Below are 55,795 nucleotides of genomic sequence, written 5' to 3' on the forward strand. Positions count from 1 at the left end.
AGGGTGGTTAGTCATCTCGTTGACAGCAAAACTCCCCCATCCAATTTGCTCTCTGGAGCTGGCTCTGAGAGGCCAAGACGTCACCGCTGCCAGGAACTCAGATGATTTCGCATCGGCGGCTGTTCCGGCCACCTGCCGCCCCTCCCCCCACCGCTGCCGCTCTCCCCAACAGTCGCGGCGCGTGCGGCCCGGCAGGAGGGAGGCCGCTCAGCGCAGCAGCCGCGATGTGCCGGGGAGGGGGCGGGTGCATATGGCTTTCCGCCCCTCCCCTTGCCCCGCACCGATTGGCGGAAGCCCCCCCTGCGCCACGTCGCTGAAGCGGCCTTCCATTGGTTGACAGTGTGAGGGACGGGCTGTCAATCAATCTGCGGCGGCCAAACCCGTCTCCGATTGGTTGGGTGGGCTGTCAATCAATCAGCACTACCCTCCTTCCCCTCCCCCCCCCCCGTTCGGGTAGTCGGCTGAAGCCGAGGGGAGTTTTTTTTCTCTCTCTCTGTTGATGCCGGGGCAAGCTGAAGTGCGTCAAATATATATCGATATTAAACGCAAAAAATAATCTCCGAGACTCGTGAATCGACAGCTCGTCAGGGAACTGTTTTTGAAGCGGATAAAATATCACTGAAACGTTGATGGAATTAAGCATGTGTTTGCCGTAGAGCGAGGTGTCAGAAAGTTGGGAGTGACAGGCTGGAAAGTTTTATTGCTGCAGGTATGTGCTATATTCCTTCTCACAGTTGGCCTGATAACTCCTTATAGCTTTCAAGCAAATCTGGCTCACCTGAGAATGTGATTTGTGCAATGGAATTTTTTTGAAAAAACCTAGTTACAACAAGGTTAATTAATGGGGTTTAAAAAGCCCATTTACAATAGAAAAACATTGAGTTAATTCACGAGGAGCCACCGCGTCCCCTTGACTTCTCAATCTTTTTGGTCCACAGTCAGTGTTGAGACAAAAATATGGCAGTTACTGAGTTCCAAACATCCTGTGTGGAATATAGCATCTTCCAGTTTGTTTAAGGTGATGCAGGAACAGCATCTTCCAGGTTAATGCACTTCTAACGCTTCATTGGCTTTTTTCAAATTAACAATAAAAATGCACGTAATGTAGGAGGTAACTTTAAAAACTTTATTTTTACTCAATTCTTAAAGTTACGAAGCCAATGTTCAGAATGGACAGGGCAAACCCAAATCCATCTCTGGTTTACACCAAAAAGCAAATTCAAACTGAATCCGATTCATAGTCCCCACAAGAGAGACCAACAAGATCCAAGATAAGGCATTGCACCCCATCTTGGGCCTGAGCCAATACTTGATCTTAACCAAAAGGCCAAGAAGCATTTTGCTAACTGAAGTGTTTCCCTTCAGCCACTGCTAACAGGAAGTTTGGTAACTTTTAAAGAGAAGAGTTTTTTGGGCACGTGGCAAGTATATTTACCAGCTTCTGTTGAAGTATTAATTAGTTAATAACATTTTGTCACAAAAGGTATGTAGTGACTGCATACAAATATAGAACTGTGTAGAAGGGTGCAGCAATATTTGTAAATACTTAACATATACTGTTGGTTGTTGCTCTTCCAACAAAGCAGTATTTATTAAATAACATGTTATGTCGTGTTTTAAATCAAAACTGATTACACTCCTATTCAGTAGCCCATTCTTAATTATGTAATTGGGTTTCAGTTTGTTAAATGAAAATTTTTATGGCTTTTGTGTACTTTTGATTTGCTTCATAAATTTACATCAAATATTAACTCGATTTGAACACAAGGAAAGTGATTGTTACTGAAAACTTTCATATGTATAAAATAAGCCAGAGGATCCCTGGAGGTACTGTTTGTTACAAGAAGAATGGCAACTAACTACGTGACAAATGATTTCCAATTGTAGAGGTTGAAAGGACTATGAATGAAGCTGTCATTCTGTTTATTGTTTAATCTTCATCATTGTTTCACTCTGCTTTAACCTTTTGCATACATATTTCCCATTAATTATGTGTGTATTCAGAACAATACTGAAATTATTGGATGACTTTTGTATCTCAATGGTGTCCTCACGATATGCCCAACAGCTATTTTGACTTTGGGTATCAGTTCAGTATTTCAGTATCAAACTAATTTTGTCACTTGTGGTTGTCATTTATGATTTGGTGGTGTTTTATGTCAAAATAATCAAGCCTGAAATGACGTTGCTAGGACTCATGTTTCGGTACTCAACAAATTCACAGTATTACTCACAAATCCATAAAAAAGCTTCAGTTTCTACTTGTGCCTTTTGTAACATGTAAAATACAACATGACTCTGCGTTATGACCAGCTGACATATAAATTTGATGCTGTACTTGACATCAAGATTTTAAAATTCCTAGAATGCTAGGTGAAATTCAGGAGAGAATGTATGAAAAACTGATAAAATTTGGCACTGTGCTGACTGTAGATTGGACTTTGATAGGATCAGCAATAATGCTGTATTCAGACTTCTGCTTGGTTGATGAAACACAGCATACAGCACACAGTTCAATTTGTTTAGGCGCCTTTTTTTCAATATGCACAAAAGAACTTGTTTAAAAAATCTGCAACACTTTTTCTCAACTGTTTAACCTAGATGATTTTCTACTGTCAGCTACTGTTGAAAAACATTTTTTTCTATTTCGTCTGCAATTGACAACTTTTTTTAGTCTAAAACTTTGTGACTATCAATCAGTTATTCTATTTATTGATCTCAGCCATTTTCTTTGCTCTGTTTGTTCACATAATTTTATCATAGTTATTTATTTCTATTTTTTAGTATTGAACTGCAAAAGGAATCCTATCTTGAAAAATCCTCAAAGAAACGTTCTACACAAAACAGCTGAGGAGACCAGGTAAAGTAATGTCCCATTTTGTGTCTATCAGTGAATAATTCCTCCTCAAGCCAGGATGTTTCTCTTAGTCTCTAATGTTAATTATTATGACTAGCCCCAAAGTATTGTATTTTTAAATACAGAGGTGATATGTTTTTGTGGTATGTGTTTCCAACAAAATTATCACTAACAGTAGGATGAGCAATGTTATTTATTTTGTTTCAGGAAACCATTTTGGAAAATACAATATTTTTTCTTAAAAGGAGGAAGTAAAATTTTAAGTTCTGTGACCCTGAAGCAACTTATGCGGGTAGTGCTGGCTGAATCTAACTTCAGTTTCCCATGCTTAAAGCTAAATCTTAAGTAAAATAATTTTGAAACTAGAACTAGCACGTGTAATATTTTGGTTTGGGTTACGAGAATGAGGAAGGATACTGTGTTTTAGCAGTCACATACTGATAGCTTAGAAGGCTAAATTTGACACAAAGCACCTTGTGAGTGGGAATATTGTAATATTTTCAGTTCTTCAGAAATGGGGAAAATGCTAGCATACATCAGATGTTTCTTTCCTTGATAATGTTTGCAGTAGTGAGATATATCTTCAGAAAATTATATCAAAAACATTAACTATTTTAAAACATCACAAATATTGAATATGTACAGTCTTGGTATATTTTTCTTAACAGTATAACATTATCAAAATTGCACTTTTTATAATGTCTGCATCCTCCACAGCCACCACCTTCCTCTGACGTTCCAGCTGTGTTTGGAATATCTCAAAGCAGACTTAATTTGCTCTTGATGGTTGCTAGAGTAGCATGCCAATGTACTGCCTCAGTCACTATAACGTGTTGCTAGTATGACAGTATACTCTTAATAGTTGAAGATAATTGTTTCTGTTGTTTGTCCTAAGTGCTATGCACCACTTCCACTCGTCCTAATTATTGTTCATTTTAGAGCCTCTTTTTGAGACAAAATATGATTAATGGGATATAAATTAATGAGTGCAACCCTGTCTTACTAAATTGATGCAAGCTGAAACCTATTCCACCAGCGAAGAATTTCATAGTTAGAGACCACCCAACTAAGAGTCCCCGCCTCTCCAGAGTGAGAGTATAAACCACACCCCCTCACTTTCTTTTCATTGAAGAGGCTGAAAATCTGAAAATAAAAACTGGTCTATGAATAGTTACAAATCCGTTCTCTGACTGTACTTGATACTTGACAAATTCTGTTAAGATTGGTCCCAGAATATCAGCGCTGTAAAGCAAATTTATGATTTGAAATTGAAGTAGTGCAAAGCTCCATTGTTTGTTTTGTTTTGCTTCATGGTGTATTAATTTTGGAATTTTTTGTTGTACTAGAATCTAAAATAATTTCTAACTTGTACTGTTAAGCTGTTAACAGTGTGAAAATTGCAAACTGGTTTATTCAGCGTTTTATGCTCTAAGTTACTAGTTGAATGATTTTGTGTAATACTTGGTGATTTCATGACATGTTTTATAATTTCCCAAAGTATAGTGTTCCCTTCATCACAAAACTAGTTTATTAGTTGTAAATGTGTGGAGATGTATTGAGATCTTAGGAGATACTATATAAATAAAGTTGTCAACCCTGTAGGATTAGCCTGCAGTTTCTAAAAAAAAACAAATAAATGTTCATTAACTGGCCACTGCAAGCACAAAGCAGAAGAAAAAACAAGCCAGTGTTAAAAATTATGCATTTTTGTTTTTTCTTTCAGTTCTTTTGTTTATTTGTTATAAAAACATTGAACATAAGAGGGGAATATAGTTTACTGATGGGATGGTCACAGGCAGATGCAACTGCCAGGAATTTATCCAGGCAGTTACCAACCTTATCAATGTTTAGCACAATTTTTTATTTAACCAGATAAGCCTTCGGGCTAGTTAGGTCCTCCCTACCCTGCTGCAAAGGTCAGAACTTTTGAAAGGCAGTATGTTAACCGCAGTGGAGTTGCGTAAGAAAAGTAAAACCGGAAGCAGAGCAGTATTTCAAAGCAGAAATACAGCTTTGCAGTCTTCTGCTTAATGATTAAAAACATTGTGCTATGAATGCACTATTATCTGTGTGAGATCACAGTAGGATATATGGATTTGTATTTTGGATACAAAGAAATATTACTTTAATTTACCAGTTAGTCTATGAATGCTTTTAAGCTACATGTTTATTGATAGTGACTGAATATTTCATTTTGCTTCATAGCATCTTAAATTTGCAATGTTTTCCTTCTGGTACTTAAAATGGTGGGAGAAGGGAGAGTACTGTTGTTTTTCTAGTTGTGTTGTTTTAAAAACTGTGAAGTAGAATTAACTTTGAAATTGTTTCAACCTTCACTGTAGCAACAGTCGCAGTTGCAAGAGGGAAATTTAAATGAAATTTTCGATAACAGAAAATAAACGCATAACAACCATTCAGTTTTTGTAATTTGCTTTAATTGTTTTTGAATTTAACTTTGGTTGCAAAAGTAAATAATTTCAATGTTTTTGTTTTCGTTTGAAAAAAAGTATATGGCTGGGGTTTTTCATCCTCGCTGTGATAGGACCAGCATGGGTACAGGACCAGCCAAACGTCCATTGACTTTCAGTGGCACTGGAACATCCCAGTGGTGGACAGAGCTGGAAAATCCAGGCATATTTATTTTAATATGCGTATTGAGCCTTAGTGAACATCTCGTGTTCTCTGGATTTATATGCCCTTATGGTGTTGTTTCAGTGAATTTTTAACGAGGTACCATTTATTGCAGCCAATTTCCTGGGCACTGGAATTAGATGCTTCATGAAGTTAGCTTCTAGACCTTTCAGCCAATCATTAAGTATCTGAATAATTTCCTTGGACGTGACTGACCTGATCCTTTTTGTGATTCTTCATGTATAAAGTTCCAATCCTCTTAAAAATCAATTTAAAATGATGGAATCAAAAGTCTTTTTCTATCTGAGAAATACATGAATGATACCAATCTGTGAATCCTAATGAGGTGGACTGGGCAGGGTGAGGGTAACACTCTGGTTTCTTATGGGAAAAAAGCAACTAAGCTAGAGTTATACATTAGTTAATTATAAAGTCACACCCTTAACTATCTATCATGGTAAGGGGTAAGTCGATGATGGGCAGTCTAGGCTAGTGAGTGGGCCGCATGATTGGCTCTCCTTAACCTCAGTGGCCGCAAGATTGAAATCAAGCCTGGTGAATAAGATTGAATATATTTAATACATGTCAAATATTCCATAATGAACTATACAAAATGCTTAATCAGTTATACATCAATAGAACTGTCATCACCTGTAAATGGTTAAAAACAAAAGAAATGTTTACACTTTAGGCACAGAGGGCGTGCACGGTTCTCATGGTCAATGCTGTGTATAATCAGCATGCACCTCATTTCACTTACCCTTCCTTTACATGTGTATATTGTCAGTCATACTCGTAGGGAAAAAAAACTACACAGATGAAAATCAGTGGAATCTGGCAACACTGTGCTTGGGCAACAGTCAGCCAAATGTCCTGTGGACCACCTGTGGCCACCGAGCCGCAGATTACCCACCACTGGGGTAATCCCTTTTCCTGGTTGGATGAGTGTGTGTGTTTGGACTGGATTGCTAATTGGTACTCTAACTTCCTTTGTGAATCCTTTTCCTTCACTCAGCTGCTAATTTCAGCACTTCCAATAATTCTATTTCTGCCAATAACAAACAACTCTTCTACTTTTGCTAATAGAGCAGCTGCTACAACATATTCATAATCCTTGAGGTTGATCACAGCTTCTGCCTGTAATTCTCACACACACACACACACACACACACACACACACACACACACACATACACAGCTGAAGGAGCTCCCTTGACACAAGTTACAAATCCAGGGTAAACACTAAAAGCAATTTTGCTGTCAGTAGTCATGCTGACAAGTCCACAGATTAACAACGTGTTGGTTTCTGTGAGATCACAAAGGTGAACATTGCTAAGGTTCATACCTGCGTGTGTTACCCAAATATTGCTTCAAACAGCTTCCATAAACCGTGACGACTAGTGCCGTTTATGGCTTCAACTGGATTGTGCTACTAGATTTCAGTCACCTTTTTTTGTTCAGGGGATGTAAGTGTCACTGATATTTGAGTTTTTATTGCCGTTGAATGGAATGGCTTCAGCATTTAAGAATCAACCATATTGCTGTGGGTCTGGGGTCACGTATAAGTCAGACCAGGTAAGATTTCCTTCCCTAAAGAACGTTAGTGAACCAGATAAGTTTTTTTTGACAATCCAACAATGGTTTCATGTTTGTCATTAGACTTTTAATTCCAAATCATAATTGAATTCAAATTTTATCAGTTGCCATGGTGGGATTTGAACCTGGGTCCCCAGAGCATTACCCTGGGTTTCTGGATTACTAATCCAGTGACAATATTACGCCACCACCTCCCCATAATTACCATTATTTGATTTATAATTTAATGAAATATATAGATGAAATTTTGCATCCAAACCATGAAAGACATGGTAGATTTTGTCCTTCAAACGATCGATTATGTCTGGAGAGAGGATTGTTAGATATTGTACAGGAGGAAGTACAGATTTTGAGGTGAAGAATTTGAAATATCTCAAAGTTGTTAGCACATACAATTGAATGTGATTCTTATTTTGTTACCTAAGTATGGGTGTCAATATCACTAACTTAATGATGATATGTTTGCATTTATTAGTCTGTATGTCATGATACATGACATGGGTTATAATGCTGGAAGGAATTATAGTGTGCTGGATGGTGTCAGGTTTGTTGAGTTTTGTTGTAGCTACAGTAACCAGGCAAGTGAGAGTATTCCATCACATACCTCAGGTCAGGAGTATAATGGAATATCTTCACTTAACCTTGAGCGCAGCCCCAACAATACTGAGAAGCTTGCCAACATCCAGGACATATCCACACTCTCTTGGCACCCCATCTACCACCTTAAACATTTATGTCATCTGCCACTGACATACAGTGACAACAGTGTGTAACATCTGCAAGCTGCACTGCAGCAACTCACCAAAGCTCCTTTGTCAGCACCTTCCAACCACAATCTCTATCTCTTCAAAGGACAAGGGCAACAGATATATGGAAACACTGCCACTTGCAAGTTCCCTGCCAAGCTGCCTACTATCCTGACTTGGAAATGTATTGCCATTCCCTCCTTCACTGTCACTGGATCAAAGTCCTGGCATTTATTGCCAAATCCTAATTGCTTTGAGATGATGATGGTAAGCTACCTTCTTGAACCGTTGCAGTCCATCTGAGGGAGGTAGACCCACACTGCTGTTAGAGATGGAGTTCCAGTATTTTGACCCAACAACAGTGAAGGAAGGGTGATATATTTTGTCATCGGAAAGTTGAGTGACTTGGAGGAGAATTTCCAGGGAATTTTCTTATCCATCTCGATGGTAGTGATCGTGAGACTGGAAGGTACTGTCAAAGGAGCTTTGGTGAGTTCCTGGAGTGTATCCTGTTGGTGGCACACACTGCTACCACTGTGAGTCATTGATGGAGGGAGAGAATGTTTGGAGATGTTGTGCCGGTCAAGCTGGTAATTTTGCACTGGATGATAATTCCTGCTTTTTGTTTACAAATTAAAGCTGCAGATTCCAAGAGTGCAAAGTATAGAACCTTGCATCCTAATCACAAGTTTTTTTTCTTGTGCGCATAATCTATATTTCCTCCATTGTTGAGTTTAACATTTTAACTGGTGGCTTGGACAAGAGCTTGACCAACATCTGTGAATTTATTATCTTAAATTTATCAGTGATGGAGCAGACTTTCCCAATCGGTCACTTCCATCAAGCTTTTAAAAAAGCCACTGTATTGATGCAGTGCATGCGGGTGATGAACCAGATGATCATCATTGTTGGAGGGAACTATATTTCCTGTAACAAGTACTAGATACTACTTTTTTGTTGGTGTTTTTATTTTATGATAACCGACCACTTTAGTTTAATTTTCATTCCACTGCAGGGAGAAAAACTACAAATGATTTCAATATTCCTTAAATTTGCAGTTTGCTTCATTGGTACAAGAAGGGAAATTGTTGCTTCATACATCTGCTGTACTGAATGAATATGGTTGCAAAATTAAAGAATCATTGGAGGAAGATTCTCATAAAATTATTTATGACTGATATTTGGTATATATTTTGAATTCATTATTGCAGCAGTAAATGGGTGCAGACTGATGGGATTTGATTGCAAAGAGGATGACAGTGAGAATCTTCGTTACCATTGTAGATCTTTTCTAAGAATCAAATATTAAGATGGGTTAATAAGGTCAAATTGATTGAATTGTTCCTTTGAAAGGAAGATACGCTATGCTACCAAAAGTCTCTTGTGTGAAAGAATATATAGTCACACAGAACATTGGCTTCACATTGTGTCATGATGACTAAAGTTACTTTAAATGTGTAAATAAAGTTTTTATTTTAAAAAATCAACCACTTATTCTGATCTAGTAAAACACCATTTTGCATTTCATCTAATTAAAATGGTTCTAAAATTACAGGCAAAATAAATCACTTGCTATGTCCAGATTTGTGTTATATTTAATTAAAATATTCAATATAATTACTAATCAAATTTGCATTGACTTTGCCTCACATTACAGTTAATTTCACTGGAGAATTTGCATTTTTCCTGTCCTTTACAATGCATAACAATTTAGTCAATTTATCATTTTGCTTTGGATTAATGGCTGAGGTAATAAACAAAGCCTGAGCACAGAGATCACGAGTTCTTGGGGTCATTTGTACCTGGCGCATCATTTCCTCAACTGTTGCATTCTGGTTTAATACAGACTGACAAATATGTAGTTACAGTAAGAAGTCTCACAACACCCTGTTAAAGTCCAAGAGGTTTATTCAGTAGCAAAGCCAACTAGCTTTTGGAGCGCTGGCTGCTCCTTCATCAGGTGAGTGGGAGTTCTAATCACAAACAGGGCATATAAAGACACAAACTCAATTTACAGAATAATGATTGGAATGTAATTCTTTACAGCTAATCAAGTCTTAAAGATACAGACAATGTGAGTGGAGAGGGCGGTAAGCACAGGTTAAAGAGATGTGTATTGTCTCACGACAGGACAGTTAGTGAGATTTTGCAAGTCCAGGCAAGTCATGGGGGTTACAGATAGTGTAACATGAACCCAAGATCCCGGTTGAGGCCATCCTCGTGTTCGGAACTTGGCTATTAGTCTCTGCTCAGCAACTCTGTGCTGTCGTGTATTGTGAAGATAGCTGGCGTCTCCACAAATATGTAGTCCTCAGTGGCCTTATTGAAGGTGCCTAAGCTAATATGAGTCTCTACAGAAATAGGCCAACTATTTATGTTTTATAAAGGCAAAAAGCTATAAAATTTATAGCTAAGTCAAATTTGTTGTGCCAGGTACTTGTTCCATTAAGCACAACAGATTGGTTTCACTATGAGTAGCTGTAGTGGAATAACTTGAGAATCACCATTATGTTTCATTTGATGGAACAATGATTGTTTACAAAACATGGACATACTTTTTTTATTTTGTGCGCTTCTTTAGTTTCTTTCAACAAATCATTATAAGTCTGTATAAGTGAGAAATGAATTTGAAAGGAATTTCTAGTTCTTGCAGACAGGAAATCAATAATAAAGTGAAACTAAATACATACTTAGCCTTTATAATGTTAAATATGTAAACGTGCCTCAGTTGTGTCACAGGTGTTTTTGAGTTCATCTGGGCAGACCTTCCTATTCCCCCTCAATTTAGTTTTCCTGAAAATTCCCCTATTTTAACTAGTTTAAAACAGAATAATTGAAAGGTTTGTGATAACTCAAGACTTCTCAGGATTAAAGCAACGTGTAAGCTGTAGCAAATTTGCCTTCACCTTTGGGCTTCTTTGTTAAAATTTTCCGAAATGTTTGTTAGCTAGAATAATTTCAACTAATTTGTGTTTTCTCTCTTGATTAAACCTCCGTTCAATGTCTTGACGTGCTTTCCCACCTTGGTCTTGTTAATGTCTTGCCTCACATTATATTTCCTATTTCCATACATCGAAACAAAATTTTTGCGTGATATTGCATCTGATGCTAAATGCTTTTATGAATAAAGCATTTATCAGCACCTGGTTTTTTTTATCCTTTCCCTCTCTTGCAGTTGGTTGCAGTTACTCGAATGGAGGGAACGTTTTTTGTCAAGTAAAGCTGTGAACAGTGAACCTCCACAGCTTAGATGCAAATCTCAAACAATGCTAAATACTTGTTCAATATTTAGTTTTTCAATCTGGTCTTTTTAGAAACATGCTGCATAAGGTGTATGCTGGTGGAGAATATTCAGTAAAAGATTTTCCTGAAATAATGTGATTTGATGTTTAAAGTCATAACTTTAGCAGTATAACATTGTAACATGTGATATTTTATACTTGAGATCAAATTAAACCTGACACTTGTATATCACATGTAGCTAACCTAGTCTTCCTGTTCAATTGAATTAATTTTAAATCTTTTGTATTGCATCAACATCTAGTATTAGTTGAAATCTACAGTTGCTAATGACATTCTGCTGATAAATCTGCATAGGTTTTGCTCTGTGGCCTGTCACTTGATTCAAACCCATTGATTAAATTTTAACTCTTACGGGGTTTTAGTTTTGAAAAGGCAATTTGAATTAAGTAAGTCCTGTTTTGTTGATATGCAAATTCCCTCACTTAATGTACAAATCTTGACATAATTTCATCAGTGCAGGTCATTTGTGAGATTCCTCAGAGGGAAAAATATAAAGTCCACAACTTCTTGCATCTTAAAGTTGGAAAAGCAATGACTATAATTCTCACTCAGTATGAATTGTCCCGGGTCAAATGGATGAGTTAGTGTTATTAGTATTAAATTATTTGTGGGAGTATAACATGACAGAAAGAATTATAATGTTGAACAATTTGAGCCAACGCGATGAAGTCTGCACCATATTATGTTTTAGCTAGTCATAATACAAGAAATATTATTCAACAGTTCATCTTTCAGTGCAATTTATGTAGAATATCTCTCTTTAACAAAACTTGCATGCAAAAAGTCATTTCCTGTGTGGTTACCATTTGGTTTGTTATATTTCAATCTTGAGTATCATGTCAGCTAAAGTAATATATAGAAACTTTTTGATGGTTGCTACACAACACTTTCATTTAACTTACTAAGAAGTCTCATCTTTTGTACCAGTCTTAAAAATGAAAAGTTATCTTACAAATGTTTGTAACTACGATGCAAGTATGGTTAAATATAAATTTATCTGCCTAATATGTACAACTGGGTGACCGTCCATTTAATTTCAACCAGACAATTCAATTTTGGACTATCTACTGGATTCTGTTTTAGAAAGCAATAATTGGGGATTAATTTTAGCCACTACCATCATTAGTGGGAGAGGATCTTGCAAGAGTTAAATTGTTTAAAAAGATGAAACCCACTGCAAACATGCCTCCTTGTGGTTTAAACTATGTGGGTTTGGGACTGGCCAAATCACCTCTGAAGAAACAGGTCTGCTGATAATTAAATGAGGCTCTGTTCATCAGATTCTGTGATCCATTCTGCTCTTTTCTAGCACTTTGGTGGAGCAGGGATGCTTCCACACTCTGACCCTTCAAACAAACTTGCGTCCCTTCTATCTCTCCTTTCAGGTTGCTGCTTTCCGAACCACTACCAATCCCCAAACTCCGATAGGCAGGGATTGCCCCTCGTTGTCCCTGATTGCTATCTTCTACTTGGGAATTCAGGCCAGTGAGCCTCACGTCTGTGCTGTGTAAATTGTTGGAAGGTATTTTGAGAGACAGGATCTACAGGCATTTAGAGATGCAAGGACTAATTAGGGACAGTCAGCGTGGCTTTGTGAGTGGAAAATCATGTCTCATAAATTTGATTGATTTAGTTTTTTGAAGGCATAACCAAGAAGGTAGATGAGGGCAGTACAGTTGATGTTATCTACATGGACTTTAGTAAGGCCTTTGACAAGGTACTGGATGATAGGTTGTTGCATAAAGTTAAATCTCATGGGATTCAGGGTGAGGTTTCTAAATGGATAGAAAATTGGCTTCTCGACAGAAGCCAGAGAGTGGTTGTAGAGAATTGTTTTTCAAACTGGAGGCCTGCGACCAGCAGTGTGCCTCAGGGATCAGTGCTGAGCCCACTGTTAGTTGTCATTTATATTAGTGATTTGGATGAGAATATAGGAGGCATGGTTAGTAAGTTTGCAGATGACGCCAAGATTGGTGGCATAGTGGACAGTGAAGAAAGTTACCTCCAATTGCAACAGGATCTTGATCAATTGGGCCAGTGGGCTGATGAATGGCAGATGGAGTTTAATTTAAACAAATGCGAGGTGATGCATTTTGGTAGATTGAACCAGGGAAGGATTTACTGTGTTAATGTTAGGGTGTTGGGGAGACTTAAAGACCAAAGAGATCTACAGGTACATGTTCATAGCTCCTTGAAAGTGGAGCCACAGGTGGACAGAGTAGTGAAGCAGGCGTTTGGCATGCTTGGCTTCGTCAGTCAGAACATTGAATACAGGAATTGGAATGTTTTGTTGAAGTTGTACAAGACATTGGTAAGGCCACACTTGGAATACTGTAAGCAATTCTGGTCACTCTGTTATAGAAAGGATATTATTAAACTAGAAAGAGTGCAGAAAAGATGTGTTAGGATGCTACTGGGACTTGATGGTTTGGGTTATAAGGAGAGGCTGGATAGCCTGGGACTTTTTTTCTGGAGTGTAGGAGGCTGAGGGATGATCTTAGAGGTCTATAAAATAATGAGGGGCACAGAAAAGGTAGATAGTCAATATCCTTTCCCAAATGCTGGGGAATTTAAAATTAGAGGTTTAAGGTGTGAGGGGAGAGATATAAAAGTGTCCAGGGGGCAGTTTTTTTCACACAGAGGGTGGTGAGTGTCTGGAACAAGCTGCCAGAGGTAGTAGTAGAGGCGGATGCAATTTTGTCTTTTAAAGAGCATTTAGATAGTTACATGGGTGCGATGAGTATAGAGGAATATAGGCCAGATGTGGGCAATTGGGATTAGCTTAAGGGTTTTAAAAAAAAGGGCAGCATGGACAAGTTGAGCCAAAGGGCCTGTTTCCATTCTGTTAACCTCTATGACTTTGCAAATCTGGCAGTTAGCCAGCCTTCAGTCTGGATGGCTGTCAGGTGGAAAAAAATGTTTATAAAATTCAGATGAAGTCCCTTCGTTAAATCTGGCAGGGCCTCCAAGTTTCAGGTTTCCTGGCCCCTGCAATATGCCCCGCTCCCACTGCTTTGGCATCAGGGTCCAAGTGTACTGTTTTCTGCATGAGAGGCACTCTGAGATTGGGGATGGGGGGCAGGAACAGCAAATTTTTTGAGAAGTTATTTGCAGGATCATAAACCTGTGGAACTCTCTATCCCAGAGTGCAGTGGATACTGGAACACTAAGCAGATTTAAAGAGGAAATAGATCGGTGTTTAAGTAGCAGTGGGATGAAGGTGTATGGGGAGTAGGCAGGATGAGGCCAAGATGAGATCAACCATGATCGTATTGAATGATGGAGTAATAATCTTGAGGGCTGAATTGCCTACTCCTCCTTGTTCTTCTGTTTCTCTGTTAAGTTCCATATATTACTGGCAGAAACATTAATCTATTTGCTCACTGATCAGCTGTGCTATTAAATCAAACTTTCACATGTTGTTGATGCCTGTCACCTTTAGCTCTGCATGTTGTACTTAAAATGATTTCTGCAATAGATTACTCATTCTGCAGATCCTAAATCCATTCAGAGGAATATTTTTCATAACATAGATTAGAGTTTTCCATTCTATTACATAAAAGACTCTCTAAACAAAGGGTTTATGTGAAATCTTTATTTCTCAATTTCAATGTTTAGCATGTGAAAGTAGCAACAGTCAAAATGTATACTGGTTTGCATTTCTGTTGCAAAGCTTGTAGAAATGCACCTTTTGAATTGTGCAACAGGGTTGAAAACGTGCTGAGAGTTGGGTTGGTAGTTCAATGTGGGGAAGGAAGGGGCAAGGGAGTAATAACAAGCAATTGTAGTAGTAGTAGTAGTTGAGATACTTGATGAGTAACTCGTATTGTGACCAAGTCCTACGAAGGAAACTTGTGAAATTTGAATATATTAATTTGGTCCAAATACCCAACTGGTTCATTCATCTTTTTTCCAGGGAAGAGAATGTGCCACTGCAATCTGGTCCAGCCATGTGACTCTTAATGTTCTCTGAAGTGGCTTAATAAGCAACTAAAAATGGGCAATAAATATGATCTCTCTTTTTTTCATCTGTGCCCTGAGATTTCTTTTAACAAATTCGCTCTTGTCTGGTAATCCCAGTTTCCTTATTCTCTCTTGTGAGAAAACAGCAGGCATTTTGTACTTGACTAAGTATAATACAGCCAAGACATAATGACCTTGAGAACTCATGGTAATTATTTCACTTAGTAAATTTAGTCCTGACTGTTAGGCTTTTGGAGGAAACATCGAGAGGAAGATGTATGAAGCAGTGGTTTTCCATTGTTGGAACACTGCAACACGAGACTCATCTTGTTGATATGTTGAAATGAGGATGTCTAGAATTTAGGATACAATATGGAAAATAGTCCTGTTTTTAAAAATAGCTTTTGTTCTGTGTGTGAACCAGAGAATGTCAAATGGGTTTAATCAAATAGGTTTCCCATTTTTGATGCAATAATGTTAAAACAGATGGCAATTTCATCATGTAAAATGGAAAATTATCTGAAAACTTCTTTTTTCTTTATTGTGAAATAGCTGCCCCCGGTTTTGCTCTGTAACACTTCAGCTGTGTTGCATATGCTGTTTAAAACATAAGCTCTGTAAAGGAGGAATTTGTTTTATTTTTCTATTTTGAGCATTGTGATTTACTGTTGCTTATGTCGAGTATGCTCCTGTCTGAGGTTGTATGGTTTTGGCGTGTGAATAATCAACCTTTTGATCTCAAATTATCATGTTGTTTTTGAACGTACTTTGGAATTTCCTTTGTTTCGTCTTGGCTTCGACCTCACACGAATCACTTTGATTTCTAAACCACAGGATGTCTTCGTCATAGCATCGTCGTGAATCACAGCTGAGTAATTCTAAAGAAATAATTTTCTTCAAGTAAAAAGTAGATGTTACTACTTACTGAATTGCAAGTTTTACATTTCAAAGATGGAGCTAAATTTTCAGCGTAATTTGAAGTGGAAGGTTGGAATTTTGCTCTTGAGATACAAAGGAAGATGGATCAGTGGGAAACTCTCATATGATTCATGTTATACTTTTTAAAGTGGGATGCTTGGCAGTTGGCTGGTGAACTTATCTGAATCTGTGTATATTTCATTATTTTGACCTCTATTCGCTCATTGGAAGTTTGGAAACTATATATTTACTAGCCTTGGGTATTTCCCAGGGGTTTACACCTCTTGATACCCGGAAGTCATAGAAACATAAAAAATTGGAGCAGGAGGAGGCCATTGGAACCTTTGAGCTTGCACCACCATTCATTATGATCATGGCTGACCATCCAACTCAGTAGTCTGATTATGCCTCCCCCCTTCAATATCCTTTGATCCCCTTTACCTCAAGTGCTATATCTAACTGTTTCATGAAAACATACAATGTTTTGGCCTCAACTACTTTCTGTGCTAGTGAGTTCCACAGGCTGACCACTCTGGGTGAAAACATTTCCCTTCATCTCTATTCTACCCTGTATTCTCAGACTGTGATCCTAGTGACCCCACCATCGGGAACCCCACCATCAGAAAAGTCAGTGTATGATTTAAGTGTTTACCATGTCACCCACTGGGAAAACATTTCTGCCCTTTGTTCCTTTAGCATTGATGGGATTCTGCCATTTCCGTGGAAACAACATCATATCTTGGATAAGATACTGATTCCAAGAAATTCCATTTCAAAAACATGCTTCTCACCAATTTGGGGATTTTAATTAATTTTAAGTGTAGGCATTTTTCAAAAAGACTGTAATGTTAAGGGGAACTTTACATCATTCTGAGTAGGTAAATCTAAACATCATGGAAATAGTCTGAAAATGCGTTAGCTGGGGAATTTACCTTTCTGACTTCTGAGGAGGTTGCTAATGATTCTGACCTACTAAACTTACTTTCACATCTGATCCAAAGCAGTTGTAGCTACTTTTAACTGGCTTTTGGAAATCTTTGATTATCGTGTTTTATTTTATTGCTTTAATTAGACTTTCGTTTTCGTCCTTTGCTGCTGAAATTGTATGTGGGGCTGTTCTGGTGCATTGTATGTTTGTGTTTGAAGTTGATATTATTTAGTTATGTGAGCAGCAAATTTATTTATAAAATCTGAACCTTGTCCTGAATAAACCAGTAGTGGAAAAGAAACACTGCCGACAACACAATATCAGTTATGTTCAGTGCAATTTGGGGAACTTTAGCTCGATGAGTTTGTATCTGAAATCTGCTAGTGCAATCTAAATGAATCCCCATTCTGATAAGGAAATTGCTTTTGTGCATGTGTCATTATCAGATATTCAGAAGCATGTTCTTGGCTTGTACTGCAATTAGTTCTGCATCTCTACATTTCCAATTGCAATTTCACTATAATTGTAGAATCCCTACGGTGCAGAAGACCATTCGGCGCAGTGAGTCTGTACCGATCACAATCCCAACCAGGTCCTATTCCTGTAATACCACATATTTACCCTGCTAATCCCCCTGACACTAGGGTCAATTTATCATGGCCAGTAAACCTAGAGCACATCCTTGGACTGGGGGAGGAAATCCACGCAGACACAAGAGAATGTGAAAACTCCACACAGACAGTGACCCTAGGCCGCTATTGAAGCTGGGTCCCTCGTGCTGTGAAGCAGCAGTGCTTGCCACTGTGCCGCCCCTATAGTTATTATAAAATCAAAGTATTATACAAAATAAACATGGTTTGATTTTAAAATTAGAACATAATTGCACTAGTGTCCTGTTCTAGTTTCCCCCTGTCCTTTATCCCAGCTCAATCTAAAATCCACAGTTGGTTATGCCTCTGACCAGAGCCACAGGAGACCAATTAGTGCATCACAAAAAGTAGCGATGCTTGATTAAAATCATGGGTGGAAATTTGCCTCAGGCACTGGCGCAAAATATTATTATAGGATAATACACTACAGCACAAACAGGCCCTTCGGCCCACAAGTTGCGCTGATCATATCCATACCTACCAGGCCATAGAACTACCTGTAACTCCCAATCCCATGTACTCAACCAGAAGTCTTTTAAAAGACCCCAGTGAGTTCATCTCTACCACCACCGACGGCAGCCGATTCCACTCACTCGCCACCCTGAGTGAAAAACTTACCCCTAACATCTCCTCTGTACTTGCTCCCCAGCACCTTAAACCTGTGTCCTCTTGTAGCGACCATTTCAGCCCTGGGAAATAGCCTCCGAGAATCACCCTATCTATTCCTCTCAATATTTTATAAACCTCTATCAGGTCGCCTCTCAACCTTCGTCTCTCCAGGGAGAAGAGACCTTGCTCCCTCAACCTATCTTCATAAGGCATTAAGTTGGAAGGGGAAATATGAACACACCAAATCATAGGAACATAGGATAGAAGCAGGGGTATGCCCCTGTGCCCTAAGAGTCTGACCTGCCATTTAACATGGACTAAGCAATATTATATCAACCATTCACTAAATCCAACACTTGGTATTTCGGATGTATTCTTTTGCTCCCGTGTCAGGATTACAGAGTCGGGACATTTCCTAGCTCTACAAACCGAACCAAAAGAAAATGTCCCAAAAATCACTATTTTCATTCAAGGATGGCAGGGCTCTCTCGGCGTTGGTCAGGTGACCCCAGAATGGATAGTGAGGCTGCTGGCTGGGAAATGCACCATCATTTTGTCGAAGATTTAAACAAAAACATTAAAATGAGAAATTGTCCTGCCGACATGCCCCTTGCCACCTCATGCCCTTGACCCACCTCATGACCACTCATACCATACCCTCCATGCCAACCTGTGTGCCTCTACTCATCCCCATGGTCCTCATCCACCAGCCTTTGCCCCTACACCTACTCTCCCATCCACCATGAGCAGACCTCGAGCCACGCTGAAATTACATAAAATTTAAAGTGTCTATTGCAGCCTTTATTTTTCTGAGAAAACACTCGAGTCAGTAAAAACCCATTTCCGTTTTTGCATTCCTTCATAATCGCTTTTAAGAATGGACATTTCATTCACGTGGTCAATCCCTTATTAAAAAAACGAGCATTGAAATCCTTCGTCTCACATCAAGAAGTCTGTAATCACTTGGAGCTGTCCATCCATCTGTGAAATGTAAGGCATTCAACTGTGTGAACGGAAAGTTATGAAATCAGTCATGCAGCACAAATCCAGTTATGATAACCCTCAGGCTTATCAATAGAATGCAATAGCTTGTAATAATTTATTTTCATATGGCACATAGATTCAGTTTAAAGGGCAGGCAGTTTAAATGCCTTGACAGCTTAACAGTTCTTGCCAGTTCTAAGTTTACGCATTTTTTGCACGCATTTACGTGCACTTTTAACAATCCCAAAGGGCACCTAACACTCAAAAAGGGAATCTGACCTCCCCAAAAGGTGTCCCAGGACTATATCCATAGGGGTACCTTACTCCTGCAAAGGGGTATCTCACCTTTTGAAAGGATTGCCCAAAATTTTGACCTGCTCCTGCGAGTGTAATCTGCGTATGTTGTTTCCCAATCCTGGTAAACAAAAATCAAACGTGACTTCTGTTTTATATGGGTAGCTGGCTTCACAAAATGAGCACTTAAAAATCCCCAACTGGCCTTATTCCACCTCTTGTGAAAATGGGGCAGGACTTCCGTAATTCAGCTTCTGTGGGGTGGCATGGTGGCACAGTGATTAGCACTGCTGCCTCACAGTGCCAGGGAGCCAGGTTCGATTCTCAGCGTGGGTCACTGTCTGTGTAGAGTTTGCGTGTTCTCTCCATGTCTGTGTGGGTTTCCTCCCACATTCTGAAAGACGTGCTTGTTAGATGCATTGACCTGAACAGGCGCCGCAGTGTGGTGACTGGGGAATTTCACATAACTTCATTGCAGTGTTAATGTAAGCATTACTTGTGACTAATAAACTTTACTTTTACTTTACTTCTGCCATTTTTACAATGAAGTTCTGAAAATTCAGGCTTTTGTTCTACTGCACTTCATGAAACTGAACGTCAGATGTTGCATCTAAAAGGCAGCTGATCCAGTATTGCATCACTTCCTGGAAAAAAAATTCAACTCTCAAAAGTACTCCGTGCTGATCTAAATCATCAGCTTCGTACCTTGTGCAAACACAAGTTTTCAACTTGAATCAAGCATATTCTCTTCTATTTTCACTGGATGGATTGGATACACTTTCTTAATTCAGTAAAATATTAAATATTTTGAAGAAAGCACACATGTAATTTATCTTCTGCCTGAGGAATTTTGTCACTAACGTATCAGACTTGAAATGAAAACCTCTGATAGCAAAACAAGGTAGAGTAGGTGGTGACATCTCTGCTGGACCAAAGTGAAAATGAATATTCCATTGCTGAGGCAATTTCCTTCCAGGTTAAAATGCAAAATTAAAAACTAAAGTTGACAGACCTCAAGGCATCTGAATGGATTCCACTTTTTCTGTGGAATCATGCAATTTCTGTATTCTTATGTTGTGTTAATAAAATGATATTTCTGATCATTTCATTACTTTCCACTTAACCTACAGAATTATTCAAATATTGATATTTGCAATTCATGCATTTAAAAGAAGTGACATTTGTTTTCATGTTTGTTAATTGTCATACTGGCAGTAATTCAGTTGTGGATCAATTAAACTCTTTTTGATTTAAAGATAGAAAAAAAATTGACCAAGTATATAATTCCCTCAAATAACAGTTATGTGGAAATACAGTGTACGTTTCACAATACTGTTTTCAAAGTTGCATCATAGCCTGGTTTCCGCAATATTTCTGTAATGACTAGTCTCCAACTTTGTAATTTTAAAATCTGACTGACATCTTTTGGAAATTTTGGTGCTTTAGAGTAATATGTTTTGGAAGGAGATGACCTCACCACTTAGTTTCAGGAAATTTTTAAAAATGGTCAGTATATAGTGCTCAATCTATAGTTTTGGTAATGCTGCCTTTAACAAGAGATATTTGTGTATAGATGTTCCCTTCAAGGAGTTGCAAACGTTATGTAATCTGTATGTACTGAAAGGCGTCTTCTTTTGTGATTGGCTTGATTTGTGGGAAAATCTGTTCGGCGTATATGACGGATGGCAATTGATCTGATAACTTTGCTTTTCAGCTTTATTTAATTTCCTCACGCAATGGCACAGTGGAATCAGTTACAGCAGTTGGATACTAGATATCTGGAACAACTGCACCAACTTTATAGTGACAGCTTTCCCATGGAGCTGAGGCAGTTTCTGGCAGCTTGGATTGAAACGCAGGACTGGTACGTCTGACAATTATTCAGAATTTGAGGTGTGTAAGATGTCTTCTTGGGAGTGGTAGGGTGAATGAGGGAAGTGTTTCTTCCCAGTGTTTAAAACACTAATTTTGATTCGTAAAACTTAGGCAGTTAACTCAGGTCGTTCTTGTCTTTGTTGGGGCACTGACATAGCCATCAAATCTGTATCTTGGGGCTCCAGAGGGAAAGAAAATCATTATTATCAAATCTTGGTCCACGACCTGTCTTCCGTTCTAAGTGCACGTTCATACATGAGCAAGCACTAGATCGGCCAATTATGTGAAAGATGCTCGGGAACTTTCAACCTACATATTGGGGGTGACTCCTTCGGATGGCTGGTAGGAATCCCAATGCCCTGTTGGATGGGCATCAGCTGAAAATCAGTGGGCGTGAGGGCTTTCAGGATTCACCCGACCACACCCATGGGCCCTGATCAGGTTCCTGCTTAGAGCAGGCAGCCAGCTGATAATTATGCAAACCCACTAATTTTAATATAGCTGATTTGACAGGCCATTTACTAGCCATTCACTGGTAGCTTGGATCTCGAGGAGGTAGGTCCGATGGCCGTTTTCCCCTCTACTCTGGTCAGGCTGCTGGTCCCTTAAGGTTGGATGGGCTCAGCTGGGACAAGGGATTGACCTCTCCACTCTCTGCTGGGATGGGGATGTTGTGGCTGGATTGCTTCTTGTAGCTCTCACAGACCTAAAGCTCACCCCGGCATGGTGATTTCAGGCAGCCCTGTGATAAATATCTACATTCTTGATGTCAGCTGTGAAAATTCTGAAGTCGCCAGGTCACTTTAATCGCCATGCCCCCTGATTACCTGGCAGGATTTTAAATCGCTGCAGCACTCCATTCGGCAGCAGAGCCTTCTCTGGCTCTCGGTCAGAATGTGACCTGCCCCTTGTAGCCCTAGCAGATCAAAGTTCATCCCTGGTATGGTGATGTCAGGCAACCCTGTGATCAACATCTTGTCTGTCAGCTGTGGAAAATTCTGAAGTGACCCAATCACTTTAATTTTCGTGCCCCCAGTCACCTAGCAGACGAGAAATGGAAAGAAACACGTGGCTGGAAGACAGGGAGAAAGGACAATCTCTGCTGCAGAATGGAGTGCTGCAATGACTTAAAAACCTGCCAGGTGACTGGCGGCATGAAAGTTAAAGTGACCGGGTCACTCCAGAATTTTCACACTTGACAGGCAAGGTGTTGATCACAGGGTTGCCTGAATCACCATGCCAGGCATGATCTTCAGGTCTGCTAGGGCTACAAAGGGCAGTTCAGCCTTGACACCCCAATTCTGGGAGTATTTTCAGGCTGAAATAAAAACTGAAAATGCTTGAAAACATCAGCAAGTCTGGCAGCATCTATCGGGAGGGGAACGACATTAATGTTATGAGTCCCTATGATTCCTGTTCAGACTATGGTAAACCAATGTATGTAAAGTACAAAGGCAATAACCAAATTGGCTAATTGTTCATGTAATTGTAGAGTAAGTCACAAAATGTGTTCTGACTTGTTTTATGTGCTCCCCCTTTTAATCAGTACATTTGTTTTGATTTCTTTAACATTTTGTTTGCAATTATCTAGAGTGTTCTTTTTTTATAATGAAACTGCAAATGTGGTGACTGAAGTACAGATTCTGACACAGAAATTACTCTTTAACCTTCTAGGGCATATGCTGCCAGCAAGGAATCACATGCTACATTAGTGTTCCATAATCTGTTGGGTGAGATTGATCAACAGTACAGCAGATTTCTACAGGAATCCAATGTCCTATATCAACACAATCTGCGGAAGATTAAACAGTACCTGCAGGTATTCTTCTTTGGCAGTCCCTCAGGGTTGAGGAAGACTTACTTCCGTTGCGGGGAGGTGGGTTCTGCGGTGGCTGAATAGTCTACTCCTGAAGCTGCAGACTCTGCCATACGTTTTGCAGTTGGTGTTTGATGAGGTGGGTGGGTGGGATGCTCTGGACTCTGCGCTGTCTTTCCGCTGTTTATGCTTTGACTTTGCGTGCTCCAGGTGATTGGCGCCTTCACAGATGCTACTTGTTTGGTTTGTGTGTTCGGAGGCAAGCAATTCCCACATGTCGATGGGGACGCTGCATTTATTTGGGGATGCTTTCAGAGTATTCTTGTAGCATTTTCTCTGCTTACCTGGTGATCGCTTGCCATTGTGGAACTCGGAGTGGAGCACTTGTTTTGGGAATCTTGTGTTGGGCAAGCAGACATTGTGGCCTGCCCATTATAACTGGTCACGTGTGACCAGTACCTAGATGCTGGTTGCAGGTGTATAGTTTTAACATTGATGTGAGCCTTAATGATTAAAAATGGAAAATCAATAATCCTGGAGGCCAGGTACTTCAATTGATTTTGGAAAAAAAAGTTGTATTCTAATTTTACCAGTGCCTTCCTGCAGATTTATTTGTTGATGTACAGTAGGTCCACATTTTAAAATTTGGGGAGTCTGTTATAAAAAATAGAACTCAAAACTTTAGACATGCGCCTGTGTTAAAATATTTGAGATCTTTGAGCACATTCTGAATGAACATTGGAGAATTTTATAAGTCCTGACTTTGCATAATTTTATTTGAAATGGGTGCTCAGAGATTAACTTTGTATAAAGTGGGATAAATACCTATCCTGAATATGCACTTGTTTCAACACAGGGCACGTTATCTTTTAGTGGCTTTATATGTTCACCTTTATAGGTTGCCCTCAGATGGCTTCCAGCTGCTGCTGTTGTTTATCATTCCTTGGTGTGGCAGGTTTTTATATAAATGAAACTCACTACTTTCAAAGTTAGTCAGATATCCATCATGACTACCAGGTCCAAAAATGTGATCACACTAATGAACAGCAATTTTGCAAAATTGAGACCATCTGGTTGCTGCCACTTAGTTGATATTAGGAGTTAGACACACAAATAGGTATAAATGGCATTAAAAAAAATCTGGATCTGGACTAAAGACCCACAGAGTGGGACCTGGAGGAGAGACTAAAACCATCACGAGGATGGAATTTAATAATATCACTTTTCTACAGATTAAATAAAAAACACAACTTTTGGACTGTGACTTTTATGGAAAGTTAATTACTTTTCTGAGGGATTTGTCGTCACTTTATTTCTTCCTACCATTTTGTTTTTACAGAACAGATATTTAGAGAGGCCAATGGAGATTGCACGCATTATAGCTCGATGCTTATGGGAAGAAGCTCGTCTTCTTCAAGTTGCTACATCTGTGTCACAGGTGAATGAAGCACAATTGGAATGTTTTATCAGCCAAACTAACAAATTAAACTCCATGCATGTATTCTGTCTGAATAAATTAACTGTTAAGCTCACTTCCTCTGGGTGTAATTCGATTCAACTTTAAGTACATGTATTTTCTTTAGAAACAAAACATAGGAAGTATATACTAGAATTGAAATGTGCTTTGAATGATGAAAGTAAAATTTAAGCACAGCTGTACAGAAGGCATCAGAAATTTATTACCACAATCAGAATGTGAAACATGTAAATGTGTTATTCATTGTTAGTTATAAACCACTGATTTTTATTTAAAGATATGTTTGTATGTCATTATATCTCGCTTCTGAGAAAGTAAGCGATTTGGCTTTAGAGTGCATAGTCACATTCAATCTCATCAAGTCACCATCACCTGCCCTAGTGTGCCAATCTTTGCAGTCAAATGTTTGTCTAAGACAGGATGATTTGTCACTGGAAGTAGAATATCACTACCCCAGTTAAGAATTATTGAATTTCCTGTAATCATTGATAGGTTTGAGTAACTTTCTCTTCTCTACTTCAAACTAGAGGCCAAAAGTATCTCAAACTGACACCAGTTTAACATGTGGTATTATGTAGCATAGAAACTCAGTGGGTGGAAATTTCCCAAAATTATCTCCACCCATCCTGCCAGTACTGGAAGTACAAGATGTAAGTGCATCCAAAGATACCCACCCATCAACAATTCAGCAGGGGACACCCCCGGTGTAGCATGAGGAATTGTCTGATAAGTCATCAGAAACCCCAATACTTTAATTTGCAGGGAGTACAGCGGCAGCTTTTTCATGATGCCTTAAAAGTCTGAATGACTTTCTCTATCAAACAATTGGAAGCCGGATGATAAGGTGCTGTTTTAACACCATGGTTTAAAAAAACCATGAAACTCCTCACTGGTGAAAGTCAAGTTATTAGTCTGACACCAGGACCTCCAGTAACCTGTGGATGGTCAAGAACTGCCACAACCTCTCTCTTGCTGCCATTGAGGCTGTGAAGTACATCTATGCATTTTGAAAGATGCTTTTCAGCCATCAGCTTTTTCTGTGTGGTCAAATGGTTCACACCACAGACTAGTCTGTCTTTGAGCATATCTTGGAGCCTGGTTCCAAAATCGCACTATGCAGCCAGCTATCTCTGTCTGGCCACAAACTTTGCAATAGATTCACCAGGTTCCTATTAGTTGATTTTAAATTACACCGCTGCATGATTTATAGATAGATTGGGATGAAGGTGCTTCTTTATTAACGCCATCAGCTGCTCACAAGGATCAGGAGCCTCCAGAGAAGTGAAACATACAACTTGATTTCTCTCCCCCCCTCCCCCCCTCCCCCCCCATATTGGTTCTAATGAATAATTTAACCCCTGTTCTCCACACTGGGATCAAAAGCTTCGTATTTCCCAATCAAAGGCATGCTTAACTCATGTTTTGCTGTTGTGGCCTATGTCCAGTCAAAGCTTGGTCTTGAATTACAGCTGGCCACAAGAGATTTTCTGATTTACCCTTGTCACCAATGTAGGGTAGCGGGATAAGATTTGAATTCTGGTCAGTGAATTAACAAAAGTTTATTAACAGAACGACTATACACATTACAGGGCAATGAAAAAGGTCTTAAACTCACCATGCCCAAAACTCTGACTGCTAAGCCCAGTAAAATCTGAGTTCCCAACTCAGCTCCCGATTGGATCAGCAGGTCATGTGACCAATTCAGGGAAACATCCCTTACAGGGCTCGACACACCACACACACCCCTACCTACAAAGCTTTCAGTATGTCCTCAAATGTTCTTTCCCTTTCATCTATAAATCTGTTGTGTTATGTCCCTCTGGAAATCCCTTTTCCCAGAATATACAAATCTGTCATGTTATTTTATGGCTACTACTGTGGGGATAAAAATAAACTTAGTACTTTGATTTATTCATTTACGATTATTGCCAATTGGACTTGTTAATAATAGTTATACTTCAAGTCATTCCCCGCCTTATCTTCCTAATGCTAATCTCTATTCATGCTGCTCACTCGTGTCCTATCTTAGCCCCGCTGATCTCCACTTCAAAATAATTATTTTCATGCCTAACTCATTTATGATGTTTTTAACCTTGCAGTTTAACTGTCTTCATTTCAAATGAATTAATCCACACACTCGCACAGATACAAAAGCCTGCTTCACAGTATACCATAGTGATATTGGAACATGTTGAAATATCTGATAAATTCATTACACTTCAGAAAGATAATATTGAATCTTCTTCCAGCACCTTTTTAAGTCATATATTCCTGACCGTAACTCATCACTCCTTAATCAAAAATAATTTAATTTCCCTCCTAGTTTTTTGACTATTATCCATTACTTTATTAAAGGTATTTCAGATATGTTCATATTAGTGTGGTGCTGAAATGGACATGTTGTAAATTTGCCATTCTGACTTTTCATAGCTTAAGTTAACTATTTAAAATGTTATCTTTTCAGCAAGCTGGACAGTCGCCACATCATAGCTCTGTGGTAACTGAGAAACAGCAGATTCTTGAACATAATTTGCAGGATGTACGGAAGAGGGTACAGGTGAGTCCATTTGAGTTACAGAAAAAATGCAGGTGTAATTTCATGCATCGACTTGAACTGTTGCAGTGGTAAATGGGAAATAGTATAACTCTGCAATGCCAAATAAACTGTGAAGCATCACAACTGTTATTTAGAAGTTTAGGGTCTACAAAGTTAAAGGATCCTCAACCAAAGAATGATGTTTTACAATGTTGCAAGTCAGGCCTTGCTCAGCAGAGAAATTTTCAAACTACCTTAACTGTTTTGACAAGGGTACTTGGTCCATGGTGTTAATGAAGATTGTTGCCTGTGCAGAGTTTTAGTAAAATCTGATAATTCTACACGTAGTGTTGTACTCGTTTGCAAAGTGAATTGTCATGGAAGACAAGAACATAGATTATTTGGAATAAACCATGTGTCGAAACAGTTTTGCTCTGTGCGAATCCTCCGTGAAGGTTAGGAATATGTGAACAGGAGTATGAGTTAAGCCCCACTAATCTATTCTGCCACATTACTCATATTCCACTGTTTACCATCAGAGATGAGGTTCTAAGACCTTTAAATTGATTTTTTTGTTTAAACATCTGATATTACCTTAGTATTTGCCTTCCTCTTTAATATTCAATATGTGTGAAACACATTCTGGCTTTCTCTTTGAGCAATACCCTTCAATTTGATGTTGCATTAACATAAATGTAATCTCTGCTGTTCAGGGACCATTATTTTTATTTTAAATGAGATTTGTAACAAACCATGCCTTGACATATAAAAGATATATGCATGTTTGTTTTTCAGGATCTTGAACACAAGATAAAAGTACTGGAAAACCTACAGGATGATTTTGATTTTAACTACAAGACATTGAAAAGCCAAGGAGGTGAGTAGCTTTGATGACTAGTTTAAAAGGAAGCAGCAGTAAGAGTGTAAAGTAAATGAATAGTAGGGTATGCCTGGAAATGAGGTAATTGAATTTGTAGTGCACTCTCACATCTCTTATATATAGCATTCTGCTCTGAATGTTAACAGATGTGCAAGATTTGAATGGGAATTCACAAGCAGCAACAAGGCAGAAGATGGCACAACTGGAACAGATGTTGACAGCTTTGGATCAGATGAGGAGGGTAAAGTTCTTGGAAACAATTATACATGATCTTCAAGAATCTTTATTTTGCTTATTGTAACACTGTTTCTCAGCTCAGATCTTTCAAAGTTAGTCTTATTCTTGCCATAAAATTTTCCTTTTTAACAGCAAATAGTCACTGACCTAGCTGCCCTATTGTCTACTATGGAGTTTGTGCAGAAGACTTTGACCGATGAAGAATTGGCTGACTGGAAAAGGCGGCAACAAATAGCATGCATTGGTGGTCCTCCCAATATCTGCCTTGACCGTCTTGAAAACTGGTAGGAAATATGTTGATAACTGGGAACCATTTTAATATTCCCAATTATGTGATACATCAATATTTGAGATATTTTGTTGGGGGCTATCATTACAAATCAAATATCCACATGGCACAAATGTATGTTTTATTTTGCCCACGATCAGGATTACATCTTTGGCAGAGTCTCAACTCCAAACTCGACAGCAGATTAAGAAACTGGAAGAGTTGCAGCAAAAGGTTTCTTACAAAGGTGATCCTATTGTTCATCACAGACCAGTGCTGGAGGAGAGGATTGTTGAATTATTTAGGAGCTTAATTAAAAGGTACTTCAATCTTGTGGATGTTAATCTTTCCTTTTGATCTTATGCAGCCCTTTGCTTCACATTAAAATGCTCCTCTAAACCTTATGGGAAGGCATCATGGGTTTGTATTTATAAAATAATAGAGTTATGAAAAATAAGATCTGAGATATAAAAAATGTAATTACGCAATTTTCCTTTCTAGCATTTAAATATGTGCTTTGTACTTATAACTACTGTGGTTTAGCAAACTGGATTAATTTCTATTTGCCTAATCTTCTGCGTCATTTTATGATGCCAAGCTCAAGCTGAGAAAACAATTAGATGAGCATGGACATTTTCCTATATTTATCATAGTCCCAAATTATTTATCATAGTCAGTCTACATTGCATGGAAACAACAAGATGATAAATCTTAGTTGATTGCAAATCCCCATGTTATAGCTGCCACCTTATTGGTGCCTTGCTCAATAATTATTAAAAGCTGAGTTGAGGAAGCCATAACTCATTTGACTTACAACTGTCAGAAAGAAAGCCTTAACCCTATTTGTCTTGTGATGACTGTGAATCCACTTCATTGAGAGGAAAGTGCAAGATGTTGATCCCAACTCAGCTAGTTACAGTTCTTCCGTTATTGCTATTTACTACTGCTAACATTCTTTAAAAAAGTCATCAACTAGAAAATGGGTGTAATGATTAACTATTACACCATCCAAGCAGGAATTCTAACAAGGCCCATTATGTAATACACTAGCACAGTCCCACCAGACTACCATCCAAATATAGTTATTTGAAGGCCAATTGTCCAGCCTTGAAAAGTAGCAGATTTATTTAACCTGTTTCTGTTCTCAGTGCTTTTGTCGTGGAGAGACAACCGTGCATGCCAATGCATCCAGATCGCCCATTAGTGATCAAAACAGGTGTGCAGTTCACAACAAAAGTAAGGTAAGTAGAAAAATATCTATTGAGAGCTTTTGATAGCAAAAGCATCAAGTGATTGTTAGATATCAGTTCTGATGCTTTGATTATAATTGATTAGTATTTCATAGAACCCCCACAGTGCAGAAGGAAGCCGTTCAGCCCATCAAGTCTGCAAGGACCATGATCCTGCCCAGGCTCTATCCCCATAACCCTATCTACTTAGCCTAGCTAGTGCCCTTGGCACTAAAGAGCAAGTTAGCATGGCCAATCAACCTAACCCTCACATCTTCGAATTTTGGGAAGAAACTGAAGCACCTGGAGGAAACCCACACAGACACTGGGAGAACATGCAAACTCCACACAGGTGGCGACCCGAGGCCAGAATTGAACCCGGGTGCCTGGCATGTGAGGTAGCAGTGCTAACCAGTATACCATCATGCCGCCCCAAAAAAACCTCTTTCCTATTAGTATTTAAAATAATCATTGGGAGTTATAATACTTCAGTGTCTTTATATATTTGTCTTCACTATCATCATAGATATTCATTAAAGAAATTTGTAGCTTTCATGCTATTAAAGTGTTTGCTTGACTAAATCTCATTTTCCAAAAGCTGAGAGTTTAACCATCATGACAAGACTTTAGAACATAATCTGAATTGATGCTTCCTTGCTGCATTGTTGAAAGCGAAATATGTATTTGCTGACAACTGGTTTGTGAACTTCAAGCAAGTGAAATCCTCCCTTAAGAATAGGTTTCACGTTGCTTGTTTTTGATGTGCTCCAGGTCTCAACAGATCCTGACATCAAAATGTACCTTACTCTGCAGCTAAAATTACTTTGCATTGAAGTGAAAGTGGCAGAATGACTATTTCATGCTCACCTTGCAAGTAAAGCTTGGGGAAACTTTACTCCATTCAGTCTCAGTGAGATAATTTCCCTCCTATGATGAAACTGTTACAGTAATAAGTATTGGTCTCTTGATGTTAGCTATATGCATTTTGTTAGTTGGCTGAAAGCTTTTGTGGATACGGTCCACAGTTCCTGATGCTTGTTTACATACATTTATTTAGGAAGTTCAAAATTAATATTTTTTGTTTCATTTTGTCATAACTATCACATTTATCAAGTCCACTGTGCTCTCTGTTCACAGGTTGCTGGTTAAATTTCCTGAGTTGAATTACCAGCTTAAAATCAAGGTTGCCATTGACAAGTGAGTGCAAATGAACTTGCTTATTGCTGAGCATATTTGCAGTTTAACTGTGGAGGTATTTCATTTGCTGGTGATGTGTTGTTGTTGCACCTTCTACAGTTAACTTCCACTAACTTAAGAATACTCTGTCAGTGCTATGTGTGATGACTTTGCCAGTAGTTGTGTATATATTTTACAGAGCTTTATATGAGTTAATATGGTGTGTTGATACTGTACAATAATGCACACTTGCCTTTAAGAGTCCCTAAGTCTGATACATTGATGGGTATAATGGTGAATTTCTGTTTTCCCTGTTTCATACATAACACATGTAGCTTTTTTGGACTAAGAGGGCAATCTAAACAACGCATTCACATGAAAGAATTAATCTTGCCTAATAATGTGAGGTTAGCTTGTTAACGTAAGATGTGCTGAGGTTGTAATTTGGGTTTCCTGCATAAACATTACATAAGGCAGCCATTGGCACTTATAAATTGGAAGGGATACTGTTCGAGGAAAAGTAGAATGGGTAGCCCAGTTGTCTCCAGGGGATTTTTAAAAAAAATATTGGTGCTAAAAAAGGCCCTAAAGAACGTTGATCTTAGTTTCAAGTAGCTTGGTATGCAAAAGGCAGTAAACTATGGGGACAGTTTTGAGCCCAGGCCCCTCACCGCAGAGTGGCATGAAACATGCTGCGGGAGCACAGAAAGTCATTTTAGTATGTTAGACACCCCGCCTCTCCCCCAACTAGATATTCAGTGGGCATGCCAGTGCCATTTACAACAGGTTCACTTGGACATGAACCTGTTATGGGGTCTCCCTGGGGGCAGAAGGGTATAACACCCAGGGAAGGGGGACATGGCCAGGCAATGATCTGGCACTGCGCTCAGCACTTGCCCTTGGTGCAGGTTGGCACTGTCAGGTGCACCATGCCAGTGCCAACCTGGCAGTACCAACTAGTGGCAGGGGGTTGGGCCCATTAGGAACCTACTGGAGGGAAAGAGGGATTCATTCAGCCTTGGAGGGAGCGCAGAGGAGGTTTACTAAGCTGATACCGGAGTTGAGGGGGTTGAGCTATGAGGAGAGGCTGAATAAACTGGGCTTGTACTCGTTAGAGTTTAGAAGAATGAGAGGAGATCTCATTGAGACGTATAAGATGATGAATGGGATGGATAGGATAGAGGTGGAAAGACTCTTCCCGCTCAAAAAAGACAATAGGACTAGGGGGCACAGCCTCAAGATAAAAGGGGGGGCGGTTTAGAACGGAGTTGAGGAGGAACTTCTTCACTCAAAGGGTGGTGAATCTCTGGAATTCTCTGCCCGTTGAAGTGGTGGAGGCTGCCTCGCTAAATATTTTTAAGACGCGGGTTGATGGGTTTTTGATAGGAGAGGGGATTAAGGGTTATGGGGAGAGGGCGGGAAAGTGGAACTGAGCAGCGACAGATCAGCCATGATCTTATTGAATGGCGGGGCAGGCTCGAAGGGCTGGATGGCCTACTCCTGCTCCTATTTCTTATGTTCTTATGTTCTTATTTAGATTTGGTAGTGGGCTGATAATTGGGGGAAAGGACTGACAACTGGGCAGGGGAAGGGGGAGGTAGGAGCTGATTAGCGGGGGGGGTGGGGGGAAGAAAAGTGCCGCCTCTTATTGGGGGTAGGGAGGGGAGCCTTTGAGATCTCCCTGGTGGACTGAGCAGGTGATTTCTTCCTGGTATGATCGACCTATGTCAATGCAGCTGGGCTTTGCTGGTGTGTTTAAGCCCAATCACTGTCTTGTAAGGTGCTGTAAGTTTGAGAGAAAACTGGCATGTTTCTCTGGAGAGAATAACACTGCAATATTTTGGTAAGATTTCACCCTAAGTAGCATTTGTGTAGAGCTTTGGTCAAAGCTCATCTGTTTTGGAACTCTATTTTAGCATTAGCATCTCAGGAAGGATGTATCAATCTGGGAAGAATACAGGTGAAAAGGCTTGAAGGGTTAATTTCTGAGGATTGTTTACCTAAACCTGGCATTTGTACCTTTTATTTCAATTGTTGAGGGGTGATCTAATTGAGATGTCTAAAATGTTAAAGGGATTTGATAGGGCAATTGCAGAGTAAAGCAGTTACCTCTTGATTCTTTCAGAACAAGAGGAGAAACTTAAAACTTTATTGATTGGGAGTGACAGCCGGTGGCACTTTCTCACACATGATAGAAATCTGGAATGTTGTTCTCCACAAAGCTGTGGATGTTGAGCCACTGATTTATCAGGATTTGGAGAATGTTGAAATACAGTTCAGCCACATTATGTTACTCCTCAAGAACAAGTGCTGACTATCTGGCATGCTGTTCAGGCATTCGTGCTGCACTTTGGAGCATGAGCCTTATTAAAATATATTATTTCTTTAATGAGCATTTTGTGCACTCAAGAATGTTGTGCAACAGCACTTTAGGCAAACAAGAAGGGTGCAGAGCATGTCAAGCACGTATCCTTTATTGCATGATAATGCACAGAGCCAACAACCAATGCATTGAGTTTGCTGATACCAGTTCTAAAATGTGGATGAGAGAATTTTGGAATGGGTGAATTTCTTCTACTTTTTCAAATGTGTTACCAGGAGAATCATGACAGTAACTGTCTCCAGTCAACTTCAGGTATAGTATATTGGAGTGACCATTTCCCAGTTATTTGGATGTTCTTTGGCTGGGGAAAGTAAGTTAGTTTAGAATATCTAGCAAAACTACAAAAAAATCAGTTTCAAAAATGTTAATCCAAATTATTTTGTTTTACTTCTTTGAGATCACACTACCACAGACCAATGCAGAATGTACACTTAGTATTTTCTCTCAATTTTATTCCAGGGATTCTGGAGATGGTTCTGCACTGAGGGGGTGAGTCTTTTCTTTTCCCCTTTATCCTCTCTTCCATGGAAGTTGAATGTTATTTTGGGGCATTTTGTTTGTGTTCGCTGTGTTTGTTTTCCACAATCCCCAATTTGCAATCTTATTTATGGTGTGCACAAGAGCAGTGTGCCATGAGACTAGCAGTCGTCCTTTTGCTGAGCTAATTAGCACACAAAATTGTTTAGATTGCCCACCAAGCAGTTATGCCCCCTCCAATAGGTTGATAGTGCTAGACATCCTTGTTCAGGCTAAACTTGCAAGTTGAATTTATTTATTTACACTCAAGATCAAAAAAATCAGTTGAAAATGAGTGGTGCAAAGATTCAGATCAGTTTGATATATTGCAAGACTTTTTTATTGACTTCATGAGCAAGGCACATGTCCTTGCCCTTTCTTTCTTGCCAGCTGTCCAGCCAAATAATAGTAATTATCTGCCTAAGAGGTTTCCGAACAAATAACAGTCAATCGAGTCATTTCATAGGGGCAAAAAGATATCCTGGATAGAAAACCACTTTGATCGTACGTTGTTTTTAAATGTTTTCTATGGATATGAGTGATGAAGGGCAGAATTGTATTTGTTGCCTGGTGTAATTGCCCTGGATTACACATCTTGCTAAACCACTTCAGAAGATAAAAGCAAAATACTGGAAATCTGAAGTAAAAAGAGAAAATGCTGGATAAACTCTGCAGGTCTGGCAGCATCTGTGGAGAAAAACAAATTTAACATTTAGGGCTCACGGTGGCACAGTAGTTAGCACTGCATCTCTCAAGTGCCAGGGACCTGGGTTTGATTTCCACCTTGGGTGACAGTCTGTGTGGAGTTTGCACGTTCTCCCCACGTCTCTTTGGGTTTCCTACAGCTGCTCCAGGTTCCTCCCACACTCCAAAAATGAGGAGGTTAGGTTGATTGGCCATGCTAAATTGACCTTAGTATCAGAAGGGTTAGCAGGGTAAATATGTGGAGTTACGGGAAAAGGGCCTGGGTGGGATTGTGGTCAGTCTCGACTCAATAGGCCGAATGGCACTGTTGAGATTCTGAGTTCTATGAATTTCACTCTAAATGACCCTTCTACAAAAGTCAGAAGATATTCTCAATGCATCTCAGATTGGAGTCAGTAAACGTACGTTCGCTCTCAAATGACCCATAGTTTGGCTGGATAGGGTTTCAGTCCATTCCAGTTAAATGCACTTGTTGTAGAAACAGTTTTTGTTTTGAGGCATCACTAACTAAATTAATTTCCAACACAGCCTAGGAAAAAAGACAGTAATTTTGGAGTTTGCTAACCCAGTTTAAAATAGTGAAAGAGCTTTCTGATACAATACATAGGCCTTTATTCCATCAAATTGTTTACCACTTATCCCCAGGCATAAGAATGCAAATCAAGTTTTTGTCTTGTATTTGTCATGTTGTTGGTCCATAACAGACACATGGCTATGTTTAATCTAACTGCAGTATTTTAAATTCATTGAGAGGTTTACATGTTTACACAGAGCACTTGTATTCTCATTATTTTGTTTTGTGTTTAAAAGCTTTAGTAACATTTTCATAAGTTGCGTGCTGCAAAATTAATGTGCATACACAATAAGTGGCATATATAGTTCTATTATATCATTTCTTATAAAAAAAAACTCTTGATGGCATTGCAACCATAACTGGTTTTGACATGCTTCAGGGTCCATAAACTATACTTCTGGGATAGGCTGAGGTCACAAAGTAACTTACTAAATTTCTGATTAAAATTAGTTTAGGGTAAAAGATTTATTATACTGGAACATTCCAGCTGGAATGTCACTTACAGATTTATCATACCTTCACCTTAGGTCACGGAAATTCAACATTTTGGGAACCAATACAAAAGTTATGAATATGGAAGAATCAAACAATGGAAGTCTGTCAGCAGAATTTAAGCATTTGGTAAGTATTGTGGGAAAACTGCCCTTAAGTGATGGCTATAAACTGTTTACGTAATGCTCATGTAGATGTTTACATGTAAATAATGCAATATTCTCTGTGACAACAGGTATGTTTAGACTGTATGTTTAAAATGTAATTACTATTACTGGTAAAGTATCTGAGAGCAGAATTTAATGTCACTAGAAATGAGTTTGGAAACTGAGGGGTCGTTTATTTGGGTGGGAGGGGGATGGAGACCCTGCCAGCTTCCTATGTCATGCAAGTCCAGTAGAGTGGGATGGAGGATAAGGTTCCCGGGCATTCTTTCTGCCCAGATGCTAATTTGGGCTCTCAAATGGACAATTAATGGTGTTCCAAATCCTAAAATGGGATCCTGATGTGTCTGACTGACATTTAGTATGGCAGGCTTTCCCAATGGAAGCAATCTGAGAATCTCGCAGCTCCAGCCAGTGGCTGAAATCCCCATTGCCTGGATTAAATTTATTTGCCTCTAAGTATGTGAGAATTTCATCTTTCTCTCATGTATACCTTTTGGTGCAAATAGTGATGTACTATTGCAGAATCCAGGTAAGGTTTGGTATATTCCATTTTCTTTGCATAATATTTGATTCTGTGCATTATTTTCTATAACAATTTAAAGGACATCCATACAGATTAAACTGTGGTGAAATTAAAGGAGCGTCAAATTAAAAGAGATAATGACTCACTTCATAAAGTGAATTCATTACTTGTATACTACGTCATAGCATTGTTCAATGGCGTGTATTCCTATTTAATGATAAACATTGGCCAGAATGTTATGGCTGTTCACACCAGCATGATTTTCCCATCCTGCTGCAGCGAATGGAGACTTGGCCAAATTCTCTAACCTCACTGCAGTGGAGGCAGCTGGGATGATCGCACTTATTGAGTTTCATTAAGTTACTTTTTTATTACAGACTGTTATCATTTGGCGCAGTTAAGTTTTCCCATTTAACAGAACTCTCAAAATCTGAAAGAGTTTTTTAGCTTTTGTTTTTCCAATCAGACATTTCACTATAACATCATATGTTATCTAATCATTGCCTACGTTTACTGATTAATATATTTCTTCTTCCAGACACTCAGAGAGCAGAGATGTGGAAATGGAGGCAGAGCTAGCAGTGATGTAAGTTTAGAATTAGAATGTACAAATTCTTCCAACAAAATTTTTTTACACTAATCCATTGAATATTTCTGCACCAATGCAGTTAACTTTTGCATCACAATGTTAGTATTTCTGTTTCCTATTATAGCTCTCTGATTATGAACCTAGTTCATAATCTAGTGATAAGTTTCATTGAATGGATGCTACTCTTTGGGCAGGTTTGCATACTTTGAAATGGAAATAATTTGTTTGCGGCATAATTTTTGCCTGAGGCATCCCTGACAGTGGATAAATACTTCCCAAGTTTCTCCCAGAAGAGTCATTATTAATGTCCCCATTGTAACCAGTAATTGCTATGAAACGTGTCGCAACATATACAATTTAGAGGGGAAGCTTGTGATTGACTGGAGGGTTTTTCCTTTTTGATAACTTCCAAGTGTTAGGCGTAAGGAATAAGAGAGAGTTGTTTTATCTGGATCACTTTTACTTATTAGCTCCCATCTTCTTGTTTCAGGCTTCCCTCATTGTCACTGAAGAGCTGCATCTAATAACCTTTGAGACAGAAGTTTATCATCAAGGACTTAAAATTGATTTGGAGGTGTGTTAACATTGTGCTATCTGCTAGTTGTTAATTAGTTGTTAAATTATTTCAACTTCCCTATTGCTTACATTCCTATTAATGTACTTGCTCACATTTTTAAAATAATTCCTTTTTGCTTGCTAAGTTGTGTTCTGTTTAGGCATACTTCACATATTTCCAACTTTTGTGGTTGTACCTTCAGCAATCTACCACTGTAGTTTAGTGCATTACAACAGGCACTCTGCCACACATTTATATATTGATGGGCTTAACCTAACACTCAAGCTACTATACTTGATCCAAACCCTTTTAAGATGGAATGTGGTACACGTACCACCATTTTTTCTATCACTCTAGGCAATGTAGAAGGAAACTCAAGATTTGTACATATGCTTTTCTTCTCAGAAGATAATGATCTTATATGCCCCTTTGAAGAAACAAAAATTAAGTACTGTGTTTTTCTTTAAGATCTAGAGAGCTTGTGACAAGTATTTACATGCAGTATTAACAATCTATATAAACTCTTTGACAGACCTCTTCACTGCCAGTTGTGGTAATCTCCAACATCTGTCAGATGCCAAATGCTTGGGCCTCAATCCTTTGGTATAATATGCTAACCAATAACCCAAAGGTATGAAACTCAACTGTTGCTTAAATTTAAGATGATCTGTTTAGTTTGAAAGGGTGTATTGAGTGCAATGTGTACATGTAAGATATTGAGTGGTTTAAAAAATTGTATGTTCTATTTAGGGAAGTAACTATTTCCAATAGTTAACATGATTTGTCAGAACTGTTTGAATGTGTTCAGTCATTGAGGTCAACTTTGATGCAGCAATAGCACACTCACTTCTGAGTCAAAGGGTTTTGGTTTCAAGTCCAATCTAGGTACATCAGCTATAACCTAGATTAAGTGCTAATGGCCATAAAGATTGGGAGAGCTGTAAAACAGGCTGCCGATTTTTGATCACCCACTTTACGCTTGTGGTACAGTCAAGATCTGCCTCCGTGTTTCTAAAAAGACATCAGCTTAATATAGAATCTGTGTTGATACACAATCAGCTTTGGAACCTAATCAGTCCCAGATGACATTTCTTTCAGAAAGCTTAATCTGCTGTTCAGAAATATGACGCAGTCAATGTTTTAAAGCTTTCATTCATGTTACCGAGTATTGCAAAGTCAAAATGAAAAATAAAGTTTGTTTATTTATTTATTAGTCACAAGTAAGCCTTACATTAACACTGCAATGAAGTTACTGTGAAATGCTCCTAGTCGCCACAGTCCGGCACCTATTGAGGTCAATGCACCTAACCAGACAGTCTTTCATGATGTGGGAGGAAACCGGCGCACTCCGAGACGGGAGGAATGTGCAAACTCCGCACAGACAGTGACCCACGCCGGGAATCAAACGCAGGTTCCTGGAGCTGTGAGGCAGCAATGCTAACCACTGTGCTACAGTACCACCCTGAAATCAGTCATCTTTCAAAACTTGTCATCACTGAATTCTTTGCTTTGTTCATGTTCGTTTATTGGCATAGTTCTAAAACTGTACTTTCTGAAGTGCAGTTCCGAAATAATGGAAGTATTTGCTTTGATTTTCAATTTATTTTTCATCCCAGAAGATGCTTTTTAAAAATGTTTAAACTAATTGTAGATTTTTTGCACTTTTTTTGGTGGGGGTTGAGGATGGAGATACAGTAAATGATCATGAAGATCGCTTAAATTCTATGGACGTATTGATGATTAATCAAAGTTTTGTGTATTTGATGGTAATAAAGTCACTATCAATATAACAAGGTTTGAAGGTGATAAAATTACAAGATATAATAGCTTTAGTACTTTTATCAACAGAGCTAGTATAAAACATTTAAGGTATTGCCATTATCAACTGTCACAAATTGAATTAGGGTACTTACTACATCCTGTTTTCAAACAGAACGTGAACTTTTTCACAAAACCACCAGTTGCCACATGGGACCAAGTAGCAGAGATCCTGAGTTGGCAGTTTTCTTCTACCACCAAAAGAGGCCTGAATATGGAGCAGCTAGGCACACTGGCGGAGAAGCTGCTAGGTGAGTAATAGAAATATGAAAGTGTTCTTGAACCAATAGGTAGCAGACCCAAGCGCTCAAATTTATCAGACTTGGTTCTCTGATATTCTACTGTTGGAAATGGTACTGAGGATATTGTCTATTCAAATTAGGAAATTAAATACTGATTGAAAGTCATTTATTAATGCTAATTGTGTTCCAGCATTTGAAACTGATACAGAGTAAATATTTTGTACACTATGGTCTAACATCAATGCTAAGAATGTTGAATCTACTTGCAATCCCCATTCCAACACTGAGAATGCTGCCTTATTGGAGCTCTATTCTCTGATATGATATGGTGGTAAAGTGGTTAGCACTGCTGCTTCACAACATCAGGGACCCAGGTTTGATACCGGCCTTGGGTGATTGTTAGTGTGGAGATTGCACATTCTCCCTTTGTCTATGTGGGTTTCTTCCAAGTTTCCTACAGGGATAGGATGGGGGAGTGGATCTGGGTAAGATACTCTGTTGGAAAGTCAGTGTAAACGTGATGGACAGAATGGCCTCTTGTTGCACTGTACTTAATCGATGCATATAAAAATTTATATTAATGAATAGGTAAATATTTTTTTTTTTAAAATCAAGCTTCCATCCACCAGTTGAAGATATTGTGATATACGTGACAATAATAAATCAAATAAAACAACGGAAGTGTTCTCTCCATGCCCAAGCCAATGTTCCTTCTTCAGCAAAGATTGCCAAAAAAAGCACAAATTATTTGGTTCTTCTCATTGTGATGTGGGATCTTGTTGGTGCTGCCATGCAGTTTAAAAAGTAATTCATTCAGAAGTATTTAGGAACATTTCAGTGAAGTGTAAAACCATTATGTAAAGCGATCTAAATTTTGTAAATTTCATTCATTTTTCCTCAGTGAATAAGATATTGATTTACAGTTAGAACCATTCAGAACAAATGCAGTAAATTATGAACTTGAAATGCATGAAAAAAGTCTATTTTCCCCTTGTTCTCACTAGTGGCTGACTGCCTACCACCATGTACTTTATTTCATCTTGGTGGCATTTATGGTTTTTCTATAAACTATTGTATGACCATCCAATGGGCATAACTCAAGCAAGGTAATGTTGCTAAGCATGTAGGACTAGAGTGGTTGAGATATTTTCTATTTGTATTTTTGAAATGCTTCATTAATTTCATTTGATCTCTCAAAATTCTTTTAATAATTGTTTTGGTTTTTAGGTCCTGGTGTCAACTACTCTGGGTGCCAAATCACTTGGGCAAAATTCTGTAAAGTGAGTGGACACCCTTTTTCCTCATTTAATTAGTTAGTGACTTTCGAAAGATTTGCTATTAAGTTTTAAACTCACTTTCCTGCCATTCATTCTTTGGCCAGAAGTCCTGCTTTTCAAACAACTTTTTATCTTTTTCAAGTTTTAATTCTTCTCGTTGTTCTGTCAAATATTTAGCCAGAATCTTCATTATATCAATTCATAGCCCAGACACTTCAGATAATATCAGTGTTTTTTTTTGTTAACTGATACTTTCTAAATAACATCTCACTTGCCTATATCCATTGTATTTACTACTGACTTACAAAAGGATTTGCACAAAATGCATGAGCAATTTCAGGGTTGCAATTATTTTCTTTGCATGGCAATGAAAACAAGTATACAGTTATTTTTGAAATCATTTTTGAATTTCTTTCGATATTCTTTTATTTAGGAGAATATGCCAGGCAAAGCATTTTCATTCTGGGTATGGCTGGACAATATCATAGACTTGGTGAAGAAATTCATTCTTTCTCTGTGGAATGATGGGTAAGAGTTTGCCATAACGCACCTTTTTATTTGTTATGCTTCACATGCTTGTTGTTACTTCAGTCTCTCATTATTTAAATTAATTATACTGCATTTTATTACGCAAACCTATGTTTTAGTATTTGGCATGTTTAATCCTACAAATCGCTGCAATCTGTAGGTTAAATTTTGATAAAGGCCTTCGAAGTATTCTGAACTTGGCACAGTGCACAAACTTTGATCCATTTTTAATAAAATTTGTAATTTTGCCGACGTGTACAATTTTGATTTATAATAGGTATATCATGGGTTTCATAAGCAAAGAAAGAGAGAGAGCTTTACTGAACGTGAAACCCCCCGGCACATTCCTCCTTCGTTTCAGTGAGAGCAACAAAGAAGGAGGAATCACGTTTACGTGGGTGGAAAAGGATATCAATGGTATGTAACAGTTTACAATTACATATCTTAATGTGAGGCAGTTTCAGTAAGTGGAGAAATCTTGATCTTCGTGTGTTTCACACTCGCACTGGATGTCCAAAGCTGACATGTTCCATTCTTGAGAACTGACATTGTTCATCTCCAGGAGACCAAAGTCATGCCAGAACGAAAACGAGCTTTTGTTGGAAGTTTGACCTTGAGATTTTTTTCATGCTTGGTGTAAATTAGATTGAGTTAATGAAATGCTTAAATATATTCCATCACTGTAACCCACCCTTTTTCTTAAGTTTCAATTAATTTAGCTTTTTTTAACTTTCTAACAGGAAAGACCCAGATTCAGTCTGTGGAACCATACACCAAACAGCAACTGACTAACATGTCTTTTGCTGACATTATCATAAGCTACAAGATCATGGATGCCACCAATATCCTCGTTTCACCACTCGTCTATTTATATCCTGACATTCCAAAGGAAGAGGCATTTGGAAAATATTGCTGTAGTGAACCTCAAGAAGCTATTGATCCCAATGATCCAGGTGAAACTTTGAATACTGCCGAAACTCTCATACTTGGTCTTCTGGATTCTTGTTGAATTGTAAATTCAAAATGTTGATAATAAGAAGCTGTTCATTATGCACCTTGAAAACCAGTTCGTACTTTGAAGTTGAGGTTCATTTAGCCAAGTGTAAATAAGGGAAGCCAGAGACTTTTCAAAGTAACTGATGTGTTAGAGATTAGAGCCAGTTAGCTAGATGACTAGCATGTGGTTCAGAATAATGCCAACAGTATGAGTTTAATTCCCATTCCCAGAACTGGACCCAATACATCAAAACCTTTCTCTCCGCCGCTATTATTACCCATTTATCTTCTGCTGAGGTAGATGGACCTGACTGTTTGCCACATCCCGTGAGAGTGAGCGGCAATGGCAAACACCACTAACAAAAATTCACCTTGAGCTGTTTTCATGGTACTTATCAGCAGACAATGAGACAAGCGTCTATCTTCATGTAGTGTGCACATATTGATGAAGACAAAAGAGTAGTTTCAGCTGTTTTCAACATAGCCTCTTCTTCAGAACTGATTTGGAACTGATCTAGACTCAATCAATTCTAAAATGTTCTCTATCAGTTAATCCATGCTACATTCAATTGATATTCTTCTACAGTGATGGACCCATGGATTGCCTGCAAGGCAGAGCCAATGCCATTTTCCTTTATAACTTCTGGCTGTATTGCAGGTTGCCATCAACGGTTTCTTATAACTGACATCCCCTGAGAAGCCAAAGAATTTCCAAGATAGCAAATTCAGTGATATTTTTGAATTGCTGAATGTTACAACATAGAAATGGATCATGCAACCCATCAAAGTCTACTCCACCCATTTTCTTTGAATAAGTCACTTGGTTTTCTCATTAATGTTTCTAGTTCTATAATTTTCTAGTTCACTACTCTATAATTTTTCTCTTTTATGAGCAACTGGCCATTTCCACAATCTCTAATTATTAATTATATCTTTCTAACTACCCCATTAGATTTTTGAAATTATCTAAAATATGTTCCCTCTCATTACAGTCTTGCTCACTAGTAGAAACAGTTTATCCTTATTTACTTTTGCACACCACGTCATTATTTTGAAGAACTCTGCAACCTTCTCCATGCCAGTGAAACGATAACTTCTAAAGTTGTATCCATAATAGTAACCTCTCGTTCTTTGTAACTTGCCAGTGAATTGACATTGGGTCTTTTCCATTATTTTTATAACTCAATTGTAATGGAGTACATTAAGCTATTCTCATTCTATTTAGAAACATAGGAACAAGAGTAGGGGCCATTCAGCCCCTCAAGCCTGTTCCATTATTTAATTAACTGCTTTGTACCTCAATCTCATTTACCCATATCGCTTTCTGTGAAATTTCTTTCAAACTTATTACCTCAGTATTATCTACACACCTGGAACTTCGTTACTCATCTCATTTTTAACCATCCCCCTCAAATCTTGTTAACATTATTGTGCATATGTTGGCTACCTTGCCAATAAAGTTCATCCCGGTACCAAAATTGGACCCAATGCATCTGAACCTTCCTTTCCTCCACCATTTTACCCATTTATCTCCTGAAATTAATTATTCTTGAGATTATCTCCTTCATCCTCACTGTGGAACGTCTTTTTGAAGGACCTGATTCCTTTACCTCTACATTGCCTATTCCACCAACAAATGTAACTTTATTTGATTCACACCTTCTTCTGTGCCTGCAACATGTATGTCTTGTGCTTCCATCATCTACTGTTTATGAAATTTGCAGTCACTGTGTCCTTGCAGTGAACTGTTCATGACAATACCCCCACCTATCCCTGAGTTGTGCTTGGAACAATTGTTCATTGTTAAACTTGCATATTCAACTTTTCAGCCAGAAATATGTTTAGATTATAAGAATAGAAAATGGAGACATATGTTCTTCAAATCTATATTCGTTAACCACAAAATACTTGTTTAATTTTACTTTTTTTAAAAAATACCCTGAGCTAATTTTCATTTTTTTTAATATTGCAGAAACATTTGCATACCTGAAACGTAAATTCATTTGTGTGACACCGTGAGTAAAAACATGCATATTATTTTTTGTTACTAGTTTGCATGTTCCTTGGTGGCAAGTTTTGTAATTTAACCATCTTCAGTAAGCAACTTGGTAACAATAACATTTTATATAAGTTGAAATGCTGTTTGGAGGTCTTGTGGCACAGTGGGTAGCATCTTCTGCTGTTGAGTCACAAGCTTTTGTTTCAATCTCCACTCCAGGACTCGGTGGACACCAATGTGCATTTGTAGTACAGCAGAACAGGTTAATTATGTTGATGGGGGCTTTCTTTTGAGGCTGTGTAGTGCTAAACTTAAGCCAAATACAGAGACTCATGAAATTCAGTGTACTGATTTTAAGTTGTGACTTTATTAACCAAATGATTGATTGGGAGAACAATATAAAGTAGCCCAGCACTCCAGGTAGCAAATGCAGGCAGCCCAATATCACTCTGAAAAACAATGCCTCTGTGAGGGCAATTATACACTTTCAAAATCATATTTCCCACTTTTCCAGTAGACATTATCCAATAAACATTAGTACAAATCGGTCAGTAAACATCTCTCACCAACTCAAGCCAAGAACAATTTACATCCTGGGCTCAGGAGATCTTATTTGTCCTTAATTTCAGGTGTTACCTTCCTCGGTTGCCCAGCAACACAGGACATTGCACAGGGAAATGGGAGAATGATTTCCATAGATGCAAACCCACATGACACTAACCTGACCCTGAAAACATCCTTGTGTCTGCCTTGCACCTGCGTTATCAATTTTTGAGCTGCATAGTTCCATTCATCAAACTGGCATTGGAAGCCATTTTGTTCCCTACGACTGCTGATAAAGTGGCCATGTTCAGTAGAAGCGTTGTCCCACAGAATACAGGCCCTATATCCAATCTCACCCCGTCAAGCCCTGCTATTATCTTGCTGTTGGCTAAAGTTTCACAAAATGTATTCTAAAAGCAAACTGCATCCATTTTATAAATTCAAAGTGCATGTTTTAAATGAGGAATGCTTGTTATTCAATTAGAGCTGTGTTTAAGATCTCTTAAGTCAGTATTATGTTAATGTTCTCAAACCATGATTGTGATTTCTGTTAGCCTGATTTAGCCCCCATACATTAATTATCAACCTGAAAATACACCAATGGCAGGTGGTAAGAGAGGGAGAAATTCCTCGTCAGCCATGCATGTTGTGGAGTGGCGTCCCTCAATCCAAAGCCTCTGGCTTCAGGCCAGTGATCTCTTCCAGGAAAAACCAAAATGTGGAATCAGATGAAGCACATGCTTTGCCTGCCTCATGTTTTAGGCATGAGAAGAGAATTGGGAGAAGAGAGAAGTGTTATTTAAGACATTAACAAAACAGTAATTAGTAAGCTATTTTCAATAAATTAATTATACAGTTATCACAACTTGAAATTTGCTTCTGACATGAAAATCTTTCTTTGCTGCTCTTTCTAACTAATTTAAACAGAACAAACTCTGGTAACACAAGTGACCTGTTCCCCATGTCTCCACGAACACTGGACTCTTTGATGCATTGTGGAAGTAATAATGAAGGACCTGAACAAGGAGCAGCAGGTGGCCTTGGTAAGTGGCATGCAGGGTCCTCGCAATGTGCTGACCTAGAGAAATCATGAAACTGTGATCCAATGGCTTGTTTTCAGTGGAAACTGCAAACAATTTTAATTTACTGTTTTATTTTTCTATTGCTTTATAGATTCCATTACTCTGGACATGGAGTTTGGCACAGAATGTGCTGCTTCTCCAATGTAAATTCTGTGCACCATTAGCCAATGCAAGATGTGTGGTTCTGGTTATAGCTTCAGTATGATTAACCACTAGTTATAATGGTTTACTCAGTAATTTGTTTATATCTCTTGTCTTCTAAATATTAATGCTTTAATAATGTTACTATTATTGTTAAGTTGCATATAATGCTTTTACTGCATTGTATTATGTTAATTTCCAGCTGCTTATTCCAAATTTTAATCCAACAAAGAAAGCTTTCTTTTCCACCAGTCCAGTACTTCAACCTGGATCCTATTTAGCCCTTTGCATTTGCAAGTGGTTCAAAAGAAGCAAACTCTCTGTAGTATGTTGCAAGGCTCTAGTGCATTAAGGCGGTATGCTACCCTTGTATACCGTCCTTTCTTCAGGTGGATTTACTAGGTGTGCATTATCAACAGCTTCGAGTATACAGTAGCAACTTCTGGTCAGATTAAAGGTGAATTCTTCAGGAGTGTGTTTCTTGACTGTTTAAATGCAGTGACAATTCACTTTATAAAAGAGATGTGGAATACATTTCTGTGTCTTGATCCCAGTGCATCTTTGGAAATTGACACCCTGGTGTGTAGTAACAGACTACTCTGCGTGACCAGTGTTTGAACTGCTTTTTTCATGTTTTATTTCTCGGAATGTGGGTGCCCTGGAAGATTGTCTTGAATTACCTATTCTTGAAAAGATGCTGACAAAGCTTCCTTGAGCCACTATCAGTTTGAGTCAACCGAGCAACTTTATGGTCACGTACTGATACCAGCTTGTTGGTTCCATATCTTTTTAACTGAATTCAAATTCTGAAATTGCCATAATGGAAATTGCATTTGTGTGCTCTGGATTACTAGTCCAGGCCTCTTGAATACTTGCACTGTATAGAGCCCAGAGGAGATGATGATACTGAGAATGGACTTTGAAGGAAAGGTATCAATCTCTGTGAGCTCCGCATTCTCTGGTTATTCACTATTCTCAGAAGGGAAGCATATTGCCATAGTGCACTGGACAAGCTGACTGTGTTCAATTTATTTCAAGAGTCAGCTTAAGTTTCTTGATGAGTAAATGGATATTGTAGTGCATTGCTAAATTTAGCAATACAGTGGGATTTTTCTGTGGCTGGTTATTAATTAAATAAGTAAAAGTTTTCCAAAATAGATTAATTGTTTTTATATTAAAAGCATTTTTTGTTACATCTCTCAAACGAGGTTCTAAAAGACAACTGCACCCATGTGGTGCATTGCCATTGAGGAAAGAGGAACCTAACATTGTTAATTTAGAAAGGTTTGAAATGTAAATTGTATTAAACTGCAGGGACTTGTAGTGTGTCTGAGATTTGTACCTTGGAGAGGTAAATTGGCATTGCAGGAAGTGATGAAATGGAATGATGGAAACAGCTTGGACTAGCCTTGGCCAGAGGTAGAAGATTACAATGTAGTTGAGTGCATTTGACTAAAAATTCAAGGTCTGCAATCATTCCAGTGATACTATGTTTATTATTAACAAAGGTATATGCAGAACAATGCTTGGTCTAGCTGTGGGAATGCACTCATAAGAATGTTTGAAGCCCTAGCACTTGAGGTGGATTTGTAGTGAATGGCATGTGCAAGTGAAACACCATGTGTGACCTTGCTGGCCAACATTTGTTTATATTGGGCCATCAGAACCTTTGTTGAAGGTTTAGCATTTGGGAAGGGGAAGAGTGAGGACTAGAAATCTCATTTGAACCCAGGCCTTTTGACATAAGTGCTTTTTTGAAATAAGCAGGGTTAATTCAAGATTAGTGTTTCCACCCCCATCCACTCTGCACCCATGTAAAAAGCTTCTTTGCAAAGACTACAGTATGTTAACAACTCTCATGGGCGTGCATTGTGCTACCATGTGGATAATGTTGTATTAAACTTTATAATCATGTTTTTTGACTTCAAAATCCACGATTAAGTCAAGCAGAAGTGATTTTTAGCAGACCTTTGTGCATCTTTCCCCATATATTACGGGAGAGGGATGAAATATTCAACAAATTGGAAAGGTTTCCTTGATCAGGGATTTGATTTTACCAATGTTGGAAAAAGTAACTCTCTAGCAGAGAGCTACAGAGGTGTCCAAATTGAATTTTGACTTGTTTAAGTAACCATTTATTACCTCCTCATTCTCTGCTTCATTATAATGCAGTTCGATTTCATTGTGCCGTAAAACCAACTGTATACCTCCACTGTCTTATTCAAAATCATTAGTTTTCACAAGCAGGGAATAATATTTCTAATCCCCTCTATTGTATATGTAGAAACAAAAGAATCTAGGATTTCTTGAATTCTAAAGATGATTGAAAATCACTTAAGCTGTAAAACATTCTAATGCAATCCAATTCTGATTTTATCATTTTTTAATTAATTTCATTTGTGTTGTGGAATGTATGGTTTGATTGTATCAAGATATGTGTATATGAAAAGTATGCATAAATGAAAAAGGCAGCATTCATTTATGCTGTAAATTTTATTGCTGTAATACTGAATACTGTCTCCTTACCCTTTTACTGATTAAAAAGCCAAGCTTTAACTGTCCAGTTGTCCCAGTGTTTTATTTCTGAATTTTGGGTTTGTCGAAATTGCCTTTTTATTGCCCTTTGCCATGCAACAAAATCAACAGATACTTTCAATGCAGTCAACTGAGAATGCATCTCTCAAGTATGTACATAATTTATATAAGGGAACGTGTTGAATATTTGTCATTTTGAAGCTATTTTTATATTGCCATTCCCTGCATCAGTTGTACAGACCCCAAGGGCTTAAAACTGCCCCATTTGGCAATAGCACTGCATTTCAAAATGGCTTTGTATTGTGCTGGAGGACCACCTGCAACATAATTATATTAATTTTACACTTAAAATAATTCCAGAAGACAAATATAATGGCCCAGAATTTGCAAGGCTTTTGAAGGCCAACAACGAGTGTTTGCTGTCATTACCTCCCTGAAACTGGCCGCAACTTAAGGAGTGAGTGCGTGCACAGATTAATGTGAGTGTCTGATACAATTGGAGAATCATAAGCTGTTGTCATTTTGTAGAATTCACTTCCGCGTGTGGAAAATCATTGAGATATTTCATGCTTAGTGAGTAAAACATGTCAAATCAAAGAAATTAGCAAAACTACCCAAATTTCTGGTTTTAAAAAGGTCCCTTCGAGGAGCGCCTTAAACAGCTATGATGGCTCAGTGGTTAGCATTGTTGCCTCACACTGTCAGGGACCAGGCTTCGATTCCAGCTTCTGGTCAATGTGTGGAGTTTGTATGTTCTCTTCGTATCTGTGGGGGCTTTCTTCAGGTGCTCTGGTTCTAAAAACAAAGAACAACCCAGCACGGGAAACAGGCCCTTCGGCCCAACGAGCCCGTGCCGCAGCATCACCCTACACCTATTCTACCCTGCATGTCTACGAATGGAACCCTACTCAGTCAGATTCAGGGAAGAAATAGTGTCAATTTGGTAAAAACCGATTAGCCTAAGAGCACATCTTTGGGGTGTGGGAGGAAACCGGAGCGCCCGGAGGAAACCCACGCAACCACAGGGAGAATGCGCAAACTCCCACAGACACAGGCCCAAATCCATGTGTCTGCACAGCCAGCAGTGCTAGTCACTGAGCTGTTGCGGCGCCCATCTACTGCTCCAGGATCAAGCACACACACCGACATGAAGTACTAGGCCACTCCTGGACTTCCAAGAGCAGCCCACGCACGACCCGCCGTGTGCATGCCCCTCGCTTGACACGAGGTGGACCTCCACCTGTGGAATAAAGACAAAAATATTAATCATACAGCCTGCCCTTCCGGTGTCTCCCGAGGTTTAACCCTATTTAATAGCCCCTACCATATCCCTCCATTCTCGTTTCACTCATGTGCCTATCTAACTGCATCTTAAACGAGTCCAACGTTCCTGCCTCCACCACCCTACTCGGTAGCGCGTTCCAGACCCCCACAACTCTCTGCGTAAAGAACCTTCTTCTCATCTCCAAATTATACCTCTCCCCCCTCACCCTTAAATGATGACCTCTCGTGTTCGTACCCAGTCTAGGGAGCAGTCTCTCACTATTAACTCTATCTATTCCCTTCAGTATCTTATATACTTCTATCATGTCCCCTCTCAATCTCCGTCTTTCCAGGGAGAATAGCCCCAGTTTCTTCAATCTCTCCTCGTAACCCAGCCCCTCCATGCCAGGCAACATCCTGGTAAACCTCCTCTGCACCCTTTCCAGAGACTCCACGTCCTTCCGGTAGTAAGGTGACCAGAACTGGACGCAGTACTCCAAATGCGGTCTAACCAACGTTCTGTACAACTGAAGCATTAGACGGCAGCTTTTGTACTCTATGCCCCTTCCTATAAAGGTTAACATCCCATAAGCCTTCCTAACAACCTTCTCCACTTGTGACGCAACCTTCATGGATTTGTGAACCTGCACTCCCAGGTCCCTCTGTATGTCTATACTCCTAATCGGCCTACCTTTTATCACATAGCTCCTCTCTGCATTATTCCGTCCAAAATGCATCACCTCGCATTTGTCAGGATTAAATGCCATCTGCCACCTATCTGCCCACTGCACCAACCTATCTATATCCTGTTGTATCACCTGACAATCCAGTTCCGTACCCGCCAACCCTGCCATCTCGGTGTCATCAGCAAACTTGCTGATCACACCACCTACGCCCTCTTCCAAGTTATTTATGTAGACTACAAAGAGGAGAGGTCCCAGTACTGAGCCCTGCGGCACACCACTGGTCACTGGCCTCCAGCCCGACAAGGTCCCCTCCACAACTACCCTCTGTCTCCTATTTCCCAGCCAGTTCTCAATCCACCTAGCTACCTGGCCTCGTATCCCATGCGCCTTAACCTTTTCTACCAGCCTACCGTGAGGAACTTTGTCAAACGCCTTACTGAAATCCGTATAGATGACATCAACGGCTCTCCCATCGTCAACCGTTTTTGTCACCTCCTCAAAGAATTCCACCAGATTCGGAAGGCAAGACCTCCCTCTAACAAAGCCATGTTGCGTATCCCTAATCAGATCGCAACGCTCCAAATGCTCATACATCCTACCCCTAAGTATTTTTTCCATTAACTTCCCTACCACCGACGTCAAACTCACCGGTCTATAATTCCCAGGGTTATCCCTACTACCTTTTTTGAACAACGGGACCACATTTGCTACCCTCCAGTCTTCTGGGACCTCACCTGTGTCCAAAGAAGAGACAAAGATGTGCGCCAGAGGCCCAGCAATTTCATCTTTCGCCTCCCTAAGCAGCCTGGGATAAATACCATCAGGCCCCGGAGCTTTATCCGTCCTTACGCTACCTAAAAGCCCTAGCACTTCCTCTCTCGTAATAACTATATCCTGCAACTGAACCTCCGCTCCCTCCAAGAGACCGCACGATTCCGAACCCCTCTCCTTCGTGAATACCGACGCAAAGTATTCATTCAGGAGCTCCCCCATTCCCTCCGACTCAATACACAACTCTCCACTCTTGTCCCTAAGAGGACCAATTTTCCCTCTAACTACTCTCTTGCCTCTAATATAGGAATAAAATGCCTTTGGATTTTCCTTAATCCTACCAGCCAAAGCCATCTCATGCCCTCTCTTCGCCCTTCTAATTCCCCTTTTTAGCTCCCTCCTACTCTCTCTATATTCCTCCAGCGCACTCTCCGTACCCATTTGTTTTGACCTAACATACGCCTCCCTCTTCTTCCTGACCAAGTCTTCAATATCCCCCGTAATCCACGGCTCTCTAATCCTACCTTTCCCATCCTTTCGCTTAACCGGAACATACCTTCCCTGCAACCATTTCATTTTGTCCCTAAAAGCCTCCCACTTGCCAACCGTGGACTTGCCAGCTAACAGTCCCTCCCAATCAGTTTGCTGCAGCTCCCTCCTAATCCTGCCATAGCTCGCCTTTCCCCAGTTCAGCACACTCCCGTTCGGACGGCACTCGTCCCTTTCCATTTTTATCCTAAAGTAGACAGACTTGTGGTCACTGTTCGCCACATGTTCGCCTGCCCCGGCTCGTTTCCCAACACTAAATCCAGTATAGCCCCTCCCCTAGTCGGGCTAGTTACATACTGTTCTAGCGACCCTTCCATAACACATTTCACAAACTCCTCTCCCTCCGTACCCCCAGCTCTAGGCCCCCTCCAATTCACTCCGGGAAAATTAAAATCACCCACTACAACCACTCTATTCTTCCTGCACCTGTCCAAAATGCCCCTGCAAATGCCTTCCTCCACTGACCTCGGGCTGTTGGGTGGCCTATAATACACCCCTAGCAATGTGATCTCTCCCTTTTTATTCTTCAACTCCACCCACACTGACTCAATCCCTATCTCTTCCATATCGTCCTCCCTCTGCACTGCTGTGATGTTTTCCTTGACTAACAGTGCCACCTCTCCACCTCTCTTCAACCCTCCTCTGTCACACCTAAAACACTTGTACCCAGGAACATTCAGCTGCCAGTCCTGCCCTTCCCGTAACCACGTCTCCGTTACAGCCACCACATCTAACTGCCTCACAAACATCAAGGCCCTAAGCTCATCCGTTTTCCCTGCCACACTCCTAGCATTCTCTTGCACAGTCCAAAGATGTGCAGGTTAGGTAGACTTATCATGCTAAATTGCCCCCTAGTGACAGATTAGCAGGGTAAATATCTGGGTATGTACAGATAGGGCCTGGGTGGGATTGTTGTAGGCTTGATGGGCCAAATGACCTCTTTCTGCACTGTTGGGATTCTATGAAAAGCGACGAATGTGGAGAGATTGTGCTTGGGGTGGGAGCACTCCTAGAGAATGGAGTCCAGATAGTTGGAGGTACAGCCAACATTGATGGAGCAAAATGAAGGAGAAGAAATGTATTGTCTTCAGAATCCTCAGACCTTTCTTCTTAGAATACTTCATAAATAAGACAAGCCTGGGTGATATCAGATGAAAGTCATTCTGATATCGCAGGAGAGTAAAGAAACACAATTGTTCCTGCCTGACAAATATTTTACTAGTATAACTGCTGAATTTGAGATGTCTCTTCAACACTAACAACTTTTTTATGATGATGGAGAGAATAAAATTCCTTTTTTTAAAAAAAAGTGGAGATGGCTGGCATGGTGGTAAAGTCACTCTACCAGTAATCCAAACACCAGCCTCATATTTTTTTTACTCACATGGGGTGTGGACATTGCTGGCAGGCCAGCATTTCCTATCCCTAATATCTTTTAACAGATTGGCTTGCTAGGCTGTTTTAGAATCAGAGAATCCCAACAGTGCAGAAGGAGGCCATTTGGCCCATCAATCCTGCATCGATAACAATATCACCCAGGCCCTATCCCCGTAACCTCACGTATTTACCATTCTAATCTCCCCGACACTAAGGAGGCAATTCATCATGCCCAATCAACCTAACCCACACTTCTTTGGAATGAGAGGGGAAACACACGCAGATACATAAGAACAAGGAGCAGGAATAGGTCACCCTGCCCCCCCGAGCCTGCTCTGCCATTCAATAAAATCATAGCTAATCTTTTTATGGGTTCAGCTCCACTTACCTGCGCGCTCACCATAACCCTTAATTCCTTTACTGTTTGAATGTTTTTAAGGCAAGGATAAATATTTAATGAGGTAGCCTCAACTGCTTCACAGGGTAGGGAATTCCACAGATTCACAACCCTTTGAAGAAGTTCCTCAACTCAGTCCTAAATCTACAGCCCCTTATTTTGAGGCCATGCCCCCAGTTCTCATTTCACCTGCCAGTGAAAACAACTTCCCTGCTTCTATCTTATCTATTCCCTTCATAATCATATATTTCTATAAGACCTCCCCTCATTCTTCTGGATTCCAATGAGTATAGTCCCAGTCTACTCAGTCTCTCCTCATAAGCCAACCCTCTCAACTCTGGAATTAACCGAGTGAATCTCCTCTGCACCCCCTCCAGATGCCAGTATATCCTTTCTCAAGTAAGGAGATCAAAACCGTACACAGTACTCTAAGTGGGGCCTCATCTGTACCTTATACGGCTGCAACATAACCTCACTGTTTTTAAACTCCATCCCTCTAGCAATGAAGGACAAAATTCCATTTGCCTTCTTAATTATCTGCTGCACCTGCAAACCAGGGTTCTGAAGGAAATGGCGGAGGTGATAGTGGATGCCTTAGTGATTATTTTCCAAACCTCGCTGGATTCCGGGGAAGTGCCGGAAGATTGGAAAACGGCTAATGTTACACCGCTGTTTAAAAAGGGTAGCAGGCAAAAGGCAGGGAATTATAGGCCGGTTAGTTTAACGTCTGTTGTAGGAAAAATGCTTGAATCCGTCATCAAAGAGGAAATAGCGAGGCATCTTGAGAAGAATTGTTTGATAGAGCAAACGCAGCACGGATTTGTTAAGGGGAAGTCATGTCTGACGAATTTATTGGAATTCTATGAGGATGTGTCTAGTGAGGTGGGGAACCGGTGGATGTGGTGTTTCTCGATTTTTCAGAAGGAGTTTGATAAGGTGCCGCACAAAAGGTTGTTACAGAAGGTTAGGGGACATGGAGTTGGGGGTAAGGTGTTAGCGTGGATAGAGGATTGGCTGTCAAATAGGCAGAGAGTAGGTGTCAATGGGTGCTATTCGGATTGGCGGTTGGTGACTAGTGGAGTGTCCCAGGGATCGGTGCTGGGGCCTCAGCTATTTACCATTTATATAGATGGTCTGGAGGAGGGAGCTGAGTGTAGGGTGTTGAAATTTGCTGATGACACAAAGATAAGTGGAAAAGCAAATTGTGTGGAGAGTGTAGAAAGTCTGCAGAGGGCTCTAGATAGGCTAAGCGAGTGGGCGAGGACCTGGCAGATGGAATACAATGTTGGCAAGTGCAAGGTTATCCACTTTGGCAGGAATAATAGTAGGAAGGACTACTACTTACATAAGAACATAAGAAATAGGAGCAGGAGTAGGCCATCTAGCCCCTCGAGCCTGCCCCGCCTTTCAATAAGATCATGGCTGATCTGTCGCGGCTCAGTTCCACATTCCCGCCCTCTCCCCATAACCCTTAATCCCCTCTCTTATCAAAAACCCATCAACCCGCGTCTTAAAAATATTTAGCGAGGTAGCCTCCACCACTTCAACGGGCAGAGAATTCCAGAGATTCACCACCCTTTGAGTGAAGAAGTTCCTCCTCAACTCCGTTCTAAACCGCTCCCCCCTTTATCTTGAGGCATGCTACGGTGCAGAGGGACCTGGGGGTCCTTGTGCATGAGTCGCAAAAACCCAGCCTACAGGTGCAGCAGGTGGTCAGGAAGGCAAATGGGATGCTGGCCTTCATAGCGAGGGGGATTGAATATAAAAGTAGAGAGGTCTTGCTGCAACTGTACAGAGCACTGGTGAGGCTGCAGCTGGAGTACTGTGTGCAGTTTTGGTCGCCGCACTTGCGCAAGGATATTTTGGCCTTGGAGGGAGTGCAGAGGAGGTTCACTAGGCTGATACCGGAGTTGAGGGGGTTGAGCTATGAAGAGAGGCTGAATAGACTGGGCTTGTACTCGTTGGAGTTTAGAAGGATGAGGGGGGATCTTATTGAGACATATAAGATGATGAAGGGGATGGATAGGGTAGAGGTGGAGAGGTTCTTCCCGCTCAGAAGGGACAGCAGGACTAGAGGGCACAGCCTCAAGATAAGGGGGGGGGAGCAGTTTAG

The 55,795-nt window shown here is 39.6% G+C and overlaps 1 protein-coding gene across 2 annotated transcripts; it reads left to right on the forward strand.

Moving 5' to 3' along the window:
- Positions 1-454: 454 nt before the first annotated feature.
- Positions 455-48,665, forward strand: stat3 (signal transducer and activator of transcription 3 (acute-phase response factor)). 2 transcript variants are annotated; one of them, XM_080213626.1, is made up of 25 exons: positions 455-709; positions 2,785-2,860; positions 21,194-21,343; positions 23,029-23,173; positions 24,510-24,608; positions 27,112-27,204; positions 27,979-28,060; positions 28,210-28,304; positions 28,433-28,584; positions 28,730-28,888; positions 29,717-29,809; positions 30,935-30,994; positions 33,816-33,845; positions 35,679-35,772; positions 36,872-36,919; positions 37,413-37,496; positions 38,011-38,109; positions 39,412-39,547; positions 40,766-40,818; positions 41,249-41,343; positions 41,621-41,760; positions 42,084-42,296; positions 44,312-44,354; positions 45,809-45,924; positions 46,055-48,665. In XM_080213626.1, the coding sequence occupies exons 3-25, from the start codon at positions 21,216-21,218 to the stop codon at positions 46,108-46,110; spliced, it is 2,313 nt and encodes a 770-aa protein (XP_080069752.1). In that variant the 5' UTR covers positions 455-709; positions 2,785-2,860; positions 21,194-21,215; the 3' UTR covers positions 46,111-48,665. The 2 variants fall into 2 exon arrangements, with proteins under 2 accessions (XP_080069752.1, XP_080069753.1); XM_080213627.1 differs by lacking the exon at positions 455-709 and adding an exon at positions 1,401-1,421.
- The last annotated feature ends 7,130 nt before the right edge of the window (positions 48,666-55,795 follow it).

This window comes from Carcharhinus amblyrhynchos, chromosome 27 (assembly GCF_965287045.1).
Source record: "Carcharhinus amblyrhynchos chromosome 27, sCarAmb.v2.hapA, whole genome shotgun sequence".
Lineage (NCBI taxonomy): Eukaryota > Metazoa > Chordata > Chondrichthyes > Carcharhiniformes > Carcharhinidae > Carcharhinus > Carcharhinus amblyrhynchos.

Coding starts and splice junctions, on each gene's coding strand:
- stat3 (XM_080213626.1), top strand. CDS start 21,216: ATGGCACAGTGGAATCAGTTACAGCAGTTGGATACTAGATATCTGGAA. Junction 23,174..24,509: donor AGATTAAACAGTACCTGCAG/GTATTCTTCTTT, acceptor TTGTTTTTACAG/AACAGATATTTAGAGAGGCC. Junction 28,061..28,209: donor GACATTGAAAAGCCAAGGAG/GTGAGTAGCTTT, acceptor GAATGTTAACAG/ATGTGCAAGATTTGAATGGG.